The sequence below is a fragment of the Bos indicus genome, chromosome 13 (genome assembly GCF_029378745.1).
Source record: "Bos indicus isolate NIAB-ARS_2022 breed Sahiwal x Tharparkar chromosome 13, NIAB-ARS_B.indTharparkar_mat_pri_1.0, whole genome shotgun sequence".
Lineage (NCBI taxonomy): Eukaryota > Metazoa > Chordata > Mammalia > Artiodactyla > Bovidae > Bos > Bos indicus.
The window spans coordinates 49,036,939-49,109,027 of NC_091772.1; positions in this window are offsets into that span (position 1 = coordinate 49,036,939).

Here is a 72,089-nt window from a genome sequence, read left to right on the forward strand (position 1 = left end):
TTTCCATGACCCAGAGGATGTTGGCAATTTGATCTCTGTTTCCTCTGTTTTTTCTAAAACCAGCTTGAACATCTGGAAGTTCATGGTTCAAGTACTGCTGAAGCCTGGCTTGGAGAATTTTGAGCATTACTTTCTAGCATGTGAGACTAGTGCAATTGTGCAGTAGTTTGAGCATTCTTTGGCATTTCCTTTCTTTGGGATTGGAATGAAAACTGACCATTTCCAGTCTTGTGGCCACTGCTGAGTTTTCCAAATTTGCTGACATATTGAGTGCAGCACTTTCACAGCATCATCTTTCAGGATTTGAAATAGCTCAACTGGAATTCCATCACCACCATGAGCTTTGTTCATAGTTATGTTTCCTAAGGTCCACTTGATCTCACATTCCAGGATGTCTGGCTGTACATGAGGGATCACACCATCGTGATTATCTGGGTCGTGAAACTCTTTTTTGTACAGTTCTTCTGTGTATTCTTGCCCCCTCTTCTTAATATCTTCTGTTTCTGTTAGATCCCTACCATTTCTGTCCTTAATTGAGCCCATCTTTGCATGAAATGTTCCCTTGGTATCTCTAATTTTCTTGAAGAGATTCTAGTCTTTCCCATTCTGCTGTTTTCCACTATTTCTTTGCATTGATCACTGAGGAAGGCTTTCTTATCTCACCTTGCCATTCTTTGGAACTCTGAGTTCAAATGGGTATATCTTTCCTTTTCTCCTTTGCTTTTCACTTTTCTTCTTTCACAACTCTTTGTAAGGCCTCCTCAGAGAGGCATTTTGCTTTTTTGCATTTCTTTTTCTTGGGGATGTTCCTGATTCCTGTCTCCTGTACAATGTCACAAACTTCCATTCATAGTTCATCAGGCACTGTGTCTATCAGATCTAGTCCCTTAAATCTATTTCTCACTTCCACTGTATATCATAGATCAGATCAGATCAGATCAGTCGCTCAGTCGTGTCCGACTCTTCACAACCCTGTGAATCGCAGCACATCAGGCCTCCCTGTCCAATACCAACTCCCGGAGTTCACTGAGACTCACGTCCATTGAGTCAGTGATGCCATCCAGCCATCTCATCCTCTGTCGTCCCCTTCTCCTCCTGCCCCCAATCCCTCCTAGCATCAGAGTCTTTTCCAATGAGTCAACTCTTCGCATGAGGTGGCCAAAGTACTGGAGTTTCAGCTTTAGCATCATTCCTTCCAAAGAAATCCCAGGGCTGATCTCCTTCAGAATGGACTGGTTGGATCTCCTTGCAGTCCAAGGGACTCTCAAGAGTCTTCTCCAACACCACAGTTCAAAAGCATCAATTCTTCGGCGCTCAGCCTTCTTCACAGTCCAACTCTCACATCCATACATGACCACAGGAAAAACCATAGCCTTGACTAGACGGACCTTTGTTGGCAAAGTAATGTCTCTGCTTTTGAATATGCTATCTAGATTGGTCATAACTTTCCTTCCAAGGAGTAAGCGTCTTTTAATTTCATGGCTGCAGTCACCATCTGCAGTGATTTTGGAGCCCCCAAAAATAAAGTCTGACACTGTTTCCACTGTTTCCCCATCTATTTCCCATGAAGTGGTGGGACCGGATGCCATGATCTTCGTTTTCTGAATGTTGAGCTTTAAGCCAACTTCTTCACTCTCCTCTTTCACTTTCATCAAGAGGCTTTTGAGTTCCTCTTCACTTTCTGCCATAAGGGTAGTGTCATCTGCATATCTGAGGTTATTGATATTTCTCCCGGCAATCTTGATTCCAGCTTGTGTTTCTTCCAGTCCAGCATTTCTCATGATGTACTCTGCATATAAGTTAAATAAACAGGGTGACGATATACAGCCTTGACGAACTCCTTTTCCTATTTGGAACCAGTCTGTTGTTCCATGTCCAGTTCTAACTGTTGCTTCCTGACCTGCATACAAATTTCTCAAGTATCATCATAAGGGATTTGATTTAGGTCATACCTGAATGATCTAGTGATTTTATCCACTTTCTTCAATTTCAGTCTGAATTTGGCAATAAGGAGCTCATGATCTGAGCCACAGTCAGCTCCCAGTCTTGTTTTTTGCTGACTGTATAGAGCTTCTCCATCTTTTGCTGCAAAGAATATAATCAATCTGATTTTGGTGTATTTACATGATATAAGTATATGTGACCTAAAAGACTATATTTTCAAAATTAGCTTTATTCCTGTGATGCATGTGCACATTGTAAATTAGATATAAGTAGTTTCTGGTAGGCAATCATTTAAAACCATAGTTGGCCTATATAGCAGAAGATGCATTTTAACCTAAAATGTTCCATACTTATACTGCCACTAAAAATGCACTCAGGAACTCAGAAATTTGAGGTACATAGTTGGGATTACTTTTTTTTTTTCCCTTGTGTCTCTTTTGGTTCAAGAAAACTGCCAGTTCTAGAAACATTTCTCTTACTTGAAACTTTCCTTTTAATAATTTTTTTTGAGCTCCTGGAGTTATAAGCTAAGCTGTATGCCACATAGTGCTTATAAAGCTAACAAAGCTAATTTTAAAAATACAACCTTTTAAATCAGATACACTTATCAATATACTCCCAAATATTCAATACTTTGTTCAGGAGGGAAAAAAGAAAACACATGAAGATAGGTTGAAAAGATTATTTTTCAAAAGAAAAGGGATATTATTGACATCAAATTTAAAATCCCTGCTTTTATAAGATCTTCAGCTTTAAAATCAGACCTAAATTGCAGGATACAAAATCAATAAACAAAGATAAAAATATACAATATACAAAATTAATATACAATATTAAGTGGTGTTTCTATACACAAATAGCAAACTATCTGAAAAGGTAATTAGGAAAACAATTCCATTTGCAATTGTCACAACAGAAAATATGCTTTAAAACACACTTAACCAAAGAGGTGAAAGACTTGTACACAAAATTATAAAACATTGATGAAGAAAATGAAGGAAGGCACAGATATATAGAAAAGCTTTCCCTGTTCATGCACTGGAAGAATTAACATTGTTAAAATGTCCATACAATCCAAACTGAACTATAGATTCAATTCAACCCTATCAAATTCCCAATGCCATTCTTTCGGAGAAGGCAATGGCACCCCACTCCAGTACTCTTGCCTGGAGAATCCCATGGACGGAGGAGCCTGGTGGGCTGCAGTCCATGGGGTCGCTAAGAGTCGGACACGACTGAGCGACTTCACTTTCACTTTTCACTTTCATGCATTGGAGAAGGAAATGGCAACCCACTCCAGTGTTCTTGCCTGAAGAATCCCAGGAATGGGGGACCCCAGTGGGATGCCCTCTATGGGGTCTCACAGAGTCGGACACGACTGAAGTGACTTATAGTATTGTAATCAAAAAAGATGATATTGGCAGAAAAATAGACATATCGACTCATGGAACAGAATAGAGGTTCAGAAATAAATCCACCAGTTTATGTTCAACTGATTTTCAGCAACGGGCCAAGAACACAATATGGTAAATGATAGTCTTTTCAACAAATGATTCTGGGAAAATTAATATCCACACACAGACGAATAAAATGGCATTCATCTCATACTACATACAAATATAAAGTCAAAATGGATTAAAGACCTAAATATAAAACCTGAAACAGTAAAACAATGAAGAAAATATGGGGAAAGTGTCTTGTTATTGGTCTGGGAAATGCTTCAAGTACAGGTCACAAGAGTCATAAAAAAGACAAAAGAATTGTATCAAGCTAAAAAGTTTCTATGCATCAAAGGAAACAATCAAAAAAGTGAAATAGAATAGGAGAAAATATAGAATATTTTCTCTATTCTCCTATAGAATAGGAGAAAATATTTGCAAAGCATATGTCAAATAAAGGATTAATGTCCAAAATATATAAAGAACTCAACTCAATCGTAAAAAGACAAATAACCTGATTTGAAAATAGGAAAGAATTGAATAGATACTTTTCAAAGAAAGATATACAACAGGCCAACGGAGGTATGGAAAGTTGTCAACATCACTAAACACTGAAGAAATACAAATCAAAACCACAATGAGATAGCATCTCCCACCTGTTAGGATGGCTATTATCAAAGAGACAAGTGATAACAAGTGTTGATGAACTTATGGAGAAAATGAAACATTTGTATACTGTTGGTGGGAATGCAGCCACTATGGAAAACAGTACAGAGATTCCTCAGAAAATTAAAATAGAACTGCCATGTGATCTAGCAATTCTTCTTATATATAGTCAAAGGAAATAAAATCATTGTCTCAAAGAAAAACTGCCATTTCATGTTCATTGCAGCATTAAAATAAGTTTTAGAGATCTAATGTACAGCATGTTGACTACAATTAACAATGCTGTAATATATATTTCAAATTTGCTAAGAGGGTCGATCTTAAATGTTCTTCAGTTCAGTCGCTCAGTCGTGTCTGACTCTTTGCAACCCCATGAACCACAGCACATCAGGCCTCCTTGTCCATCACCAACTCCCGGAGTTCACTCAAACTCACATCCATTGAGTCAGTAATGCCATCCAGCCATCTCATTCTCTGTTGTCCCCTTCTCTTCCTGCCCCCAATCCCTCCCAGCATCAGAGTCTTTTCCAATGAGTCAACTCTTCGCATGAGGTGGCCAAAGTACTAGAGTTTCAGCTTTAGCATCATTCCTTCCAAAGCAATCCCAGGGCTGATCTCCTTCAGAATGGACTGGTTGGATCTCCTTGCAGTCCAAGGGACTCTCAAGAGTCTTCTCCAACACCACAGTTCAAAAGCATCAATTCTTCGGCACTCAGCTGTCTTCACAGTCCAAATTTCACATCCATACATGACTACTAGAAAAACCATAGCCTTGACTGGACGGACCTTTGTTGGCAAAGTAATGTCTCTGCTTTTGAATATGCTATCTAGGTTGGTCATAACTTTCCTTCCAAGCAGTAAGCTTCTTTTAATTTCATGGCTGCAGTCACCATCTGCAGTGATTTTGGAGCCCAGAAAAATAAATTCTGACACTGTTTCCACTGTTTCCCTATCCATTTGCCATGAAGTAATGGGACCAGATGCCATGATCTTCGTTTTCTGAATGTTGAGCTTTCAGCCAACTTTTTCACTCTCCTCCTTCACTTTCATCAAGAGGCTTTTTCGTTCCTCTTCACTTTCTGCCATAAGGGTGGTGTCATCTGCATATCTGAGGTTATTGATATTTCTCACTACAATCTTGATTCCAGCTTGTGCTTCTTCCAGCCCAGCGTTTCCCATGATGTACTCTGCATAGAAGTTAAATAAGCAGGGTGACAATATACAGCCTTGACGAACTCCTTTTCCTATTTGGAACCAGTCTGTTGTTCCATGTCCAGTTCTAACTGTGGCTTCCTGACCTGCATATAGGTTTCTCAAGAGGCAGGTCAAGTGGTCTGGTATTCCCATCTCTTTCCCACCAATACATACACAAAGGTAAATATTTGAAGGGATTATTTAACAATGTATAAATTCAGTCGCTCCGTCATGTCTCTTTGCGACCCCATGCTTCCCTGTCCATCACCAACTCCCAAAGCTTACTCAAACTCATGTCCATTGAGCTGGTGATGCCATCCAATCATCTCATCCTCTGTAGTCCCCTTCTCCTCCTGCCTTCAATCTTCCCCAGCATCAAGGTCTTTTCCAATGAGTCAGTTCTTCTCATCAGGTGCCCAAAGTATTGGAGTTTCAGCATCAGTCCTTCCAATGAATATTCAGGACTGATTTCCTTTAAGATTGACTGGTTTGATCTCCTTCTAGTCCAAGGGATGCTCAAGAGTTTTCTCCAACACCACAGCTCAAAAGCATCAATTCTTCAGTGCTCAGTTTTCTTTATAGTCCAACTCTCATATTTGTACATGACTACTGGAAAAAAGGTAGCTTTGACTAGATGGACCTTCATCAGCAATGTAATGTCTATGCTTTTTAATATGCTGTCTAGGTTGGGATACTTTGATATATCCCAACTACTAGTTGGGATACTTTAAATATCCCAGTTTAATATACTAAGATAGTAGATGGTTCCTATTAATGGATTATTTGGCCCCCCTTAACAATGTATAGATATATCAAAACATTAAGTTGTACCTCTTAAACACATCTTTTTTTTTTGTCAGTTATACAACAGACCTAACAACAAACAGGAAAATGGCAATAAAAACCTAGCTCCAAGGATACATTGATGAGCTAGCTCTTACGTTGATTCCCAGAATATAAAAAACTACCTAAAAATTATTCTTAAAATTACTGTTTTGTCTTACCTGTGTATGTGTGTGCTCAGTTGCTCAGTAGAGTCCAACTCTTTGCAAACCCCCAGACTGTAGCCCTCCAGCCTCCTCTGTCCATGAAATTTTCCAGGCAAGAATGCTGGAGAGAGTTGGCTTTTCCCGACCCAGAGATTGAACCCATATCTCCTGCATTGCAGGCAGGTTGTTTACCACTGAGCCACTTGGGAAGCCCATATCTTACTATATATCTCTGCATCTCTCTAGTAATACATGAATATCTATCTCTTGCCTATTTATCTCTGTATCTATCTATCCATCTATGTAAATGGTGAAATATTTGAAACCAAGAGCAATGCCATATTTGGAAATCTAAAACAAAAAGTAATCTTAATTCTTCATTCCAGGAGGATCTCTTATGCAGTAGAAAAATTATGAACATTAAGAGTGCTACTGAGGCAGAGGTGTCAGAATGGTGCACAGAAGTTCATTTTGGATGAGGTATTTTGTAGGAGCTTCCCCAGAAGGCAGAAAGGGAAAACATTGAAAATTGAGCAAAGTTAATGAAACCAGGAGAGAGCATAAAATTTTCCAAGAACACTGAGGACTTTGTAACCTGAATGAAAGATAATTTAAATGGGGAAGATGAGAGAAGATTCTGCCAAAATAAGTTCACAACATATTTTGAAGGATCTGGACTATGCTAAGGAATTCAGATTTTATTTTTTGGATCCTTCCATTTATAGGCTTCATACATGGTTGTCTTTTCACTGCTAAGTATACAGTGACTGTCATGGAGCATTGCATGTCATATTTTGCAACAAACAAAATGTTTGTTGACAGTATAAGCAGATAGGTGTTTTTAGAAAGAGAAGCAACAGGATCAGATATGTGTTTTATTTAGTTAGACGAGAAGGAAAAATTTCAAAGAGCATTTTCAAAGCAAGTGGGAGCAGCTCTCAAGCAATCCTGAGGGCAGCTGGGAGGTGACACTCTGTCTTCCTCATACTCAGCAACAGTAATAAGCTCCAATTACTGAAATGCTAACATAGTTACTCCAACACCATGTATTAGTTTTCTTCCTTTTCTGTTTCACTTCCTTCCCTCCTCTTGAGGGATTACCTTGCAAATAGATAACCCAGTTTTTTATATCAAGTTCTGCTTTTGAGAGACTCCAGTTCAAGACAGAGTCAGATGGTCATTGTCTAACACAGAGATTGTTAGAGCATTGACCAAAACAGTGGCCATGGAAAATATGGAAGGCAGAATTCCTCCTTAATCCCTTCAAATCCACATGCCTTGGTATATAGTCACCTTCTCTAAGTCACTCAATTAAGCATTTATCTCAGTGCTTCTGTGAAGGAATTTTGCAGAAATAATTAAGGCCCCAAATGAGTTGAAATTATCTCCAGTGAACCTGACCTAACCAGATGAGTAATAAAAAGGGACTGGGACCTTCCTAGTGAAAGAGATTCAAAGTGTAAGAGGAATTTGACCTTAGGGAGATTCTCCACTGCTAGCTCTGAAGATGACACATGAAATGTAGGCCTCAAAGAGCTGAATGCAAGCCCCCAGATCAGCACCAGCAGAGAGATGATATTTCACTTCTACAGCCACAAAAAATTGAGTTCTGTCAACAACATGAAAGAATCTGGAAGTAGATACCCTTTGAAGTCTTAAGACGAGAACACAGCTTGTAAAACTCTGCTCAGGGGGCTCAGTTAACCTATTCCCAGACTTCTTACCAAAGACATTATGAGATAATAAACTGGAGTGTTTTAAACTGCTAATTTTTTGCTAATTGCTTATGTGACTATAGACAACTAGTACCAAATGAAAAGGTGTTAGGTTTAATATACAGATAGAAATCAAGTGTTAAATTGCTAGGACTTGGTGGCTGATTGTGTGAAGTGGTTGAAAGAAAAAGACGAATGACTTTAAGATTCTAGTCAGGGGGCATAATGATGACATTTAACTGGTTAGAAAATGTGCAAAAAGGGATCTTGTTATGGTATGAATTTTTTTTTCCCTTGAGTTTGCCATGTTTGAGATGAAGGTGTTTAATAAGCAATTGAAAATATAATTCAAAGCTCAGGAAAGATTCTGGCTCTGAAGAATAAGCATTAGTAAATCATCAATATATGCTGAATGCCAAAGTCATGGGAATGCCAGGTGAGAGAGCTCAGGTGTTAGGTGTGAAGATGGTCTTCACTGGTCAGCCTCTCTGATCTTTGGTGATAGAGGTTTCTCAAGTGAGCAAGGGCACAGAGTTCTTATGGCAATGGGAATATGTTAAATCATGTGTTGTCTTAATGTTGAGTTTAATCTTATTTACAGTACAATAAACTTTAATACCACAGCCTTGTCTAGCTCAATGAAACCATGAGTTATGCTGTGTAGGGCCACCCCAAGATGGACAGATCATGGTGGAGAGTTCTGACAAAGTGTGGTCTCCTGGAGAAGGGAATGGTAAACCACTTAGTATTCATGCCTTGAGAACTCCATGAGCAGTATGAAAGGGCAAAAATATAGGACACTGAAAGATGAACTCCCCAGATAGGTAGGGAGTGGTCCAATATGCTACTGGAGAAGAGTGGAGGAATAACTCCAGAAAGAAGGAAGAGACAGAGTCAAAGAGAAAACATCGCCCAGTTGTGGATGTGACTGGTGATAGAAGTAAAGTCTGATGCTGTAAAGAACCATATTGCATAAAAAACTGGAATGTTAGGTCCATGAATCAAGGTAGATTGGATGTGGTCAAACAGAGATGGCAAGAGTGAACACTGACATTTTAGGAATCAGTGAACTATTTTATTTTATTTTTTTAACTTTACAATATTGTATTGGTTTTGCCATATATCAACATGAATCCGCCACAGGTATACACGTGTTCCCCATCCTGAACCCTCCTTCTTCCTCCCTCCCCATACCATCCCTCTGGGTCGTCCCAGTGCACCAGCCCCAAGCATCCAGTATCGTGCATCAAACCTGGACTGGCGACTCATTTCATATATGATATTATACATGTTTCAATGCCATTCTCCCAAATCATCCCACCCTCTCCCTCTCCCACAGAGTCCAAAAGACTGTTCTATACAGCAGTGTCTCTTTTGCTGTCTCGTACACAGGGTTATTGTTACCATCTTTCTAAATTCCATATATATGCGTTAGTATACTGTATTGGTGTTTTTCTTTCTGGCTTACTTCACGCTGTATAATAGGCTCCAGTTTCATCCACCTCATTAGAACTGATTCAAATGTATTCTTTTTAATGGCTGAGTAATACTCCATTGTGTATATGTACCACAGCTTTCTTATCCATTCATCTGCTGATGGACATCTAGGTTGCTTCCATGTCCTGGCTATTATAAACAGTGCTGTGATGAACATTGGGGTACACGTGTCTCTTTCAATTCTGGTTTCCTCAGTGTATATGCCCAGCAGTGGGATTGGTGGATCATAATGCAGTTCTATTTCCAGTTTTTTAAGGCATCTCCACACTGTTCTCCATAGTGGCTGTACTAGTTTGCATTTCCACCAACAGTGTAAGAGGGTTCCCTTTTCTCCACACCCTCTCCAGCATTTATTGCTTGTAGACTTTTGGATCGCAGCCATTCTGACTGGCGTGAAATGGTACCTCATAGTGGTTTTGATTTGCATTTCTCTGATAATGAGTGATGTTGAGCGTCTTTTCATGTGTTTGTTAGCCATCTGTATGTCTTCTTTGGAGAAATGTCTATTTAGTTCTTTGGCCCATTTTTTGATTGAGTCATTTATTTTTCTGGAATCAGTGAATTAAAATGGACTGGAATGGGCAAATTTAATTCAGATGACCAATATATATACTACTGTGGGCAAGAATCCCTTAGAAGAAATGGAGTAGCCCTCATAGTCAATGAAAGAGTCCAAAATGCAGTACTTGGGTGCAGTCTCAAAAATGACAGAATGATTTCTGTTCATTTCCAAGGCAAACCATTCAATATCAGAGTAATCCAAGACTATGCCCCAACCACTAATGCTGAAGAAGCTGAAATTGAATGGTTCTATGAAGACCTACAATACCTTCTAGAACTAACACCAAAAAAAAAAAAAGATGTCCTTTTCATTATAGGGGACGGGAATGCAAAAGTAGGAAGTCAAGAAATACCTGGAGTAACAGGCAAATTTAGCCTTGGAGCACAAAATGAAACAGGGCAAAAGATAACAAAATTTTGCCAAGAGAACACATTGGTCATAGCAAACTGCTTCTTCCAACAACACAAGAGAAGATTCTACGAATGGACATCACCAAATGATCAACAAAATCAGATTGATTATATTCTTTGTAGCCAAAGATGGCGAAGCTATATACCATAAGCAAAAACAAGACCAGGAGCTGACTGTGGCTCAGATCATGAACTCCTTAAGGCCAAATTCTGATTAAATTGAAGAAAGGAAAGTATGGAAAACCACTAGACCATTCAGATATAACCTAAAGCAAATCCCTTACGGTTATACAGTGGAAGTGACAATGAGATTCAAGGGATTAGATCTGATAGAGTGCCTGAAGAACTATGGATGCAGGTCTGTGACATTGTATAAGAGGAAGTGATCAAGATCATATCCAAGAAAAAGAAACACAGAAAGGCAAAATGGTGTAAGAGGAGCCCTTACAAATAGCTGAGAAAAGAGAAGCTAAAGGTGAAGGAGAAAGGGAAAGATATACCCATCTGAATTCAGAGTTCCAAAGAAAGCAAGGAGAGATAAGAAAGCCTTCCTCAGTGATCAATGTGAAGAAATAGAGGAAAACAATTGAATGGGAAAGACTAGAGTTCTCTTCAAGAAATTTAAAGATACCAAAGGAACTTTGCATGCAAAGATGGGCTCGATAAAGGACAGAAACAATGTGGACCTAACAGAAGCAGAAGATATTAAGACATGGCAAGAATACATGAAAGAACTATACAAAAAAGATCTTAATGACCCAGATAATCAGGATGGTGTGATCACTCACCTAGAGCCAGACATTTTGGAGTGTGAAGTGAGTGAGCCTTAGGAAGCATCACTAAGAACATGCTAGTGGAGTTGATGAAATTCCAGCTGAGCTATTTCAAGTCCTAAAAGATGCTGTGAAAGTGCTGCACTCACTATGCCAGCAAATCTGGAAAACTCAGCAGTGGCCACAGGACTGGAAAAGGTCAGTTTTCATTCCAATCCCAAAGAAAGGCAATGCAAAGAATGTTCAAACTATGGTGCAGTTGCATTCATCTCACTAACAAAGTAATGCTCAAAATTCTTCAAGCAAGGCTTCAACAGTACATGAACAGAGAATTTCCAGATGTTCAAGCTGGATTTAGAAAAGGCAGAGAAACCAGAGACCAAATTGCCAACATACGTTGGATCATTGAAAAAGCAAGAGAGCTCCAGAACAACATCTACTTATGCTTTACTGACTATGCCAAAGACTTTGACTGTGTGGATCACAATAAACTGTGGAAAATTCTGAAAGAGATGGAAATACCAGACCACCTGACCTGCCTCCTGAGAAACCTGTATGTCTCAAGAAGCAACAGTTAGAACCCTGTATGGAACAACTGACTCTTTGAGGAAAACAAAAGCAGAACACTCTTAAGCATAAATTACAGCAAGATCATTTTGGATCCACCTCCTAGAGAAATGAAAATGAAAACAAAAATAATCAAATAGAACTTAATTAAAATTGTTTGCACATTAAAAATAACTATAAACAAAATGAAAAGATAAGCTACGGGATGGGAGAAAATATCTTCAAATGAAGCAATGAGCCTTACACCAGCCAGAATGGCCATTATAAAAAGGCTACAAATAATAAATACTGGAGAGGATGTGGAGAGAAGGAAACCCTCCAATATTGTTGATGGGAATGTGAATTGGTTCAGTCACTATGAGGAACAGTATGAACTAAAAATTGAGCTACCATATGATCCAGCAATCCCACTAGTGGGCATATATCTAGAGAAAACCATAATTCAATGTTCACTGCAGTACTGTATACAATAGCCAAGACAGGGAAGCAACCTAAGTGTCCATCAACAGAGGAATGGATAAAGAAGATGTGGTGCATATATACAATGGAATATTACTCAGCCATAAAAATAATAAAATAATGCCATTTGCAGCAACATGAATGAACCTAGAGATTATCGCACTGAGTGACATAAGTCAGACAGAGAAAGACAAATATCATATGATATTAGTTATATGTACTATCTAAAAAACAGCACAAATGAACTTATTTACAAAACAGAAACAAACTTATTGGCTTAGAAAATAAATTTGTGGTTACCAAAGGGGAATAACTTAGGAGTTTGGGATTAACATATATGTCCTGCTATATATAGAACAGATAATCAACAAGGACCTACTGTATAGCACAGGGAACTTGAATCAATAATCTGTAATAACCAAAATGAAAAAAGAATATGAAAATGAACAATTATGTGTACATGTATAACTGAATCACTTAGCTGTACACCTGAAACTAACAAAATATTGTAAGCCAACTACACTCTAATATAAAATAAAATTTAAAAAATAACAATGACTCACTAGAAGTTAAATGAATAAAGAAGTAAATGTACAAGAATTAATATCTTTCCAACAAAAAATAGAGTTCAGAATTGCACAAAAATCAGGCATATTAATCATCCATTTGTTGGCCCATTCTGCCAAATCATCTTTGAAGACACTGGAAACTCTACAACACTGCTTGAGACACAGTTTATATGACCCAGCTTGAAAAAAGCTTGGGCAACTCCATTTCTGGATCACAGGGTGTTAACATATTAGTCAACTCATAAAAGCTTCCACTGATTTATATGAAGTTGTATTGTTGCATCACAGGCTGAGGGGCCTAAATTGTTTTTGGAGAATATAGGACTCTGTCTTCAGGCTCCTGACCCATGCATGAGTCATACCCAGGATTCCCAAAGCCGAGGCCAGTGGGGACATGGAAGAACTTGGCTCAGAAACAGGGATATGACTCATTAGAAAAGATGAACTGGTTTTGAAAAATAACAAGAACCACCTTCTATTCTTTGCATACCTACCTTCTTTCTATAACTCCCCCCCCCCTCCCCTCACATACAGAAAAGCAACATAGTATATTTGGAAGTGTTTATGATATATATGGATATATAAATTCACTCATCATTATTTACTTTTAGAGATCTTGGTCCATTTTGCTATGGGAAGTGATGGTCAGAGTTAATCTTTGAATAACAGTGGACAAAATGACACTTGTTCTACTTTTTTAAAAAAAGTCACTTGCCAAACTTATACACTAAGTTAAATAAATCTGTGACATATTCATATGGTATTATACCCAAGCCCAACTTTCTAATCTTTTAAAGGACTCCAATTAGCAAATTTTGAAACTCATTAACAAAAAGTTCAAAGTCATTGCTGATGTACTGCTATAAATGCAGTGATGGGTGATCCCCAGGCAGTGTGACACCTCAAGTAAGGACAGTGGTGACTGTCACATCATGTTTCCACCTGCATGTGAGAGAAAGCTTGCACTTTCTGAAATGTAAGGCAGCTCTGTTTGGGCCACTAGGAACAGCAGCAGTATGATTTCAGGATACCAGAACTTTTACTTTGTGATTTTCAAGAAATAATTTGAAAATCATTTTCATGCTTAACATTATTTTTGAAATTTAATATTGTAATGATAATCAAGGTTTGTGACTGCTGAATTTCATTCCAATTGGATCTGAGAAATTGTAACTCCAAATATCAAAGAATTTCCACTTCTTTTTTCCATTTTTGGATTTAAAGACTAAAAATGTCACAGCATAGAAATAATGGACTACCTGCAAGAAAGATAAATATGTGCACAGATGTATCTGACATTCTGGAAGCTAGTTCAATTCAAACCTTCTCTCTCCATAGCTAAGTGGGGTGGATAGCTGATGTCAAGTACAGTCCACCCATAACTACCCTATCTGCTGGCAGGAGCCTGCCCTTTGCCCTGCCCCCATGCCAACCCCTGAAACACCCACCCCATTTGCAGCAACTACCTAGGGGAGAGAGGGAGGCATTTTCTTCTTTTCCCATTCTTTTGCTTCCCAGAAAGAGGTTCTAATTTCCTTCTCTTCTGCAATAGTTTTTAAGCTCACATCTCATTTTTTTCCCTTTCCTATCTGAAAGGTCTAGTTATGACCAAACTAGATAGCATATTGAAAAGCAGAGACATTACTTTGCCAACTAAGGTCTGTCTAGTCAAGGCTATGGTTTTTCCAGTAGTCATGTATGGATGTGAGAGTTGGACTGTGAAGAAAGCTGAGCGCGGAAGAATTGATGCTTTTTTTTTTTTTTACCCCCGCCCCCGAATTGATGCTTTTGAACTGTGGTGTTGGAGAAGACTCTTGAGAGTCCCTTTGTCTACAAGGAGATCCAACCATTCCATTCTAAAGGAGATCAGCCTTGGGATTTCGTTGGAAGGAATTATGCTGAAGCTGAAACTCCAGTACTTTGGCCACTTCATGCGAGGAGTTGACTCATTGGAAAAGACTCTGATGCTGGGAGGGATTGGGGGCAGGAGGAGAAGGGGACGACAGAGGATGAGATGGCTGGATGGCATCACTGACTCGATGGACGTGAGTCTGAGTGAATTCCGGGAGTTGGTGATGGACAGGGAGGCCTGGCGTGCTGCGATTCACGGGGTCGCAAAGTTGGACACGACTGAGTGACTGAACTGAACTGAACTGAACCTGAAAGGTCATAATTCCTATGCCACTACCATCTTGCCTGAATGACTGTCCTAGTGGACTCCCTGATTCTAACATTTGCCATCACAGGCTATTCTACTCCCAGAAGCCAGAAGCACAGTTTAAAAAGCAAACATTTTAAACTGTAAGCAACTATCCATTTCATTCAGCATAGCCTGTAAGTCCTTAGATGACCAGCCTCTCCATCCTTACTGGTCTGCAGATATCTCCTCAGAAGAATGGATGCTCAATAATCTTGCTGAGTGCTTCCTAAAAAGTATCAACTGTCTCCTGACTCTTATATTTCCTTATTTGAATACTTCTAGCAATGGAGTTACTGAATATATTCACTAAGCATTTCACTTGGTTCATAAATTCTCTCTTTCCTACTTCTCAGCCATTGCATACTCTGTCTCCTCACCAGAACCTATGTTGCTCTGCTCTCCAGGCTAAGCAGTGAGGATTTTTCAGAAATTTTAAGTTTCTCTCCAGGGCTTCTTTAGAACTTTGCATGTGCATAGGCAAGTGCTCTGTGAACTCTCAATAAGTTATTCTTTGCATGCATGGGAGGATAGATGGATGGATGGTTGGGTGGGTGGATGGATGGATGGGTGGGTGGGTGGATGGATGGGTGAATGGATGGGTGGATGGGTGGATGGATGGATGGGTGGATGGGTGGATGGATGGATGGGTGGGAGGAGGACCGAGAGATACACTGGTGGATAGTGCTATGCAGTGGTGGAAATTTTTCTTAGCCTATGCTATGCTATGCTAAGTTGCTTCAGTCGTGTCCGACTCTGTGAGACCCCATAGACAGCAGCCCACCAGGCTCCGCCGTCCCTGGGATTCTCCAGGCAAGAATACTGGAGTGGGTTGCCATTTCCTTCTCCAATGCATGAAAGAGAAAAGTGAAAGTGAAAGTGAAGTCGCTCAGTCGTGTCCGACTCTTAGCGATCCCATGGACTGCAGCCTACCAGGCTCCTCCGTCCATGGGACTTTCCAGGCAAGAGTACTGGAGTGGGGTGCCATTGCCTTCTCCAATTTCTTAGCCTATTTATCTGTAAGTTGTTTCCCCTGTTTGTGAATGAATAGCTAAATTCCTTATTCTCCAGGGAATCTGACATCTAGTAGAGCCTGAAAAATAACTAAAACAAGAAGAACTATCAGCAAATGCCTCTATCTATCTTAGAGGCAGTTTTGAGGAGGATGATTTTGTGTGTTTCTAAGTACTTGCTGAGTCCTTAAGGAAGCACTGAATGAATAAAATCCAGTGACAAGCTCACCACACCAGACTCCTGGGTACTGCTGTGTACAATTCTCTAACTATAACTTCCCTTTAAATTGGTGTATTTTGAGCAAGATTAGAAACAGATCTCTCTCCCTCTCTAATTATAATGCATTTTCCCCACCAGACACCCCCATCAGCAGAGAACCTCTGAGGGTCTCCTTGGGCTTCCCCTCAGCGATCAGAGGAAGTTTGACTTGCAAGGGAGTCCCAGACCTCCTCCCTTCCCCTACTCTGGTTTACAAGGCAGCAGACCCTCAGCTCCCTTCAGCTCAGGCTCCCCCAGCTCACTTGGCAATTAATTTCTTGGTTTTTAAGTGAGGTTACGAATACACATGGAGCCCAGAACTCATTGCTTTTTTGGAAAGGGCAAAATAAGAGAGGGGATTTTCCATATTCGCATTTTTCCACAGAAATGTGTTCATAAGGTTTAAACTCGCCCAAGCTATGTTAATGTATGTGGTTGACTTCTGTGCCAATTTTCATTGTGAATAATATGCTAAATAAAGGGGTTCTTGTCTTTCCCCTCCATCCTCCCCTCTCATAATTTTAAGTTCATAAGCCCATTTTATAAGTGAATCAGGTCTTAGGGGAGAATCAGAAACGGTGTTGTTCTTCAGCTGCTCACAGTATTTGCTTTAAGCCCTTGATAGGAACATGGGGCTGTGACAGCAGCGGCTGAGGTAAACAGATGACTTTATATATAATGCTTTTTACAAGGTGGTTCAGTTCATTTCTAACCTTGGTCTTGGCGTCATGGAAGGAGCCAGGGAAATTCCACCCCTTAACCCTACCCTGCAACTGCTCCCTTCAAAGGCAAAAAATGTCTGTATGCCTGTATGTTCCTTTCAATGAAATTTGACTGTGCTGTCCCCTCAAATGCTGGAGAACCCCAATAGTGTCAGCAGGTGGTATTATTAGTAGTAGTATTTTAACCAAGTGACTGAATGTTCACAACAAAAGTTGCAACCTTTATGAGCCATGAGCTGGCATGTCCCGGCATGTCCTGGTTGTCAAGTTTCAGTGCCTTTTGGTTCAAATGTTCCCTGCCTGTGTTTATTCCTGGTCACACCACACCTCCTGGAACTGTCTTTGTGGCTTTGCTCAGTTGCTGACTCAAGTTTCAGAAGACATGGGGGAGAGTGGGAGACGTCTGCAAGATGCTAAAGAAATGGCTCCAATGGCCTCTCATTCCTGGGACATTGAAACTGCCCACCCTTCTCTGACTTGGAAGGTTTCAGGATTCCAACTAGCCAAGAATATAGGTTTAGAGGGGTGCTAACATAAGCACACAGTAAAGACCAGAGGGCCTTGATAGAAAGGAAAGAACATGGACTTTCTGTCAAAGAAACCTGGATTCAAATTTCAGTCCTCCAAGTACAGAGTTAGCTCCTTACTGTGGTAAAGCAGAGACATTACTTTGCCAACAAAGTGTCTATCTAGTCAAAGCTATGGTTTTTCCAGGAGTCATGTATGGATGTGAGAGTAGGACTATAAAGAAAGCTAAGTGCTGAAGAATTGATGCTTTTGAACTGTGGTGTTGAAGAAGACTCTTGAGAGTTCCTTGGACTGCAAGGAGATTAAACCAGTCCATCCTAAAGGAAATCAGTCCTGAATATTCATTGGAAGGACTGATGCTGAAGCTGAAGCTCCAATACTTTGGCCACCTGATGGAAAGAACTGACTCTTTGGTGGGAAATATTGAAGGCAGGAGGAGACGGGGACGACAGAGGATGAGATGGTTGGATGGCATCACTGACTCAATGAACGTGAGTTTGAGTAAACTCCGGGAGTTGGTGATAGACAAGGAAGCCTGGTGTGCTGGAGTCCGTGGAGTTGCAAAGAGTCAGACATAACTAAGCAACTGAAATGCACTGAACTGTAGGACCTTCAGTACGTTCTTCACCCCCTGGTCACTTTATCCACCAAACAGCAACAATAACAGTATTGATCTTAGAGGACTGTATAAAGATTACATGAGAAGATGAAAGTACAATGCATAATTCATGGTTAAGTACATAGAAGGATACAATATTTTTATTATTAGTTACAATGAACATCATTTCCAATGAATTATAATTAATTCATTGAAACAATATTAAGTAGTATTGATGTTAAAATTATAATTCATAGTAAGTATAATCTATAATTATTAAGCAATATTAATACTTTTAATAATATAATATTACTTTAATAATATTTATGTTTATTTGTGTTATGTATTTTAAAATATATTTATATTTAATAATAGTCATAGGTATTTGTATTATACAGCAATTGATCTTTTCCTTCATCTAGAAAGTAAAGATACTGATACTAAATTGGGAGAGACCCTTACTTTGTAGGATTTTGTGAAGATGAATAAATGGCTTTGCACTGTGCTGGCCCATCAGCTTATAACAGAGGATCACTGGTTTTAATATGAGGTCTGTGCACCCTTCTCAGGCCCTGTATGAAGAAATTACATTCTTCACTTGTCTTAGGTGTGACTATCTTATCCCAGCCTGTGCAGATGTGTGCTTCCAATACTGTCAAAAACGATGACTAAATAAGTGACCTCAGGGGCTGGTTGCAGGCTTGGGGACATGCAGGAGTCAGCCCAGTCTTTAGGAGAAGATAGACCTTTAGCTTCAAATGTCCCAATCCAGGCCTGGCAAGGTGGATTCTTCCTATCAGACCAGGAGACATAGGTACGAGATGTGAAAGTGAAAAAGGAAGGGAAGGAGGAACATGGGGGAGAGGGAGGGAAGATGGAAGGAAAGAAAGAAAAGAAGGAAGAGAAAAGATGTCTTAAGGGCCATTAAACTTATGGGAAAAGAAAATTTTATCAGCAGAATCCAGAGATAAATAAAAAATCAGCAAGGAGGATGGACTGATTTTGAAATTCAACAAATATTTATTATGTGCTTCCATTCTGTATTGCAGGGCAGGGGTTGCAAAACAAAAGCACATACAGTAACCAGGCAAGAAGGTGCTGATATGAAAGATTCAGGGCCCTTGCTGGCTTACTTACCCAATTTGAAGTCCACAGTTCAGCTATGTAAGAAAAACAACAGGATGAGTATAACAAGTCATGCCATCCAGACTCAGTTCACAGTGTCAGGGACGGTGACTGCAAACTGCAGATACATGTCCACTGAGCACATGTTTCCCATCTACTAGCAGCTAAGCCTGCTACCTACTTCCTTGCTTTGGCCACACCCTGTGTCCATCCTCCTTTTCCTTCAATTTTTCAAGAAACTCTGAATTGCTATGGGAAGTCTCTTTATGAATATATGTTAGAAACTGTTCCAGTTACTATTTCTGCATTACAAATTAACTTAAAATTTATCCACTTACAAACAACCATTTTATTATTCTCATGGATGCTTTGGCTTGGAATTCACAGACAAAGTGGGCATGTCTTGTTTCGGCTCCACCATGTCTGAAGCCTCATCTGGGAAGACTCAAAGGCTGGAAGCTGGAATCATCTAAAGGCACATTTACTTACACATCTAGTTCCTGGGCTGGGAAGACTCATTGAGCAGAACTGTCACTTGGATCAACTACCTACCATTCACTATGAGGCCTGACTTCCTCACATCTGTAGCCTCTAAGTAGTAAGACTTCTCCCCTGGTAGAACTTCAAGAGCCAGTATTCCTACAAACATGGAGAAAGCTGCATGGCATTTTATGACCCAGCCTTAGAAGTCATGTGGTATCACTCTAGCCAGCTATATTGGTCAAAGCAGTCAAAAGTCCACCAGATTCAAGGTTCTGCCTTTTGATGGGAGTACTGATAAAGTTATAGTCTAGAAAAGCATGTGGCCAATAAGTAGTATTGCAGTCATCTTTGAAAAATATAATCTGCTGCTGCAGTAGCTAATTCAAATCCTACTTTAAAAATGAGCTAAGCTTTACATATACAGCACTGTAGTATAAAGCATGTCTTTAGGCTGGACATAGCAATGTTCTAGGTCTCTGCTTTAGGGTGGAAAAATTCAGAGGTGTTTAAGATTTGGCTCCTTTGTTTTGGGAACAGAATCTAATATTTTGGATTTTTAGAATTTCTATGAATTATTATCAAAACCTTTTTGAATCCTTGTTGGAATTAGGAGTTGATGGGGGTGTGCTGAGACTACATGGCACTATATGTCAGACCCCTCATCCCCATATTCTGAGGAGGGATATTTGCATTTTAAAAAATGCTTTTGAGGTTCAAGACCATTGAGAAATGCTGTTCAAAACAGACCTTCAAGTTGCAATAGGTACTTGTGAATTCAAAGATCATTCCTACCAAATGTCACCAAAATTCTTCATTTGTTTGTAAACATGTAGCTTTATACCCAGAATAACCCATTTCTCACCTCCCTCTATCCTTCATCCTATATGTTTGGAAACTGACATGAGGATTCAATTTAAAAAAGGAACTTAAAAGGTATCTAGTAGCCCAGATAAGGACAAAGGCTGTACAGTTTTATTATTATTTTCTAGTGTCATTCATAGAAATAATAACTTTGGAAAAATTCTAAAATTCTTCCTTCTCATGTCTTTCTCCCAACCTCCATGTATATGGAAGGATGAAGCTAAAAACCTCTGTCCCTCTTCTTACTTAATAAGGTAACTTTTGCTCTGATAAATACTGCTTCCTGTTGTTATTTTATTTATAACCTATTTATTAACTCATGTAATGTGCCTTTGAGAAGTCTGGTCATTCCGAATGGTGATTTAGGAAGTTATATCTGAAATACACCAGGAATTCTGTGCCTTTCACCATGATCCTGTGTTCCAGGGATGTATGTTGGGGAGGTTCAGGTTTATCGTCCAATAGTTAATTGTGTAAGCAAGGTAGCAGCCCTGGCAGCCCAGGCCCAGGCCCCTCAGCACTGGCGAGTGTTCAGAGAGGTGTGTGATCACAGCCTCTGTCTGAGCTCACCTTTGCAGGTAATGGGGCAGGTATGTGGCATTAAAGAGCAGAAAGGCCAGCAAAGGTTGGTAATTGTTTAATTCTTCCAATGGCACACCTCTGAGTACATGGACCACACCTGCAGACCTGGCAGGACGTGCCGTGCATGACTGGACAGAGGTGCTGGTTACACTCGGAGCCAAGGAATGGGTTTAGGCGGGAGCCCAGGGCTCACAGGGCTGGCCTGCTTGAAATCTCAGAACTCAAGATGCTTGTGCTTGAGGGAGACAGCTGCTCATTAGCAAGTGAAATTAACCAGTTGTGTCACTTTTTGGCACTTCTGTTTCCTCATCTGTATAGTCAGTGAATTGAGCATATGATTGATCTGTAAGCTCTGACACACTCTTTTGCAGTGATTCTCAAACTAGAGGACACATCAGAATCTCTTGGTAAGCTTAATAAAATACAAATTGCTGAGACACACCCCCAGATTTCAGAAGTTTGGGGGTAGTGCCCAAGAGCTTGCATTTCTAAGTCTCCAGGTGTGGCTAAGCTGCTGGTTTGGGGGACCACATTTGTAGAACCACTGTTCTTGTCTATATCTTGTCTATGTGTTTTGGAGGTCTTTCTGGGCCATCTTATATAGCTACAGTGTGATGTGATGAGGATTCCTTTGCTCAAGGAATGAATAAGGTTTTCTTTCCAGAATTTCCCTAGCCATTTGCTGTTGCTTCTCCCACTAGATTGACCGTCTTTAGAATACCTGAGTTTAAGTGAGAAAATAAAATGAGACAGTTCATTTGGTTGGGCCAAGGAGCTACATTTTACCTAGCTATATGTATTATGGCTTGCCTAGTACTGTTTCTAAAACACAAGAAGCACTTGAGAAGTATTTGCTGAACAACAAATAGGCTTAGTGAAGGGAAGATATTTAAAAAATAGTGTTCAAAAGGGGTTTATCTGCAAATTACAGTCATCAGTGTCAAAGGGCCCTTGATACAAATCATACAGGGACCAGAGTGGGAATGGAACCTATTGTATGTAAGGCAACAGGGAATGATGAAGCCTGTGGTGAAGAGAAGAAGGCAAGTGTCTTAAAGAACTTTGAAAGATTTCAACATTTTATTGGCTAAATTGGCGCTCTTGAGGTACCAGGTTGCAATCTCTAACTGTGTCTTTTCACTGCTCCCACACCATAGAGACAAGAAGGAGGAGGAAGAGTTATTGAACATTTACTGGGCTTTTTATTAAATGTGCATCACCTTAGTTTATATTGCTTATAATCTAAATTGAAATACTTTCAGCATGAACAATGTGACATATTCTTAGGAGTTAATTTTTGACTGTTCTCTAGGAGTTTGTTGTATATTGTTCTTTAAATGTTCCCAGTGATTCTCACTTCCTGATATTCACATCTTTGTGTAAAACCCTATCTTTCAAGGTGGGCTGAACTGAGTGACTTGCTTCCAACAAATGAAATATGGAAAAGTGATGGAAGTAACTTTTGAAATTAGATTATAATACACTGTGATCTCCAGCTTGCTTTCACTCTTTCTCTTGTTATTGTTGGCACTGTCTCTCTCATTGGCTTTTTGTCCATGCTGGCTGTGTTGAGGAAGCAGGAGAGATCTGTTTGGCCAGAAACTATGGGCAGCCTATCTCTAACTGCTGGCAGTAATTGAGACCACACCCTCTATACTGAGCTTAGAAATGGCTCCTTCCCCAGTCAACTCTTCCAATGAGACCATGAATAAGCCCAATACCTAGATCACATCTTTTATTTTATTTATTTATTTTTTACTTAGTTTATTTATTTTAATAGATTACATCTTTTTAAGAGATCTTGAAGCAAAGGAATACCAGCTGAGTGTTACCAAGATTCCTGAGCCACAAAACTGAGTTAATAGATGTATTTGGCGTTAAGCTGCTAAGTTTTGGAGTAATTTTTTATACAACATGAGATGACTAACACAAAACTATTTGTTAACATTGGGTGTTTTTTTAAGGGTAGTCAGCATCTGATAAACTCAAATTATAAGACCACACTCTGTGGTGTCCAGGAGCTGGCTTGAATCAGCTAATGAGAGTTGGTTGTATACATCTCTTTCTCACTTAGTATTCATGGGTATCATCTTAATAACTTGAATCAGTGTGGTGGCAGTATTTAATCAGTGCAGATCAGCAGATGTTCCATTTTGAGTTCCAGTTTACTAGCACCTCACTATACTTCAGAAGCCCTCCTATAAGCTCTGAAGCTCTCTGTTTTGGGTGAACTTCAGAAGCCAGGTAAATTAGCATAAGAGGTAACAGAAGTAGTTCCCCATTAGTGGGCTTGGGGTAGTTCAAGTTATGTGGATTATGGAAAAATACACTGCAGGAGTACCCTCTTGTGCGAAGAAGGTGGATAAGTGTCCAAATCTGCAAACATTTGAATAACATCCTCAACTTAGGAAAATGAAATGGTCCTCACTCTAGCTTTCTATAGGTTTTTGTTTATCTGACTTGGCCTGAATTCTGCCACTGGAATACTTTTTCATCTGTTTCAAGTGAACCTTCTGCCCAAGGCTCTGTAGAAATATCTAGCAGAACAAAGAACTAAGTCAAGAATTCCTAGCATTTGGAATCTCCTTGCAAATAGATATTTGTGCAGGGGACATATTTATCCTGGAGAATTGCTCTTATTGTTATATAGTAACTGGCAGGGAACTTAGGGGGAGATGGCCTCACTTATTTCTAATTAGTGAAAGCTACTTATGTTAATAAAGAAGGAATTGGTAATTGTGAAAGATCAAATTGGCTTAGCTCAGTTGGAAGTATCAATCATCAATAGCATCTATAACACACAGATATTGCTGCAAATCCTCATTTTAGAGTTGAGGAATTTAGAGTGCATGCAGTGGTTATCTAACTGAGTTTATGAAACTCACAGATGACAACATTAAAAGGCTTCAAATCTGCTCTGACCCCAAAGTCATGCTTCTATCACAGCCATGCCTTTTTGATAGAGTTCCTCTTTGCCCTCTTTCTTTCTAAGAGTTTTAGGTCATAGTCTAAAAACTGTAGAGGGGAAATTCTGGGGAAGGAAACTCCACAGGCTCAAATTTTATAGCCTTCCCTGATAGGAAATTCTCACTAACCTCGAACTTCAGAGTCATCTGCTGGTTTAATATCACTTTTGTGTTTCCAATTAAAAGAGTACTCCCCTCACTGTCCCTTGTTTGTAATGGAGTTAAAACATCTCAGCTCCCCATTGTTGCTACTCGAAAAGCTGAGTCTCCAAATAACAATTCTTCCAAATTCAGATCACTTCAGTCTTCCTTAACTAATTGCTGCATTATCATTTATAGTATTATAAGGTTTTATTTTTAAAATTTTTATTTTTAAGAGAATTTGGGCCATTGCCCTCATCAGTCTTCCCCTCTTAGAGCACCCCAGATGTGTAATTATGGCTGCTAATAACCAAAATCACTTAAGTATAGATGGTTTAGCTCAGGAATCTGCACACTGTTCCTGGGGAGGACATTATTTTAGGACTTTTCACTGTGTACCTGTGCATCTCTTCTGTCAGCCAGTTTCTGAGGGGAACATCCACTGCGTTACATGTATGAGGCGTTATAGCAGAGATGTAGAAAATCGATGTTCAGATCATAATTTCATCTTTTACAGCCTGTATAATCCTGAGCAAATTAATTAACCTCTCCTTGTTTGTGTTTTCTTCATTTGTGCAATGGAGATATTAGTACTGCCCACCTTATCAGTCATGGTAAGCGTTAGATGAGTTAAGACACATGAAGCATTTAGAATAGTGCCAATACACTGAAATGCTCAGTTAATGTTATGTATTATCAAAACTGATGGGTCTGGCTTGCATTGCTGCTTTCTGAAAGACCCCATGCCTGATGGAAAGCAAGGTGTTTGCAGTCCAACTTGCAGTCAACTTGGTTTTTAGTTTGTTCAGCTTGTCTTTCATATTCTAAGAGTATTGTATTAGCGAGCTCTGCCTGTGTAACAAATTTATCCAAATTTAGCAACTTAAAACAACACATTTTTGTAGGTCAGAAATCCAAGAGTAGGCTAACTGGGTGCTTATGGTTCGGGATTGCTTGTGAGGTCATAATCAAGCTGTCCTCTTGTTTGCATTCACCTCAGGCTTGACTGGAGGATGATCTGTTTCCAAGCTCACTCACATGGATATTGGCAAGCCTGTCCCCCACGATGCAGGATGGCATGGCAGCTGACTTTCCTCAGAGCAAGTAATGAGAAAAAGAAAGAGAATATAACAAACAAGCCACAGTGTCTTTACAATCTAATATCAGAAGTGACCTCCTCTAACTTCTGCCGTAATCTATTCACCAGGAGCATATCACTACATCCAGCACATATTGAAAGGGTAGAGAGTTAGGCTTCCTCTCTTATGGGGACAAGTATTTTTTTTTAATTTGAATTTATTTATTGTAATTAGAGGCTAATTACTTTACAATATTGTATTGGTTTTGCCATACATCAACATGAATCCGCCACGGGTGTACACGTGTTCCCAATCCTGAATCCCCCTCCCACCTCCCTCCCCATACCATCCCTAATGGCATTGAAACATGTATAATATCATATAAGAAATGAATCGCCAGTCCAGGTTTGATGCAGGATATGGGGACAAGTATTAAAAACCACATGTACATGTCTTTAGAACCACCACCAGTGTCTTTCACAATCCCAGAGAACTTGAGAATCTGAGAGTCAAAGAGTACTTGGGAGATCAATTGGCAGATGAGGAAAGAGGGTGACTTGTTGAAAGTCACACAACTTGCTGGCCACAGAGACAGGATCCAACTCTCCTACTGTTACTATGTGCAACTGTACTTATCTTCCAAATCATATTGATGAAATCACTTTTTTAATAGACTATGGTATGTCCTAATGTCCTAGGGCAGTAAGAAATTAGAACTTGTATGTGGTTCATTTTGATTTGAACTGAACAATGTACCAATAAACACATGTACTGTGAATGATATGTGGTGTAATATATACATCAGGTTTCCAAGACAGTATGAGTAAAATAATGTATTTTATTAAATATTTCAATATTGATTATGTGTTGAAATGATAATATTTTGGATATATTTGGTTAAAGAAAATATGAAATGAAAATTTATTTTCCCTGTTTCTTTTTACTTTTTTTAATATGGCTACTAGCAAATTTAAAGTTATGTTTATGGCTTGCATTATATTTCTTTTGCATAGTGCTGCTCTACACTAGCCAAGCTGCTTTCCTCACTTTCCATGTCTTTGATCTATCCAAGTGTGCTTCCAGCTTTGTTTCTGGTCAAGGTGCTTGGGTCACAGCAACATAGACTACTCAAAGGTCTCTGCTCCCCCAGCTGAAATAATGACTGACTCTGCAGAGTGAGTGCTTGTGATTTTATGAGTCTGCTCTTTTAGGTCCTTTTTAAACATGCTAATAACTGAGGGTATTCTAAGCAACTTGTGGCAAGGTCTTCTAGTTATACATATGGTCTGCTGAGTTTGAAACCTTCCCAGATAATTGAACTTCCACTTAGAGGCTGGCTTTCAAACTTCCACTTCCTCTTTTGAAAGACTATAGAGGATAAAAAACCTCAACTGGACTTATTACATACTGTTCCTTGACTCCTTCTTTTCTTTCTCTTTCTCTCTCTTTTTAAAAATTATGAGTCAGCATAGAAACATTCAAGCCCAGATTTGGTCTTGAAAACTATTGTAAATAAAATGGTTGAACTGAACATCTCCCTAGTTGAACTGAGTATTTGGAAGATTAGTTAGTGAGGGATGTTGAAAGACAGACAACGCAGGGTGTCAACATTTATTGAACAGATTTTCAGCTGCATTCCCTATAGAGGATTGTATTCAGGATATCTGCTTGCTCAGGATTCTTGGTTGTAGTTTGTGCATGTCTGGGGCAGATAAATCTCTCTTACATGTTGACTCAAAGTGGTTAGTTTGCACACCCTTTCCAAAGAGCTTCCAGCTTTGACTTCTTTCCGTGCATTGATCAGTGAGTGGGCTGTGGGACCTCTTGCAGCCCTCTGCCCTCAGTCACCCTTCTTGTTGACATTCCAAACTGTTAAGCTCACAAATGTACTGGGAGGACAGTAGCTTGAGGACACTTATTCCCTAAGAGAGAATCCTTGACTTTCACGGTATGTGACTTGGTTATTTTCCCATCCTTGTAAGGGCTTGACATTGTTTCAGAAAACAGTGTTGAATTGGGGAATGTCATTTCCAGTTGCTCTCCCACTGACCCATGCCATCCTCTGTCTTCATTCTCCTCAAAACCTTTTTTGGAATGAGGCAGGGTATAAACAATAAATAAAATTGCCTCCAAAGTAAAAGGAAGTTGAGAAGTTTGAGAATTTCTTCCCCATTCAACACTTGAAGGAGGATAAAGACTGGAAAGAGTAGAGCTGTATATTCTAGATATAAATAAGATCACTGAATAAACAAGGGTCATTGGATAAAATATGGTACATTAGAAGGATCAGTATTTAATGACTTATGACTGGGTCAAGGCATAAACAAATATTTTTCCTCCCCTCTGTTGATCGAATTGTATGCAGCATAGAAATTCTAGAGCACAAAGTCTTTATTCCAACTGCCATTTGAAATTCTGAAACGGTTGGATGTGTCATCAATGACCCAACCCATATGGCCACAAGGTATGCTGAGATCTTCTAAATGGAGCAAATTATGCAGGTGTGAGTACAGAGGAGTGAAGAAGCAAAGATGGTTTGAGTCGGAAAAGACATCTATTCCCTACAAAATGTTCTGGAAGATGGCACTTCCTAACAAGTTGGGATGCAGGTTGTAAAACCCTTTGGTTACAAAGAACAGAATCACAACTGTGTCGAAAGATGGAAGTTAGTATCAAGCTACTATAGCAACAAGTTCAGCATAAACTGGTGTCTCCTTTCAACTAGGACAGTAGTTTTCAATTAGGAAAGATCTTGCCTAGTGGGAGACCCTTGCCAATTTTGTCTGGAGAGATTTTTGATTGTTACAACTAGGGAGGATAGTGGTGGTATTCAGTGTGTAGGGGCTAGAGATGATGCTAGACATCCTACAATGCACAGGACAGCTCCTAACAACAAGGAATTGTCTGTCTACAAAGGCCAATAGTGCTGAAGTTGAGAAATACTGATCTCAGGAAAGATGTACCCTCTCCTTGCTTCCCCTCCCCAAACTTGTGCTCTGGAGGACCCTGAATATCAAAGGGTAAAAAAACAAAGACAATAAATCTTGTTTTGGGTTTTCCGCCCCCCCCCGCCACATTCATAAAGAAGTTCTTTACCTGAATGAAAAAAAAAAAAAAAAAAAGGAGTTAATAGACAAGGAAGCTATCAAGATGGCCAATGGTTCTCTAGCCTCTAACACCACTGTGTAAATTCAGAGAACAGATTTTGGGTTTTAATGGAATTTCACCTGGAAATATTTATACAAGGGCAGTATTATTAAGCTCTGTAGTTGATAGATAAGGACAAAGCTGCCTCATCCCTACAGATCTGAAGTTGTATGGAGACCCACCTGCTTGGGACAGTTAAGAGACGTCCACCAGGTAAACAGGTAGGAAAGGAGGTCCTGGAGAGATGTCCTCCAGTATGCTGGTGAAGTCAGCTCCTTAGCCTATTTCACAAGGTTTAGAAATGACTCAGTAACACACTCTACAGAAAAATAGTGATGCACTATTTTAAAACTCCTCAAAAAACACTGTTCATGACATTATTGCTTACTATTCCATCATGACCATAATTTTGTAATGCTTGTGTGTACTCCATCCCCCTTGAAGAGCCCCACTTTTTCTGCCCCACTCTGTATTCCTGGGGTAGGAGCAGTGGGGGGCGGGGGAGGCTGGCAAAATCATGGGAATTCTCTTTTTCTCTATGTTCTTCCTGGCCCAGCTAATGGAGGTGCTGTCAGGAGAACAGGGGTAAGAAGACAAAGAAACCTGGACATGTATTCCCTTGGCCCCACCCAGCCTTGGCATCTCTTTCCTGGCAGCAACCCCAGGCCTCCATGATTATGGGTCCTTCATGGTTCCCGTTGCCCCTGGGCTCTGCCAATCCTGCTTTCCTTCTTTTGCCCTTCAGGTCTAGGAGTGGTAATGGCTTCTGGGTATTGCTGTGCTGAGTTGCTGGACATCTTTTCCTCCTTCCATTAAAACTACTCACAACTCATAGAGAAATGGGAACTTGCATTCATTGTTGGTGGAAATACAAAACAATACTTTTGAAGATAGGCAGTTCTCATAAAGGTCAACCTAATCTCACTATATAATTCAGTAATTGTGTTCCTAGATACTTCCTCAAATGACTTGAAAATTAATGTTCATACAAAAACATGCACAGGAATATTTATAGCAGTTTTATTCATACTCACTAAAAATCTGAAGCAATCAAGTTGTCCTTTATAAGTGAGTGCATAAACGAACTGTGGTACAACTGCTGCTGCTGCTGCTAAGTCGCTTCTGTAGTGTCCGACTCTGCGACCCCATAGACGGCAGCCCACCAGGCTTCCCCATCCCTGGGATTCAAACTAGACAGAGAAATATTATTCTGTGATAAAAATGAGCTATGAAAATATAAAAAAAATAATAAAATAAAAATGAGTTTTTAAAGTCATAGAAAAAGATGGAGGAAATGTAAATGCATATTAGCCAAGTGAAAGAAGCCAACCCAAAAATGTTACATACTCTCTGATTCTGATTATGTGACATTCTGGAAAAGGCAAAACTATTCAGACTGGAAAATGATCATGATTGCTAGAGGTGGCCGTTGAAAATAGAGGGAAACTTCCATTCAAGGTGGAATATAGGAGTTTTTAGAGCAGTGAACTGTTCTGTAGGCTGCTGTAATGGTAGATATATGTCATTATCAGAGAAGGCAATGGCACCTCACTCCAGTAGTCTTGCCTGGAAAATCCCATGGATGGAGGAGTCTGGTAGGCTGCAGTCCATGGGGTCACTAAGAGTCAGACATGATTGAGCGACTTCACTTTCACTTTTCACTTTCCTGCATTGGAGAAGGAAATGGCAGCCCACTCCAGTGTGAAAATCCATAGAATTTACAATACAAAGGGTGAATACTAATATTAACATTTTACCTTAGCTAATAATGGTGTATCGATATTGGTTCATCAGTTGTAACAAGTGGACCACACTAATGCAAGATGTTAATAAAAGGGAAAACTGTTGGAGAAGGAAATGGCAACCCACTCCAGTATTCTTGCCTGGAGAATCCAAGGACGGGGGAGCCTGGTGAGCTGCCATCTGTGGGGTCACACAGAGTCGGACATGACTGAAGTGACTTAGCAGCAGCAGCAGCAATGCCAGACAGAGGAGGTATATAGGAATTCTCTACACATTCAGTTCAATTTTTCTATAAATCTAAGACTGCTCTAAAAATGAAATCTATTAATTAAAGGTTTATTAATCAGTTCAGTCAGTCAGTTCAGTCACTCATCGTGTCCGACTCTTTGCGACCCCAAGAATCACAGCACACCAAGCCTCCCTGTCCATCACCAACTCCCGGAGTTCACTCACACTCATGTCCATCGAGTTGATGATGCCATGCAGCCATCTCATCCTCTGTTGACCCTTCTCCTCCTGCCTCCAATCCCTCCAAGCATCAGATTCTTTTCCAATGAGTAAACTCTTCGCATGAGGTGGCCAAAGTACTGGAGTTTCAGCTTTAGCATCATTCCTTCCAAAGCAATCCCAGGACTGATCTCCTTCAGAATGGACTGGTTGGATCTCCTTGCAGTCCAAGGGACTCTCAAGAGTCTTCTCCAACACCACAGTTCAAAAGCATCAGTTCTTCAGCACTCAGCTTTCTTCACAGTCCAACTCTCACATCCATACATGACCACTGGAAAAACCATAGCCTTGACTAGACAGACCTTTGTTGGCAAAGTAATGTTTCTGCTTTTGAATATGCTATCTAGATTGGTCATAACTTTCCTTCCAAGGAGTAAGCGTCTTTTAATTTCATGGCTGCAGTCACCATCTGCAGTGATTTTGGAGCCCCCCAAAATAAAGTCTGACACTGTTTCCACTGTTTCCCCATCTGTTCCCAATCACGTGATGGGACCAGTTGCCATGATCTTCGTTTTCTGAATGTTGAGCTTTAAGCCAAACTTTTCGGTCTCCTCTTTCACTTTCATCAAGAGGCTTTTTAGTTCCTCTTCACTTTCTGCCATAAGGGTGGTATCATCTGCATATCTGAGGTTATTGATATTTCCTTGGACAAAGCTTAATGCCACTTGAGAATATGGTGTCCTCTCTGGTCTCTGAAATTCCACTCTTCCAAGAGAAAACCTCCTTCCTTTCTTGGCTATTTCAATCTTCATATACTTGTGGCAGGAACATTTCCCTTGGACTCTTCCAGGGAGTTTTCAGTCTCCCTAAATGTTTCCTATGACAATCTTAGGGAGGTAAGACGCTCATAAAGCCAAAAGGACTTGATTTCTTTAATCAGTGTCTACAGGCCCAATGCCATTTCCTCTGGCTCTTGTTGAAATTTTAGTGGGATCATCTACTTCCCTACTGTAGCAAGGCACCACATTTAAAGATGAGGCCTCACCAGGATCCAAAGACTGAAAACGTTGTTATTGTAGGTGGGGAGTGGAGATTTTCCTTCCACTGCTGAAAACAAATTGAGCACCTTTCCTTTCAGATATCACATTGCGAACTCCTCTGAAATTTGCCTTGTCGTGTCCCTCTAGATCTTTTCTTGGCCTCACTGACTTCCAGGTTCTGAATTCCTATGGAATATCTGTGTTTCTCATTAATTTCAACAGATGTATTTCCCTTTTCTGTAAATGGAATCTTGGCATCCTGAGGTTGGTCTAGATTTCTAACCTACAATCCTTATGTGTTTCTGTGGTCTTGGAAGAACATTCTCCTTTGCCTCCTCTCATCATGCTCAGGTAATGAACTTGATTAAATGAGGCAGAGGGAAGTTGAGTTCAGTCAGCAGTGTATGTAGGTTCCTTAAGCACTGAGATGGCTTCCTACTGTTGATCACACCCTGAGTCATTTATGGATGAACCAGCCTGTCTCCTGAAAGATTCCATCAGTGGCTACCCTTGAAGCACTCATGCTAATGGATTCAGGTTTTAAATTTTGGCATCCCAGAAATAACATGTGTATTGAACACACTCAGCTCAGCTGTTTCATTTGGGTGCCATAGGATACAACATTTTGCTAAACAGAGTTGAGAAGCAGACATTACGTTTCTTTCACAGCTTCAGCTTGGAAAAGAAGAATTTTTCTATCCCCTCCTAAACCCGTGAAAAGTCCCACTCTGTGGGTCTACCATAAACTCTCTTAGGACAAATTGCCTAAATGGAATTTCCTAAATGATCCCATGAGCTACTCAAGGATTGCATGTAGAAAGAATTCCATGGGCAGAAAAACAAAAAAAGTGGAGAAAAAGTCCTAAGATGTCTCCCTCTTAGAGAATGTCACTGCACGTGGTAAAGTTTCTAAGAAGATAGGAAACATAGAAAATGATTTTGCTTTCTCTAAACCAAAGTTTTCCAAACTTATTTGACAACTATTCATTTTAATTAAACATCTACTGCAGATACACAGGAGAAAGGTTACTAATAAATTAATCTTTAGGCTTTTCTGTCTGCCTGGCCACCCATGAGGCTTTTGGCTATTCCTACTGAAATTTTTTCATTTCTCCACTCCCTGAAGTTGCCCACTGTGCTCTTTTCAGCTTCTGAAATGAAGAAGCAAGAGGAAAGGTGGAAGAATAGAACAATAAAAACCTCATAGAACTTTATGGATGACTCTGTTTTCCAATGAAGGCCACCCCAATGTATTCCTTTCTCATGTTCTTCTTACACTTTGACTTCAAACAGGAGATGGGCTCTATGTTCCCTTCTCTTGAGTCTGGATGTGCTCTCTTACTTCTGTGACTGGTAGAAAACTGCTAAAGTGGTGTGACATGTTTTCTGAGGCTAGTGCATCAAAAGCAATATAGCTTTTACCTGGTACTCACTCTGCCTCATTACCTGAACTTGATTAAAGTTCATTATGCCTCATTCACTATGCTGCATAGTGGCTGGAACAAGCTGGGAGGTCTTGGAGTGGAGGAGATGAGGCAATATGATTTAGCTTAGGTTTTGCAATTCAAAGCTGAGATGATGACAGCTACCAATCAGTGACAAACTACTGCTAACAAGGCAGCAGCTCTTTTTTAGAGCTTGGGATACCCACAAATACTACTTAGAATGCTGAGCTCATTTTCCCTTCTCAAAAACAAATAATTCAAACAATTATATTTCCTCTTGGAACATTGTTTATTCATTAGTTTCACTAATTCAAGTGGGGCTGTCATCTGAATCTCCAAGTTTTCACATGACCGTCTCCCTGTCTTTTTCTGAATTAGCTGAACCATCATCTCTTGAGATAAGCTCTCCCTTTCTCCTGTCTAGGAATTTTTCTGTCTATACCTTTCATAGCATTTGACATTATATGAATATTTCACTAACTTGATGATTTGTTTATTGGTTGTCTCTTCCCATTAGAATAGAGTTTTGTCTTGCTTTATTCACCATTGCATTTCCTGTATATTGTCTAGTTAGAGCATTTGTTAAATGAGTGGATAAAAATAAAGTGTAGCTTGACAGTCTCTGTCCTGAAAGTCAGAAAACTCGCTTCTGGGGCCACTTTGCAGCTGCATAGGTACCGAAGCCAGGTCTCTGTGCCCTGTGCCTCATGCATATATAGTGAAGGCAGCACACAGCTGGCTTTCACAGCTGGCAGCACACAGAGGCTTTCCTGCTTCTGTGATCCAGATTTTTGAGGTTCTCACATGGCCTGAGTTTTAGCCTTAGCAAACCCTTATTCTATTTAAGCTGATTCTTTTTTTAAACCACAAAAATCACATTCAATCATTTGAATATCTGGGTTGTAGTTTCATCTGATAAAGCCATTTGTTTGGGGAACACTGAGTCCTTGCAAAAGACACACCTTTGTTCTCAGTCTAGTCTATTTACCCCAGATATTTGGGTGTTTGGATATTGTCCAAACACACAAATTGGGGGTAAACATGACTTGACTCCATTCATGGTACTTTGCAGCTTCTCTTCTCTCCCAAGAAAAGGCTCAGAAGAATAACAATAATATAACGTTTGTCCTAATCAGGACACTTCTGAGAGGAAAATAGAGTTCTGTTAATCATTACATCCCGGAGAAGGCAATGGCACCCCACTCCAGTACTCTTGCCTGGAAAATCCCATGGATGGATGAGCCTGGTAGGCTGCAGTCCATGGGGTGGCTGAGGGTCAGACAAGACTGAGCAACTTCACTTTCACTGTTCACTTTCATACACTGGAGAAGGAAATGGCAAGCCACTCCAGTGTTCTTGCCTGGAGAATCCCAGGGATGGGGGAGCCTGGTGGGCTGCTGTCTATGGGATCGCACAGAGTCAGACACGACTGAAGCGACTTAGCAGCAGCAGCAGCAGCAATCATTACATCCATTATCTAAAGTGCAGATATTGTCAAGGAAAGAAAGAGATATATACTTGTTAAAGTTTCCACATTGGTAAAGTAAAGAACCATCAATATTTTGGCTTGTTTTGAAAAAAAAATTCTTATAGTGTCATCATTTTATTTGTTTTCTTTATTTTCACAATGCCTTTTCGATGCAAGGGACAATAGTCAGGGACTGGGTAGAAAACAGAATTTTTTGGAAAACATTTAACTGAAGAGAATTTCATATAAGGTTATCAATGATATGTGGGTAGGCTTTTTTTTATATACTTTATTTACATGTATATGCATATGCATATGTCTTTCCAATATTACTTTATATATATTCATTCTATTATATATACACTGGCTTCCCTTGTAGCTCAGTTTGTAAAGAATCTGCCTGCAAGGCAGAAGACTCGGATTTGAGTTCTGGGTTGGGAAGATGCCCCTGGAGAAGGAAATGTCAACCCATTCCAGTATGCTTGCCTGGAGAATCCCATGAACAGAGGAGCCTAGTAGGCTACCTACAGTCCATTGGGTTGCAAAGAGTTGGACATGACTTAGTGACTAAACCACTATACATACACATATGCTTGTGTGTGTGTGTGTGTATGTATATATATACACATATGTATTTATTAATAAACCGACATCCAAGGAGCAACTACTGCATGGGCACAGGAGGGCCAAGAAGAGTTACTTCACATTCAAGGTCAGGAGGGGCGGCTGTGAGGAGATACCCCTTGTTCAAGGTAAGGAACAGTGGCTGCGCTTTGCTGCAGCAGCCGTGAAGACATACCCCATGTCCAAGGTAAGAGAAAACCAAGCAAGATGGTAGGTGTTGCAAGAGGGCATCAGAGGGCAGACATACTGAAACCATAATCACAGAAAACTAGTCAATCTGATCGCACGGACCACCATTCAGTTCAGTTCAGTTCAGTCGCTAGGTCGTGTCCGAATCTTTGTGACCCCATGAATTGCAGCACGCCAGGCCTCCCTGTCCATCACCAACTCCTGGAGTTCACTCAAACTCATGTCCATAGAGTGGGTGATGCCATCCAGCCATCTCATCCTCTGTTGTCCCCTTCTCCTCCTGCTCCCAATCCCTCCCAGCATCAGAGTCTTTTCCAATGAGTCAACTCTTCACATGAGGTGGCCAAAGTACTGGAGTTTCAGCTTTAGCATCATTCCTTCCAAAGAACACCCAGGACTGACCTCCTTTAGAATGGACTGGTTGGATCTCCTTGCAGTCCAAGGGACTCTGAACAGTCTTCTCCAACACCACTAACTTTCCTTCCAAGGAGTAGGCGTCTTTTAATCCTTGTCTAACTCAATGACTAAGCCATGCTGTCTGGGGCCACCCAAGACAGGCGGGTCATGGTGGAGAGGTCTGACACAATGTGGTCCACTGGAGAAGGGAATGGAAAACCACTTCAGTATTCTTGCCTTGAGAACCCCATGAACAGTATGAAAAGGCAAAATGATTGGATACTGAAAGAGGAATTCCCCAGGTCGGTAGGTACCCAATATGCTACTGAAGATCAGTGGAGAAATAACTCCAGAAAGAATGAAGGGATGGAGCCAAAGCAAAAACAGTACCCAGTTGTGGATGTGACTGCTGATAGAAGCAAGGTCCGATCCTGTAAGGAGCAATATTGCATAGGAACCTGGAATGTCAGGTCCATGAATCAAGGCAAATTGGAAGTGGTCAAACAGGAGACGGCAAGAGTGAACGTCGACATTCTAGGAATCACCAAACTAAGATGGACTGGAATGGGTGAATCTAACTCAGATGACCATTATATCTACTACTGTGGGCAGGAATCCCTTAGAAGAAATGCAGTAGTCATCATGGTCAACAAAAGAGTCCAAAATGCAGTACTTGGATGCAATCTCAAAAATGACAGAATGATGTCTGTTCGTTTCCAAGGCAAACCATTCAATATCACAGTAATCCAAGTCTATGCCCCAACCAGTAATACTGAAGAAGCTGAAGTTGAACAGTTCTATGAAGACCTACAAGACCTTTTAGAACTAAAATCCCCAAAAAGATGTCCTTTTCATCCTAGGGGACTGGAATGCAAAAGTAGGAAGTCAAGAAACACCTGGAGTAACAGGCAAATTTGGCCTTGGAATACAGAATGAAGCAGGGCAAAGGCTAATAGAGTTTTTCCAAGAGAATGCACTGGTCATAGCAAACACCCTCTCCCAACAACATAAGAGAAGACTCTACACATGGATATCACCAGATGGTCAACACCGAAATCAGATTGATTATATTCTTTGCAGCCAAAGATGGAGAAGCTCTATACAGTTAGCAAAAACAAGACCAGGAGCTGACTGTGGCTCAGATCATGAGCTCTTTATTGCCAAATTCTGACTTAAATTGAAGAAAGTAGGGAAAACCACTAGACCATTCAGGTATGACCTAAATCAAATCCCTTATGATTATACAGTGGAAGTGAGAAATAGATTTAAGGGACTAGATCTGATAGACAGAGTGCCTGAAGAACTATGGACGGAGGTTTGTGACATTGTATAGGAGACAGGGATCAAGACCATTCCCATGGAAAAGAAATGCAAAAAAGCAAAATGGCTGTCTGAGGAGGCCTTACAAATAGCTGTGAAAAGAAGAGAAGCAAAAAGCTAGGAGAAAAGGAAATATATACTGATCTGAATGCAGAGCTCTAAAGAATAACAAGGAGAGATAAGAAAGCCTTCTTCAGTGATCAGTGCAAAGAAATCGAGGAAAACAACAGAATGGGAAAGACTAGAGATCTCTTCAAGAAAATTAGAGATACCAAGGGAACATTTCATGCAAAGATGGGCTCGATAAAGGACAGAAATGGTATGGACCTAACAGAAGCAGAAGCTATTAAGAAGAGGTGGCAAGAATACACAGAAGCACTGTACAAAAAAGATCTTCACGACCAAGATAATCACGATGGTGTGATCACTCACCTAGATCCAGACATTCTGGAATGTGAAGTCAAGTGGGCCTTAGAAAGCATCACTACCAACAAAGCTAGTGGAGGTGATGGAATTCCAGTGGAGCTATTTCAAATCCTGAAAGATGATGCTGAGAAAGTGCTGCACTCAATATGCCAGCAAATATGGAAAACTCAGCAGTGGCCACAGGACTGGAAAAGATCAGTTTTCATTCCAAGCCCAAAGAAAGGCAATGCCAAAGAATGCTCAAACTACTGCACAATTGCACTCATCTCACATGCTAGTAAAGTAATGCTCAAAATTCTCCAAACCAGGCTTCAGCAATATGTGAACTGTGAACTTCCAGATGTTCAAGCTGGTTTTAGAAAAGGCAGAGGAACCAGAGATCGAATTGCCAACATCTGCTGGATCATTGAAAAAGCAAGAGAGTTCCAGAAGAAACATCTATTTCTGCTTTATTGAGTATGCCAAAGCCTTTGACTGTGTGGATCACAATAAACTGTAGAAAATTCTGAAAGAGATGGGAATACCAGACCACCTACCTGACCTGCCTCTTGAGAAACCTATATGCAGGTCAGGAAGCAACAGTTAGAACTAGACATGGAACAACAGACTGGTTGCAAATAGGAAAAGGAGTACATCAAGGCTGTATATTGTCACCCTGCTTATTTAACTTATATGAAGAGTACATCATGAGAAACGCTGGGCTGGAAGAAGCACAAGCTGGAATCAAGATTGCCAGGAGAAATATCAATAACCTCAGATATGCAGATGACATCACCCTTATGGCAGAAAGTGAAGAGGAACTAAAAAGCCTCTTGATGAAAGTGAAAGAGGAGAGTAAAAAGTTGGCTTAAAGCTCAACATTCAGAAAATGAAGATCATGGCATCTGGTCCAATCACTTCATGGCAAATAGATATGAAACAGTTTTAACAGTGTCAGACTCTGTTTTGGGGGGCTCCAAAATCACTTCAGATGGTGATTGCAGCCATGAAATTAAAAGACGCTTACTCCTTGGAAGGAAAGTTATGACCAACCTAGATAGCATATTCAAAAGCAGAGACATTACTTTGCCAACAAAGGTCCGTCTAGTCAAGGCTATGTTTTTTCCAGTGGTCATGTATGGATGTGAGAGGTGGACTGTGAAGAAAGCTGAGCACCGAAGAATTGATGCTTTTGAACTGTGGTGTTGGAGAAGACTCTTGAGAGTCCCTTGGACTGCAAGGAGATCCAACCAGTCCATTCTCAAGGAGATCAGCCCTGGGATTTCTTTGGAAGGAGTGATGCTAAAGCTGAAACTCCAGCACTTTGGCCACCTGATGAGAAGAGTTGACTCATTGGAAAAGACTCTGATGCTGGGAGGGATTGGGGGCCAGAGGTGAAGGGAACGATGGAGGATGGGATGGCTGGATGGCATCACCAACTCGATGGATGTGAGTTTGAGTGAACTCCGGGAGTTGGTGATGGACAGGGAGGCCTGGGATGCTGCGATTCATAGGGTCGCAAAGAGTCGGACATGACTGAGTGACTGAACTGAACTGAACTGAAGAATTATTTAGCATATAAATGGATACATAAAAAATGTAATTAAATAAATTGCATATACAATTTAAAATGTCCTTATATGGTATCTTTATGTGGTATATATATACATATGGTATATCAAATTTATCAAAAATTTTATTGTGGGACATCAAATGACTCAATAATCCACCTCAATTCAAAAAGATGTTTTTAAAATAACTGACAGTTTTGTTTTATTGATCATGTCAAGCATATAATTTTAGAGAAAAAAATTAAGTGTTTTTTATTCCTTATCTAGAAATTAACAAACCAACAAAACCCTAAAGGTTGTTCCAGTCTTGTATCCCTATATATTGTCATTTGAGAGCCAATAGTGGAAGCTTCAGTAAAAGAAATCTCTGGGTTTTTTCTTTCAGGTGGTGTTTTTTTTTTTTTTTTTTTGGCAGGGCAGGAGTAGAGAGGGAAATGAGAGGTGAAGACTATGGAGAGGAGAAACTTCAACTAATTATTTAGTAAAAACAATAATAACGGTTATTATAAAACAACTACTGAGGGCTGCAGAGACAGTAAGTTTCTGAGCCTTTTTTTGTTAATTTTTAACAACTTCTCTGTAGATTCTGGGTGAAGCACATTTCTGCCCTTTTATTAGTTTAATTTCAATTACATTTAGCCTAATGATCTGAGTGTTAGTCACTCAATCATGCCGACTCTTTGTGACCCCATGGAGCCTGCAGGCTCTTCCATCCTCGGGGTTTTCCAGACAAGAATACTGGAGTGTGTTGCTATTTCCTTCTCCAGGGGATCTTCCCGACCCAGGGATCTAACCCAGGTCTTCCACGTTGCAGGCAGACTCTTTTACTGTCTGAGCCACCAGAGAAGCCCATAATGATCTGAATACAAGACTAAATTTTTTAAAATATTGGAGTAAAAATGTAGAATTGCTAAGAAATAAGGAGGCATGGCCAAAGAATTGATGCTTTTGAATTGTGGTGTTAAAGAAGACTCTTGAGAGTCCCTTGGACTGCAAGGAGATCCAACCAGTTCATTCTGAAGGAGATCAGCCCTGGGATTTCTTTGGAAGGAATGATGCTAAAGCTGAAACTCCAGTACTTTGGCCACCTCATGCGAAGTGTTGACTCATTGGAAAAGACTCTGATGCTGGGAGGGATTGGGGGCAGGAGGAGAAGGGGATGACAGAGGATGAGATGGCTGGATGGCATCACTGACTCGATGGACGTGAGTCTGAGTGAACTCCGGGAGTTGGTGATGGACAGGGAGGCCTGGCGTGCTGCGATTCATGGGGTCGCAAAGAGTCAGACACGACTGAGCGACTGAACTGAACTGAACTGAACTGAAGGAGGCATAAATGAAAGGTCATTGGAAGGGAGAGAAGCAAACAGAGGTTTTACTCCAACATGTGACTCCAGCTTGATGTTACTTATAAATGACTTGGATAATGATATTTTTACCATAAAATCAAATCCATAATGACAACAATCATAACTGATATATCTAAATCAAGTTAAGAAACCTACTTTGGAGCAGTGGAGTATGGAATTTATTCCTCTAGACACTAACTTAAATTATTACAGATAAGAATGTCATTGCTGTTCTATTGTTAAATATTTCATAGCTCCAAACACATCACTTCCTTGGAACAAAAAGGTGATAAAATGTTTGAAGCAGGAAAGACTCTATGAATGCTTAGAAGTAGTAGTTTGGTTTTGTCAGGTATGGAAAAAGAACCCCCTTTCTTACAGAGAAAAAGGCATAATTTTAACTGCATCAACATTTATATTGAAAGGGGTTTGTATTTATTTTTTAGAAAATTTAATAGATGTGTCTGTGGCTTTGGGTTTTGGCAATAAATGAAAACACTATTAAGCTGTGTCACTGGGGAGGTGAGCAGTGAAGATGTTCTACAAATCTAGTCATCTTTGTTTCTGAAATTTGTGATTTTTTTTCAGTAAAATTGTCTTTTATGTAATCTAATACTTGAATTTGCTTTCAAGCCTTAGTAATTGGTGAATGGTGAGTTTCCAGAATTATGTTGAGGGACAAAGGACAGGCAGAAAGATATTGCTAAACAGTGTGTTCACAGGTTATAACTAATTAAATATGCTGATTTCAACTACTGAGTATTGGAGACATCCATTGCAGGAAGACATGTAGGTCTTTAAGACCAAAATTCTACTCTATCTCATTTTATTGTCAGTGATATCACCATTCTAAGAGATGCTCAAGCTAGGAGTTATTTACTTTCTTTGTATGACCAAAGATCCATAATAAAAAAATCCAAGGAATTAAGATTACATCACTATTTTGCAGTGGTGCCCATCCCCTGGCAATCCTGGATGGATGGAGATTCTGCTAATACAAATCATTTGAACCACCTGTGCAGTAACTGCTAGCAACAGCCAGGATGAAATACATCCATTTCCCAAACTAACCCTTGTTGCCAAATTGAGCCTCTCATGCTCGTTTCCTGGGGTCCATAATGTGGTGAGTTCATGTGAATATCTCTTCGAGAAATAGGGGCACAGAAAGGGGATAGCACATTCTGACACTCCTCTAACTTGATGAAAACGAGCCAGAGCCTGGTTGCAGTAGACTGCAAAGAACCACAGGAAGGGCACTTGCTTTACTTGAGCAAAGCACCATTTCCTAGTATCTGAAGGGGGAATTTCATCTAAAACTCCCTTACCAACCCTACAGCAAAAGGCAATAAAAGTCACTAGTGATGGCTGGCTCAATATCTTTGTTTATTTTTGATTAACATTTTACTTCTTTCATTTATTTTGGATTGACTAAACAGAAAATAGTCATCAGCTCCAACTCTGGAGCCTGACAGGGAAGTAGCAATGCATATTTTTGACTGGTTGCGGCTTTGTTCAGGGGCTGGCCAATCAACACATACCTAGGTTATCAGAAAGTTCTGGTGTCTTCCAAGATAAAAATTTATCTCTCTCTTTCAGGACTAAGTGTATTGGAGCCTACATAGGCTAGACTTTCTGATGTATAATCAGGACCCTGCAGTTTACTTTGCAGGGGTCTTCAAGCCAGTGGATGGATGTCTCTTTTCCTCTGCCGCTCCTCTCCAATGGTATACACCCTGCAGTACCTATTTTGGCTATGCTTTTTTTTTGCTTAAACTTCCCACATCCATTTCAATGGCTCCCTACTGCAAGTTAGAATAAAATCGCACCTGATGTTGCCTTCTCAGGTTCCATGTGAGCTGGTTCTCACCTCTGCCTCCAAATTTACATTCAGTCCCTCAAACTCAATCCCATCTAGAGACACAGGCTTGCGTAGCTTCTTCTTCTTGAAATATATTTTCCCCAATCTTTTAAAACCACAACTCCAATGTCATCTCTTTGGAAACAACTTCTCATCTCCATTCCTCCAATCTAAACAATTCACTGCATCACACAACCTGCCCTATTTCCTTTTCAGCATCTATTAGCATCTGTCATTTTCATATTTATGTACTCATTTACTTATTTGTTTCCCTCAGCAAAGCAGACTGTGAAATGCAAGATAGCAGGAACCTCTTCTATAAATGGCTATATCCTCAGTACTTGAAATATTTTGTGACACAAAGTCATCACTCGGTAGAGATTTATTGAATGAAGTAGCAGATGAATCATTACTATCATAATATTAGCACATCATAGACAGAATGAGTGGTTTCAAATAGCTTCTTTTTACCTCTACCTGTGTTCAATTCGGTCCTCCTCTGCTGTCATGTCCCCCAGCCCCTACTACATTCAGTTTGCCTTTCAAAACTCCAGTTGCTGAGCATTTCTATCATCCCTCTTGGCTACCTCAGAAAGGATTCAGGGCTTCCTCATCTACAAGTTAGAGTCATAGTGGGTCATCCCATATTCTAGAGGCCAAAACAATTCTATTTTATTTCATATGCAGAGTGTTCAGTATGAGGCTTTAATGCCTTAATAGGCATTAAGGTTCTATTTATTGAATACATGAATGTGCAATTAGAATGTTTTCAAAAATATCAACTTTATTTATTACCTTTCTGTGTCATACAGAAAGCAGCCTTGATACCTATTTGTTGAACAGATGACTGCAAACTTAGAATCAGAGAATGTTTTCAAACATGTCAACTTTATTACCTTTCCCTGTTGTACATAAGGCACCCATGATGTTCCACAAGAAAGGCTTAAGTCATCAGCTTGGTTCTTTTTTCAATCTCCTTGTTTAACTTGGTAATTAATACCCTTCGAGCACTTATGGTAGGCTCAGCTGAGGCCTTTGCATGGCTAATCTGCTTCACAACTGCCACAGAAGGCAGAAAGTGTAAAGAAACCATTACTGCACATTTGACAAAGCTGAAGCTGAATTGCCCCCATCATATAGTGAGTAAATCCTGGGGCCAGGATTTGAACCCAGTCACAGATGGCAGAGCCTTCAGTGTTGATACTACAGCAAGTTTGATATAAATGCCACCAGCTTTTTTTTTTTTTTTTTTTTTGCTGCCCTTGCAGAATCAATATAGTCACCAATATTTTATTTGAAAAATCTTATTAGGTTACTTCTCTTTTCAAAAAGCTCTCTGACTTCATGAAGACCTAATGAACAAATATCAGCTTCCTGTCATAACCATCAAGTCCTTTTCCAAAGCATACTTCCATTGTGCCAAATGGGCGCCATGCTCAAGCTACTCACAGGCTTTTGCTTGTTGCTAAATACACCTTCATTCTTCCTCTCTTTGCTTATTCATCTTTGCTAGGTTCTACTCATCCCTCTAGCACCAGCTCACATATTCTTTATCACCTGCTCTAAGGAGCTGATTGGGTCTTCCTTGATGCATCTATTGCATTTGACTTTTATTAAGTCTCTCACACTTATGAATTCTATGAGTTGTTTTCTTTGTCACTCTTATCAGACAAATTTCTAAGATTAGAGTCTGGTTCTTTGTGCCAGCTCCAGGACTTAGGACATGCTTTTGGAGCATGCCCTGGTGGCTCAGACAGTAAAGAATCTGCCTGCAATGCGGGAGGCCTGGGTTCAATCCCTGGATTGGGAAGATCTCCTGGAGAAGGGCATGGCAGTATTCTTGCCTGGAGAACTCCATGGACAGAGGAGCCTGGCAAGCTACAGTCCATGGGGTCACAGAGTCAGACATGACTGGGCGATTTCACTCACTATAGTCTTAATAACAAACAAAAAGCAAACAAAAAACCTTACTGAAAATAAAAGAATGCATACACCAGAATAGCTAACATGTTAAAAAAAAAAAAAAAAAAAAGCACAGAGAGTGCAAGTCCTTTGGAAGATTGTTTGGCCTCATCTCCTGAAGCTGAATATACAGCGTGACTTTGCAGTTCTACTTCTGAGTATATACCCTAAAGAAATGGGTGTTTATGATTATCAAAAAGGGTTTCTCAAGAAAGCTTATCACAGCCCACTATTTGTAATAGTCAATGATTGGAAATTACTCTAATACCTATTAATGGTAGAATATGTCAACAGTGGTACATACACACAAAGGAATACTATATAGCAACGAGTATGAACAAACTGGAACTTGTATAACAAACATAGCATTGAACTACAATGACGATATGCCAGACACTAAAGAGTGCATTAGTAGCTCTCCACTTATACAGTTTAAAAACCAGCAAAATGAATTTGTGGAGTTGGCATCCTTGGAATAGTTACCATGAGAGGAAGAAGTAGTGACTGGAAGGGGTTGCCAGGGTTTTTTTGGGGTATCTGTTGTCTTTTGTTCTTAACCTGGGAACTGGTTGCCATGTGTCATTTTCTTATTTTCTTATTTACATATTCATTTACTTATTTGTTGTCTCTCAACAAAGCAGACTGTGAACTCCAAGATGGCAGGAACCTTTGCTATAAATGGCTATATCCTCAGTGCTTGAAATACTTTCTGACACAAAGTCATCACTTGGTAAAGATTTATTGAATGAAGTAGCAGATGAATCATTACTATCATAATATTAGCACATCATAGACAGAATGAGTGGCTTCAAATAGCCTCTTTTTACCTCTACCAGTGTTAAATTCTGACCTTTTTGCCTGTCATGTTGTCCCCAACTCCCTGCTATTCACTTTTTGAAATGAATCAAACTGTCATACATTTCTGTGTCCATTTCGTCATTCAAGAAACAGTAGAAATAGAGGCTGTAAGAGCAAAGGAAGAGAGAAGAATGAGGGAAGGAGAGAGTGAGAGGGAGAAATTTCATGAATAAGTGAAGTTAATTTTTAACTTTAAAAGTTAACTTTTAACTGATAATTTACTTCAACACTTTATTCAGAACCACAATAACTGCATCTGAGTTGGCCCCAAAAAAGTTGACTAAGGGATTTTAATGAGTCTTGTTTTATATCTAAAAGTATATTCAAGTGAATTCCCCATGTTTATAAAGTCCAAGGTGGCACCTCTGAGTGCATATGTGTCGTTATAAGCATCCACGCAGCTACCAGGGAGTAAAGGAGCACCTCTAACACCTGAAATCTCTATGTTTCAGCTTGAAACGTAGTTTTATTTAGCTTGCCAGGGGGATTCCTGATTGTCAATTGTGCTTGGCAGAAATGGGTGTGACCAGAGATAGACATTTCTGCCTTTGCAGATGGTGGCAGTTGGTGGCGGCACGCACACCTCCTGCTAATTGGCAGTGACTGGATTCCATTCACGAGCCTGTGGCTCCCTCTGACAGCGTTCACATTGCAGTGGCTGAACTCAGACCATCTCATTGTTAGTAAGTCACGAGGTCATATTTCCTCCCCATGTCACACGAGCTGGATTTGATCTGTGTTTGTTGGTGAGGGGGGTCACATGGTGATCAGACGCAGCTTTGTCAAACAGACAGTTGTCCTCTGCTGAGAAAAATTATTTTTTTTCCCTTTTCCTAAGGCAAGTAAGTGAGGATTTTAGAAGTATGCTAGTGTTGAATTTCAAATCAGGTAAACTGACAAAGAACCCTGCTGAAAGTCAGAGTGTTTCATTTTGGCAGCTCCTTGAGAGCAGAAAGCAAGCCTCAGGCGGTCCTTGATGTTGATACTGGATATGAAAAAAATATTGTGAATTTGGTTTGAAAGCAGGGTGTGTGTATGTGTGTGTGTGTTTGTGTGTGCGTGCATGTGAAACCTATGTGTAGTCAGCACACTAGAAACAGCTTGAGGACATAGAAACACTAAAGGAATCATAGGTCATAAGTCAGCAAGTAAAAATATTTGAATGACATCCCCCAGCTGCTAACCTTTTCTAGAAAGGCACACACCTTTACTTTTATAGACAGATAAAAGCAATTGTGTCTGACCTATATGCTTATAAGATTGTCTTTGGCGTGCATATGAGACTATGTGCTCTTATTTAAATTCAATCATTAGAGCTTCATCTAGGTGATGAAAATGTATTAAGTGATGTTTTATTAGCAGAATGCTCAGCCATTGACCAGACTCTTGCTGCTTTGATAAAATTTCCCCTAAGAAATTCAGAATTATTTGAATTCCTTCAAATAATTCTGAAATAACTCTTTGAAGTAAAATCTATCTTTTCTGTGCTTCCATGATGCATCAAGTCAAAACGTCCCTGGGAAATACTTGCCCACAGTTAAACACTGGGCTTCCCAGGTGGTACAGTGGTAAAACATCAGCCTGTCAACGGAGGAGATGCAAGAGACTGGGGACTGACCCCTGGGTCAGGAAGATTCCCTGGAGAAGGAAATGGCAACCCACTCCAGTATTCTTGCCTGGAAAATTTCATGGACAGAGGAGCCTTGTGGGCTATAGGCTATAGGATCTCAAAGGATCAGACATGACTGAGTGAATGAGCACACACAGTTAAATATTAATGTGCATACATTTCAGATTCTTTCCAGTAGATTGGTTGAACAGCCAGGGAGAAATACTGAGAGGCTTTTGAGAAGAGTAAATTGCAAGGAGGAAGGGAGAAGGAGATTGTCAAGGAGAGGAAAGATATTAGCAGAGCTGTGCATGATATGAGAAGAGTCACAGATTCCCTTTAGCACCTGAGAAAGACTACAGACTCTTTCTTCAGAAAATGTGTACATGCACATTTATAATTATCAAATGTTGATGACCATCACAGTTTGGTTCCCCCAGAACCATAGTCAAGGCAAGGATTTGAGAGCAAGTTAGTTATTTGGAAAGAACAAGAAACTGCACTGAGGTTGACATGGAGGAGAACCGGCAGCCAATAAATGGTATATTATTAAGATACTCTCCACAAAGGCAACTGATGCTTAAGCCCACAGAAAACTCTGAAAAGTGGTGCAAAACACACACCTCAATATTATTCCAGCCAATAGGCCCCAATACTCATCAGTCATCGGTCAGGGCTGCCCTTGGTAGAATGTGAATCACAGGCAGCGTTAGGGGCAAAGCAGTTCTGGCAGCCCAGAGCCAACCCTTGACAGTCATGCAGGAGTTGGCTATGAGAAATTAGGAGCATGGTCAAACAGTCAGGAGTATGGTAGGTTGAGTTTGCTACAGGTATATCTCAGGACTCCCATACTTTTACTCTTCTGAAGACCATCGTGAACCAGTCTCTTAAAGGATTCTGATTGTGGGGAAAGGGATACCTGCAGGTAAGATGGCCAGTTTGAAATGACTTCCTCTATTAATATCTTTGAGAAGGGCAAGTCGTATGCCCAACAGTATTTTTGACTTGTACAACTATTCCAGAAGGAAGGGATTCAGAGAGTTAGTGGGCAGCTTCAGAAAGATTGTGAGGAGTCCTGAGGACTCTCTAAACTCCTTTGACTCACTATGTCTCATAGGGCGCCTCATGTGACCTCTGTTTATGAGAGAGTCTCCGTGTAGGAGATGGTATAACAATGGGTTTTATCATCCCAGGGAACAAGAGTACCCAGGCCTAGGAAGCCATGAGTTGAGAAACTTCAAAGCCCCTGTATGACACTCTTCCTGTTTGTAATCTCCTTTACCCCAAGCAATAAATTGAGTCAACAGGGCAATTCTATCACAGACCTTAGGAAACTAAGTCTAAACATCAAGTTGATGTACCAGAATCACCCTGTGAGTCACTGTCACAGTGGGAATTAGGTGCTTGAACATCTAAATTCCAGAGCTTTCTTCAGCTCCCTGGGCCTCACCAGCTGCTCCTGAAAATGGGTGTTAATAATAGGCCTGGTCCTCTCATGAGCCAGAATGACTTATTCACATCCTGGGGACGGAGTAATCCAGGGAGGTGTGTTAACTCTTTGAGGCTACATTCTATGACAAAGGCCAACCCAACAGCTCTGAAAAGTGGTAACCATGCTTGCATGTTCCTGTGTTCCCTGTACTGCGATCCTGAGTAGTCTGATTCATTTTCTACTCATGTTATTGGCATGTTTCTTCCAATAATGTTTTGGCATTAACGGACAAAGTCAGGAGCCCAGCTGAGCTCTTGAAATATTTCAATGAGTGAAGAAATGGCAGATTTCAGTGTCTTATAACTTTTTATACATTTGTACACTCAGTGTACAACCCAGAAATTCCACTTCTGGATATTTATCCAAGAGAAATGAAAACCGAGGATCATACACACACACACACACAAACAATATACAACTGTTTATAGTGGCTTTACTCATAATTGCTAAAATCTAAAAATAATCAACTGGTGAATGAATTACTGGTATACCATGATATACTGTGGTGCATCCACTCTAAAAGACACTACTCAGAATAAAAAAAATAAATAAAAAACCCTGAACTACTATCATGTTCAATAGCATGGGTGAATCTCCAATACATATGTTATGTGAAAGAAACCAGACACAGTAGACTATATACTGCATAATTCCATTGATATGATACTCTAGAAACATCAAAATATAAAGTCAGAAAATTTAGATAGGTAGTTTCCAGGACCTGAGAATTAGTGGAAAAGTTTACTACAAAGGAGCAATGTAAGAGAATTTTGGGGTGAGGAAACTGTTCTATATCTTGATTTTAGAGATGGTCACATGACTATATGCATTTGTCAAAATTCTTAGAATTATATACTAAAAATGGTAACTAAATCATTCCTCAGCTAACTCAACATTCCCCTCTCCCACATTAAAAAAAAAAAAAAAAAAAGTGACATATCCATGCAAAGTCACAAAGCTGGTAGTGACTCAGGAGGGAACTGGAAAAAGACAAGTGTCATAAGAGCCACGTAGAGCACAGACAATAATGTAATAATATATCAGAGACAAAACAGTGAACAGCAGGAGTGAGCCCAGGAGCCCAGAAACCTTGGGCTTGACCCATTCTGGCAACTATTAAACATTATTATATTTTCTCAAAAGTGGAGTCTCTCTCTCACACATCACACACACACACAGAGTAACAAGCTTTGCAAAGTGCAAACATTTTCACTGCTGCCCAAGGTCAGGCTGAGGATGAAGCTTGAAGCCTCGAATTTGTCCAGCTGTCATCTCCCAGGCTCAGTCAATACTGTGAATGTCTAGCTCTATCCCGAACATACCTACAAATACATCTACTTGGAAAATACTGGCACATAAATTTAGAGAGGTTTAAAGTGGGAATGAATGCCTCAACCTACGGGGTGGAAAAAACCTGGGCCCTGCTCCTTGTGGGCAACCCAACCTGTTTGAACTGCTAAAAACACTCAGGGCAAAACAAGGAGAGCTGAAAAAAATAAGCTTTTAAGAAAACAGTTCTCTCAATATTCCTAAGTTTAATGGCTCAATATTTAGCATGCGTTTCATAATTCAGCTTTTTTTGGGTGGAGGTAGGTAGGGGAAATGGGAATATAGTAAAGCGTTTTCAAAACACTTGCTATTTCTAAGGCTTCTTTTTTTATGTACCATAATGCACGCAGCCTTCCCAGGCATGGGGTCAGGATGTTTCCTTACCATGGAATTGAACACTAATGAGGAAAAGTGGGAAACTGGGTTAGGCTACTATGGAAAATGTGAAGAGCCCTGGCAAACATCAGCCCAGGGACTGACGACGGTTCCAGGGTTATTGGAAGAACTCCATTTCCTTTCCCCTCTTTCCTTCAAGTAACTCTCAGGATCCCTGAGCTGTGATGCTCCAGTGAATTATCAATGGGCCCCGCACTTAAGAAGCTTATGGTTGTATAGGACTGACAGGCAGATCAATAAATGAGTAAACCAATGATCACAACAAAATGAGATGAGAGCTACCACTAAGGGACAGAGAGGCCAAGTAGCTGGCTATAGTGGGGTTGCGTGCGTGTGTGCTAAGTCACCTGTCCTGTTATCTTTGGCTCTTTTACTTTCTAGCTGTGTGTCTTTGGACAAGAAAGTTAACCTCTCTGAACTTCAAATTTTTCATCTATCAAGTGGAGATAGCACCACCCAAAAATGTGTTTGAGGATTAAATGAAGTATTCATGCAAAGAACTTTGAACAGTACAGGCACGTAGTAAGTGGTCATAAGTGTTAGCCATGACTGTGATTTCATGGAAAGGGAGGAGGCTGGGTGGAGGCTTCAAAGCAGCAGGGATGTTTAAGCTGAGTCTTCAAGAAAATATAAGTACAAGCCACGTAGACAGTGCCAGCTTGTATGGCTAGGAGGATATTTTAAACAGGAAAAGGATAGGAAAAGATTGTGGGTGGAGAAGAGCCTGATATGTTCAGGTTAAGGCCAGAGTAAGACCTTTGGGGGACCTACAGGGTGATGGGACCAAGGTCTGAAGTCCCTCCCAAGCCCATTGTGATATCCATAAGTGTTAAACCATAAAGTATGAGCTAAATTTTTGATTGACCTTTAACAGCTTTATTTTGAAATGTTAAACCTCAACTTTCTTCAAAAGATTGTTGCTTTTGTTGTTGCTGATAAGATTGCTGAACTTCTCTGTAGGGTCATTCAGGGACCTAGGGACAGGGTGGTGGCATTTTAGAAGATGAAGATTGAAATGTGGGCGGAGGCAAAATTGCGAAGGGCTAGTCCTTAGTTAGGGTAAACTCTGGGAGTTGGTGATGGACAGGGAGGCCTGGCTTGCTACGGTTCATGGGGTCACAAAGAGTCGAACACAACTGAGCGACTGAACTGAACTGAGTCCTTGGAAATGTGGAAGGAGTTGGGGAGGAAAACTTCAGTGAAAAATTTCATATTGGTTGAGTGACAAGTAAAGGTAACTCTAGTGGTCCTGGGGAATTAATTTCAGTGGTCGTGCCCATGGGGAATGGGGTGTATATGTAGGAGATCAAATTGCCTGAGAAGCCTTTTATAAATACTTAGGAGGATGGGGCTGGGAATGGGTTGGATAATCCAATGAGGAGATAAAGTGAGAACCTGAGACAGAAATTGTTGGAAAGCTATTAAAATATTACCTTGTTAACTTTATTTCCCTCTACTCAAATTTCTGTCCGCTTTTATTTCGCCCTGTACCAACAATCAAATCAATCGCAGAACATGAACAAATACTCTAAATGGCCCTTTTACACTTCTGTCAATCCATAGATAACTTCCCCAGTCTGCAACCAGAGGCTAACCTCCTCTTTATTCCTTTTGCATCCACAACTGAGTCCTCATAGAGACTGAACAACCAGGTGGGCAGGAACCTTCCCATCCTTCAGTGCACACGGAGGTAAGAGACTTTCTGGCTGGCCTCCTTAGCATTTGCTAACAATGTTGCAATCTCATCTTAATTTTGAGCCAAACCTCTGCTGGATTTTGATATCTAGAATTTCCACTTTAGTTTTCACCCTGGGTTAGTCTACTAAGTCAGACAGGCAGACAGACACAAACACATACACTTACAAAACAAGGGTGAAGTCAGACTCACGGGACTGTGGTCACCTAAAGCTCTAAAAACTAGATAGAAGCTACTAGCAAACTGCTTTCTGTGTGATTTGGTGTGACTACTGTTACTATTCATTTTTGCATGAAACTAATCTGGTATTATACTATCATGTTTAATAATTCTTTATTGAACAAACTTGGATTTTTTAATGAAATTATGATTTAATCAGTGTGTATTTTTTAACAGCCAGGAGCATTGTTTTGGTCCCCCAAGAACTTTATCCAAAGCCCACTCCAGACACAGATATATTTTCCTATCCTACAACAACTCTCTTAGAAATTTATGGAGTTTTTATCATCTGAACTTGGGCTTGCTTTGTGTTAATTATTGTGAGTGTTAATAACTTGTCTTCTCATTTTCATCATCATGGGTAAATATTCATTTAGTAATTCATTATGTAGTAGATGCATTTATGCATTGTACTCAATTTCAAAATTTTTTAATTCAGAAAAACACAGAGAATAACATAATAAGCATCCATATAGCAAGATTCTAGAATTAATCAATGTTAACACTTTATCATATTTTCTCAATATAAATAATGAATGGATCAAAAGAACGCAATGAATAAATATTTATGGCAGTGCTAAATTATTTCACTTCCTTTGTTTTTATAGGGGGTAAGTGATTTTTAAGTTTTCAAGGGAAGGATTCCACACTTACATGTATTCCAGAAATATGTAAAAGTTCATGTGTTTCTCTGGAACATTCTAGGCAGGTTAATCTTTTAGGCCTCAGTTCTTCATGTGTAAAATGGGAATGAAAATTACAGCCCCCTCATAGGGTTGTTATGGGGCTTAACTGGGCTAACATGTGTGCTTGATGTCTAGCAAATCCTAAGAAAATGTCAGTTACTGTTACTCTTCTTTATTTTGCTTTGTTTTTAACAAACATGCTTCCTCATGGGTTCACAGTCCAGAGCAGAAACAAACAAATCTTTACAACATAATGATAAGTGCTGCAATAGAAGTTAGTGCAAAGAAATGGAGATAAGAGAGTAAACAGGGAGCCAAAGAAGGCTTCACAGAACAGAGCTGAACTTTGATCCATTTCCTGGAGTAGGAATTTGGTTCATCAAGGGAAGAAAGGAGAAGTTGTCACAGGCAGAGATCCGTGCAAAAGATGACTGCACAGAGACATGCTGGTGGTGAAGGCCCATGGGGTCTGCTGCATGGTGGGTAGAGGGGAAGAGTCGTGGGTGAGGAAGGCTGGGGGCATGTATGTTTTCGTGCAACACTGGAGGACCAAAGAGTATACATCTCCATGTGTCTGTGGATATCTGAGTCTGCTTCTTCCTGGGAAATTCCATTCCATTCCAAAGTTGAACAGTATGACATTGTTTATGAAAAGACTTGTAAATAACATCCCTCCCTCATTGCGTGCTCATTCCTATAATGTAGGTAATGCACTGATATGCCTCCAGGGGAGAGATCTTCAACTTGGTCAGGCTACTATAGTTGTGATGCTGTCATCACTGACAACCAGGCCTACTGGTTGTCAGCCATGGGGCATCAGCCATGAAATTAGGGCTCCTCAAGTTCCAGTGGTCATGTTATACATTCTAGAACATGCAGTGCTGCTTTTTACACATTTGATTCCTAGAGCCTTCCTCTCATTGGGAGAAGGCAATGGCAACCCATTCCAATACTCTTGCCTGGAAAATCCTATGGATGGAGGAGCCTGGTAGGCTACAGTCCATGGGGTTGTAAAGAGTCAGACATGACTGAGCAACTTCACTTCATGCACTTCAGTCACTTCATACTTTATCACTGGAGAAGGAAATGGCAACCCACTCCAGTATTCTTGCCTGGAGAATCCCATGGTCAGAGGAGCCAGGCAGGCCATGATCCATGGGGTCACAGAGAGTCGGACATGACTGAAGTGACTAAGCACACACGCCTCTCTTTTTTCCTGCCCTGCTCTTGCATCACAGGGCTAACCTGTACTAGTTTTATATGACTTTGACCAAGGACCTCAACTTTTTGGAGTCACAGGGTCTCCACATGCAAAATCAGGACAATAATGTTCTCTAATTCTTAAGGCTGTTTGGAGGAAATGGTGAGCTCATCTGTTTTGATATAATATATTTAAAGCTTCCAGCATGGTGCCCAATACACAGAGGCCCTTAATAAATATTAGCTACTGTTGTCATTACAGCCACGACTGAAAGTGCAATCATTATTAATATTCAATAGAGTTGTGGGATGTCAGATGTGGAAAGTACCTGGGACAGAGCCAAGGACAACCCTATCATTTTATATTTGAGGAAACTGAGGCCCAGAATGCTTGCCCAAATTCACACAGCTAATTAGTGAGAGAGCTAAGGATAGTTGAAAGAAGGCCAACTGTGTTTCCATAGATTCTATTTAACTTCTTTAATGAAGGTGTTGATGCCTTCGGTGACGTCGCCCACTTGTTTTAGAAATGAGTTACATAAGCCTGACTCCCTCCACTAACATTTTATTTGCTCCCTCTGAGAAGAGCATCATGCTGTCCCAAAATAAGCAAGAATTCAAGAGAAAACCCCTGTTTCACAGCTCCCACCCCTGCTGCTGACTCATTTACTCCTGGGTCTCTGAGCTCTTGCACATCCATCACTATTCTCCAGTCCCTCACAGGCTCAGGAGCAGCTGCAGCTCAGCAGTTCCACCCCCTCTCCCCAAGCCCCCTGCACCACGAGGAGACCACTTTTAGGATCTCCTCTCTGCAGAGAGTGTGGTACCCAGCTAATGGTCAGTTCATTAGTTCCCGCCTGTCTGTTCTTTAGAACCCACGTCAGGCAATCCTGGTAGAGATAGACCCCAAGCAGATACGCCTTTTACCCACACACTTTTGAAACAACTAAATAAAAAGTGGACATGAGGGCCGGCATCGTCTTACTGGCACTCAGATTTTTCCAGGTTTTAAACAGATAAGCAAATAATCATGCATTTTAGTTTCTGATATCCACTCCCCAGGCAAGCAGAGAATTCCTTTCCCAAAGTCAAAACATAAATACTTTATTATCTTTTTCTTTTCCCAAACAATAATAAACTTCAAATTGCCTTTTTTCCTTCTCTCAAAATGTGCTCTGTGCCCAGTCTGCTGGTGCTGAGCTGACATGACCTGATCTTAACTGCACAGAAAGCCTGTGTTTGCAAGATGCCCAAGTAAGTGGTTGATTCACGGAAAAAAATATTAGTCAAACCATTTGTTTCACTGAACTAACGAATCAGTTCTGTCGGGTAAAGTAGGGCAGCAGGTAGCCCAGAGAGACAGAGTTGCATGTCCTGGGACAATACCTCTGCTCTGTTTCAAGAGGGTTGGGCTCTCAGGGTGATCCTGCAGGAACTGCATTCTCTCTCAACAACTTGCTCTGCACCACTTCCAGCCATCTGACCCACTTCTCAGGCTACCTTCAGCCCAGCCACAAGCAGCTTTTTGCTTATCACACTTGACTATCAGAAAGAAAAAGCTAAAGACTGAACTTTCTCTTGTTTCTTTTCTTATTTGTTATATGTGATCTTTTAAAATAAAATAACTCCCCACCACCACTTCACCGAAAGGTAGGGGAACACTTGCTATAGTGTGTAAAGGGCAGGGGTGAGGGAAATATTAAAAAGTAGTAAAAGAATATCAAGAAAACTAGTGCTTCAAAGGAAAATTTCAAAAGTAGAGGAAGGCAACTACCACAGGTAACACCTACTACGCATCACGCAGTTCCACATACTTTATCTTTTCAGGAATCCTGTGAAGTCTGCAGGACCAGAGACCATGTGCTGTTGTGCAGGTTTTTCACTGCACAAGGACACTGCTGGAACCAGCCTGTGTTTTGTTCATAACACTGGAGGAGGGGGCATCCTTCTTTAATGTGCACAAAAGCATTATATTAGTTTGGTTTCCACAAAAGCAGGCCTTAAGTAAGAATTTGGATGCAGGCAGTTTATTGTGAGTTAGTTTCAGGAAGCATATGGGGAAGTGAGGTGAGAAGGGGAAGGAAGGAAGGTCAAGGAAGAGTAAGAGTGTGAGAGGTTACCCTTATGAACAAATGAGGTTAATCGTGGGCCCACTGTGAATCATGCTTCAGAACTGTCCTGATTGGGGGCAAAGAACCTGAGCTATTTCTTCAGCACCTTTCCTCCCTTATAAGGTAAAGATTGCACCTGGAGCAGTAATACCTTGAACACCAGAGGAGCACAGTCGGGAGCCAGAGACCAGCCTCAGGCAGAAAGGCACACAGGAGGCATCTGTATGTTTAGGAATTATCTACAGGTGATCTCAGGTGGACCACAGAGTGACAGCCTGGATGGTCAGAGTCCTTAGAGAAGCAGGTTCTCTGTATCAGATGTGTTTTGGTTCACTGGGCACCTGTCTTTCAACTAGTCCTCTTAGAGTAAATAAAAGGATCTTAAAAGTGTCAACTATGCTGCCTTTGAAAGAAGAATAAATAGCAAGAGATTAATCCCAGAGATTGGGCGTCTGACCATATTCCAGACACAGGGTCATCATTTTATATCACCTACATAAATTCTCAGTAGTGAATAATTCCTTTTAAAATATGAATACACTAAACATTGCTACATCTAAAAGTCTTGTCAGCATTTTTTCATCCCCGTGAATTTGTCCAATGTGAAATGGGTTGGTTGCCTAGAGGTTAAACAAAGACAAGAATGTCCAGAGCTCCTGGCAACCCTAAGGTGTATCGGTGCTCTGTTTTTCCTATCATAAGAATGAATCACAAGTCCACACAGGGATCATCCTAAAGTCCTAAACAGCCAGAAATGGGGCACAGATTTTGGGTCTGGTGATGGCTGCGTATGTGTGCATCTGGATCCTTCCGCCATTCAACCCACCAGCGCCGTGTGAACTGCCAGCCCTACGGACCACATGAAACCCCATGCCCTGTAGTAAACCTTAAAGCTCTGGCTGGGTGCCCCTGGCAGGATCTCCCAGCCATGCTGTAGCTGCAGCTACCACTCTGAGAAATCAGGGATTCTCTGTCTCACCAGTTGTGTTTCTTGGACTGCCAAATGGTGACTTAGAAACTCCACACTGTGGTGCTGTTTAGTGTTTCTGTGCCCTAAGCATTTTATATTCAGAGGGAAAAGAAGATAGAAGATAAATCAACTCCAACTTCAGCAAGGCATTGGTACGCCCTGGGGAATACTCTGCATCGTCTGGGAAAAGGCTAAAGATTTGAAGTATTTGAATGGCAGTGTCTTATGGTTAAGTCAAGTGTCCAGTTTTAGTTTTAAAACCAAGCCCAATGTCTTGGTTTTGTCCAGTTTGACAAAACCAAGGCCCAGGTAACTGAGCTGCATCTTCAAGTCCATGCACACTCTAATCTCTCTGTTCCCTGGGGCCTTTTTTCTATTCACTATACTGTGTTCTTTTTCTGCCCTGCCAGCAGAACTCTCTCTGCAAGCTCAGGAAAGTTATGGATGAGCCAGTTACTCTCTGTGTCCCCTCAGATGCATCCTCTGCTCTTCCTTGCCTGGCTCTGTGTCCAGGAAGTTGAGACCTCTTCATTTGCCCCGTTGCATCCAGCAGATGCCAGAAAAAGGTTGGGGGATTTATCTCCACTGTCTTTAGGTCAGGTCATGGTTTTCCTGGTGGCTGTGCTCTCAGGAATGGCTGTGACCCTGGTCAAGTGGCCTCGCTCCCATGGTACTGGGTTCCCACCAAATTGCTCCTTCCCATCTGCTCTGAATCTGGGGCTAGCAAAGCCTCCCATGTTCCTGCGCCTGAAGGTTCATGCTCTTCTCCTTTCTCCTGTCCACACTCTGTACAAACTCTTTTCAGTTAACCCATTGGAAGGGCCAGGGAATTCATGCCAGGCCAGGGAATATAACTAGGGAAGGTTTTGCTCTTTGAAATATGGAGATAAAACTGTCTACTTGGTTTCGTTGAGGGTCAGATAAGGTCACATATGTAAACATTCTATGTCTGGTCCAGATGAACACTTTTGAAAGCAGCCGTCATGCTGGGGTTTTGGCTCACCCACTGCTTACACCTTAACTATTTTTCACATTGACAGATAACAGAAACACCTTCAACCAGCCTCCTCTGTCTCTCGGGTCAGCTGAACTGATATCTCATGGTAGGGTCTTCTAGTCTGCATTTTGAAGGCAGTGAAGTTGCAATCTGATACCTTCATCTAGATGCCCCACAGTGAGACCACACTCTGGATTTATGCCTCTGGTAGCTGCTCACCTTGATCTACAAAGGATGTCTCTCTTGCCTTTTACTTGAAAGCCAGACCAGAGTGACTCACCGAGAGCCTCATGCAACAAAGAAGGGAAACTCGTTCTCAACCAGTAGGGTGTCCCCAGCCATGCTCCACTTAGAGTTCTGAGCACAGGAGCCAGGACCAAGTGTTGGAGAAAAGACAGGTTGAAAAAGTCCACTCCCGGGCCTGCCCACAGCCCCCACCTGGCCACTCTGCCCTCTAGCCTTTTCCTCCCACCTGCCCCCTCCCCGGAAGACTGAGAGCAGCACCTCTGGGTTCATCCCATGCTGTTTTAATGCCAGTCAGTAGAATTCCACTTGCATATGTGGACGCCTACAGCAGGCTGGTGTTATCTTAGATACAGGAAAGTCAATCAAGACATTGTTTTTCACCTTTGCCAACAAATGCTATTGTGAGTATCCATCAATGACCTGATTAAGATAAAACTTCCAAACCACCTACTTCTCAGAGAGGGCCCTTCTACTTGGTTCTGACTATTAGTGGTTGAAAGTGTGGATTTTGAAGCCCATCTGCCCTGTGTTCAAAATTCAGCTCTTCCACATACTTGCTGTGTAATTCCACATACTTGATTTACTTCTCCTTTAGGAGTAATTTAACCTCTCTGTCTTACGTGTACTAGAGGCCACTGGAGAAACTGTGCATAACTCTTTCCAACTCCGCATTCCCCTATGTCAAGTTGGTACTTTAAGTGAAGATTTAGCCCACAGAAAGTGGCAAACGTTACACCTGGGGCTTTTGTTGCCTCGAGAGTCAGTTAACATTTACCAGTAGGCCACTGCTACTTTCCCTCTATTTTGCCTGTAGAAAAGCACTGAACAGCACCTATGGCATTGGGTTGCCATTAGGATTAAATGCTGCTGATGATGTATGTATCACGTGCTGTTTACTAAAAATATCTGATCTGCTGTTGTGATTATTGCAATAGTCAGTGGAGTTTCTCCTTGGCATTCTTTTGGCTAATGATGTAGCCACCAGGTATTCTAGAAATGGCAGGCTGTGCTGGCCAGTAGGGAAGATGTCCCTTCCAAATCCCTATCTAGACTCCTCTAAAACTCAGTTTCCTAAAGCAAAGCAAAACTCAAAAGTAACTCTTTGTTCAGGGATGACTCAGCTTCCTTTCAGGGAGGCACAGATCTGCTTCCCAGGAATCAACAGTGATTAGTAATAGAAGGAATGACCTTCTTGATCTGGAGTGATTTCAAGCTGCCAGAGAAGGAAGGCAGTTGGAGATTAAGTGCTGACCCGCAAAAACCATCAGCACAGGTGTCCAACAATTTCACTCTTGAGAAGCTGGAGTTGAGTTTCTAGGGTTGCTTGGAGGGATCAGAACATACTGCAGGGTAATAGGAAGGACATGGGGTGACAAAAAGGTTCCTGCCGAGTTACTGAGAGACACATGATAGCTCAACTGGGAATGGAGAGTCAGGTTTAATATTGTTCCTGTTCCACACTTAATAATTGAGGTCAATGGTTTATCAAGTCGTCACTAAGGGCCACAGGGAGGCCAGGCTGCTCAGTGCAGAGAAGGAGCAGTGAAGGCCGAGACTACAGGAAATACAGAGTTTAGAGCACTCACCCTCACCTGCTGATGGTGTCGGGAGGCATTCAAAAGACCCTTGGCTCTTGACTTTTCACTGTGCCAAAGTGACCATTGTAACTTTAAGTCTTGAAGACCCTTTGGAAATGTGTGCTTCCCATTGAGGTATGGCAAAGGTGGCTAAAAGACAAATATCCTAACAATACAGATGCTCTCAACTGATCAGTTAGCATCTGTGGCCCCATATCTGGAAGCAGGATCTAGAAACAGCACACTAGATGGTCATATTCTCTTAGATGAAATGAGCTCATGATGAAAAATGGAAAAAGGCTCGATTGAAAGGATGCTTTTGGTCCAATGTGCAGCCCTAGGAGGAACCTTAGGGAACCAGCAGGCATGTGTTCTCTTGGGAACAGGGTGCTTGGTGCAGGGAGGACAAAGGAGGCAGGAGGCTGGCTCACAGACAAGAGATGGGCTTAAGATCGGGGGGTGGGGGAAGCCCACAGGAAGCACAAGGGACACAGCTGCATGCTGGCCCTTTTTCCCGTGATCACTGATGGGTTAGAAATCTCAACAGGAAAGAAACTTCTGATAGCCAAAGGGGTCAAAATGGGAAGGGCACTCAGAGGGCAGCAACCATAACAACTCTACAGCCTGATCAGCAGCAGAGTGTATTTTTGGCCCATGGATCTCCTGAGCAGAAAGAAATCAGGAAAGGGAAGCCAAGCATTTAGTCCTACATAGATCATGGACGAATCACACCTTATTTAGTGCTTGGAAGTGAGAACTTGTCAAAGCTTTTTGTCAGCCTTGAAACTGCAGGCGTTAGTAGATAGATGGCCTGAGCCCAGAGGGAGCACATCCATCACCTGGCACTGCCTTGAATGCTTGCAGCTCTTAAGACTCCAGAGCAGGAGCTAGTTAAGCAGAGAGGCTGGTAACAGTGCTCTAACTTGAGCCAAATCTTCTCAATCTCTCCCTCTCCTCTCAGTCTCTCTCTTCTCTCCCTTGTCTTGAGGGGCATTTGTCTGCCATTAAAAAGTGGAGGTTTTGAATCTTTGAGAAATCACACTAGCATGCAGGAGAGAGTGAATCCTTCCTCCATCCGGTAAATGTATATTGAACACACAGAACGCCAGGCACATGCCTTGTGCTGGGAGTGTAGTGGTGAAGGGCCAGGCCTGGAAGAGTGCCTCCCCTTGGGATGACTTTCTGTCTGGCTTTCTCAGTAGACTTCAGAACTGGTCATCAACTCCCTGAGCTCATCTCCTTCTGTCTTTCTCTTTTGAGCACTGGGAAGCAAAGTAAATTAAAATCCTAGGTACTGGGCCTAGAGGTTTCTTTTCTAAGCATTTGAACTTTATTTTTGACCTCTAAATTTGGCCTGCCACCCACTCCATTGTGAATCAACACCCAAGAAATATAATTTTCTCATCTGTATAATGATGAAAGCTTATGGTTTATGCCCAGTGAGATCATGTGAAGAGTCAATGAAACAAGGCGTGCAAAGTAATTAAACAGTGCTTGGCACCACTTAGTAAGCACTCATTAAATGTTAACTATTACTACTGTGGTTGATATTATTTAAAACTGATCAAAATTGTATCGGGAACTAGTCCATGGACTGTGTATTAACGGTCAGAGGCTAAGTTGATATGCATCTTGCTGAATTTCTGAAGAAAGGTGAATCTTTCTAGATGAAGTAACTAATTCCTCATAGTTCCATTCACACTTCAGACTAGGTTTCTGACAAACTTAAGTGAAGATTTGGTTTTTAGTTTTATCGCAGATCTACCACACTTGCCTAGTTCACAAAGGGGAAGATGGTGCAGTTATTTTCTTTGAGAGAAAGAAGCAAGAAGTGAGAATGTATACATAAATGAATGAATTTATTTTGGTAAGCAACATTTTCTCTGGGTCTTATAATGATGTTCTTTTGCTCTTAAAGTGTGGCAAGATTTGTATTATTTTGTTTTAGAATTTTCAGTTGTTTTTCCTTTTTAAAGTGCACCTTCCAAGGAAACAAATCTTCCTATTGACATTGAAAATGAGTCATAAAAGAAATGTTGCTGCTTTCCTTTTGAGGGATTTTTTTTTTACCTTTTTTTTTTCCATTAAATTTTAGCAACAGGAAAATATGGACTTACGGTATCCACAGGGATATGATAAAATGGAAATTTATGTCCCTTGTTTGTCCATTACTATAAACCGTAAGGAAACTCACAAATCACTCAGACTTTCCAGAAAGGTTGACTGTCAAATAGCCTCCTGCTCCCTTTATTTTTCTAAAACAAAATGGGTATTAAAGTTTCAAAAAAGCAAGGTTGATAAAAAGCTGCTGATGAAAGGTCCAAATTGCACAAGTTCCATTATTTTTTATTGCAGAAACCCTAGAGAGTGGATTGAGGGTTGGTGATCTAGGTGCACAAATTCTGCCTGCACCTGCCAGAGAGGCCAGTATGCTGGCCATTGATGGAAAATTCCTCCTCTCCTTTTCTTCAAGCATGGCTACATCTGTGCAAAAGCTAATTAATAATTGGGCCTAGGCAATAATATCTGAGTTAAAGAAATTTTTCAAGCCGTTAGAAAATTAAGGGTCTTGCTGAGAACACTACATAGGTATCAATTTGAAGTGAAAATGTTAGTTGCTCAGTCGTATTTGACTCTTTCTGAGCTCAGAGACTATAGCCCACAGGCTTCTCTGTCCTTGGAACTCTCTAAGCAAGAATATTGGAGTGGGTAGCCCTTACCTTCTTCAGGGGATCTTCCCAATCCAGGGGCTGAACCTGGATCTCAGACAGATTCTTGACCATCTGAGCCACTAGGGAAGCCCTTATATTAATATCTGAGTTAAAGATATTTCTTAAACTTTTAGGAAATTAGGGATCTTGCCCAACATTGCTGAGAACACTACATAGGGATCAGTTTTTAGAATTAATCAGCTTTTTCTTCAGTCTTTAGCATAGAAAGGGCATATCTAAACCTTTGGATGTATTTGACAAAATCAAAACTTAGGGACACAGCAGACACCTGTGAGCTAGAAGGACTCCATCACCGACGCAGGTGTCCAATTATTTTTTAACGAACCTAATTAGGATGCTCAGACATCATGATCAAGATGCCCACCTTCAGTTAAAGTCCTGTACTTTGAGGAAGTGAAATAATTTGACTTCCCTGCCCATCTACTTCCTCCTCTGAAAACAAAGAGACAGAACTTTATCTGGTTATTTTCAGTTCAGGGAAGGAGAGAGGTCAAATTCACTGTACATTGTCAAGGGATTCCTTTTCTTCTGTGTGAGATACTTAGGTTTTAGTTTTTAATTTATTTTTAATTTTACTTTTCTCTCCACTTCTTCCTGATTTCTGCTTCCTCCTCCTACTTTCCCATTGTTTTCTCCTTTGCAGCCGAACATATGCAAAGACAAGGGAAAATACATCTCATGCCCTAATTCTGTTTGCAAGTGTTATCCCCAAAATGACCTCATTCTAGAAAGGTTATTAGGATGCTGTGTTCCCTCTGGGTTTCTATTTTTATTTTCTTCTCTCTGAAATATATTTTTATATTTGTTGCAACTTTGGCTGTAATTTCTTTTACTATCCCAGATGAGGTGAGAAATAATACTAACACGTGTTATATAGCTGGACATTAACAAAAAAAACACCTGATTTTCCCTAGACATATTGCTCCAGCTATGTTGCAGTGTGGCTATTACGATTACTTCATGTGACTATTAATCATGTGCCTAAAGGAAATTGATAAACCTTGAGAGAAAATTCAGCTTAGCAAATATCTATGCATAATCTTCCATGTGCCTTGTTCTGGAGCTCTGTGTATAGAGGGTCTAAAGTTGAGTGTGTCAGAGCCTACGATGGAGGAGGCAGGAGGAGCTGAGTGAGAACTTGCTCATGGGCAAGTTTGCTTTTATATCTTAAGAAAGCTCCAAAGTGCTTGGAAGGTTAAAGCAAGGAAGAGATTACGTTTGTGTGTGGAGGTGATGTGTTTGGCGAAGTCTCTGGGGTTTGCCAGGGTGAAGTCTTTCCATACTCTTGAGTGCCCAGGTATGGCATTCAAGCCTTCCTCTCTTGGTCATGGGTGTTGCGGAAGACTTTTATGCCAGGAAACCTTGATCCCACTTGTGCTTTGGGAAGACAAATCTGGCAGAAGTGTTCAGGGTAGTTTGTGTGTGGGGGACAACAGGGGGCTGCCTGGAAGGAGGCTTCTCTGTGTCCTGCTGCTGGTTGTAAGGCTTCTTTGCCAATCCCCACTCCATGTGGTTGGAGCAGCTCACAGCTATAAAAATGTGTTGACCCAAGAGGTTTAATATTAACCAAAGTTATAGTCAAAGTCAATTTGGAGGATTCAAGAAAAAATCTGATGCTAATAGAGAAATAGAAGTCAATATTTGTAATATGAGTCACAGGCTCAAAATAGAAAAGTAAAACACATTGCCGCTACAGCTCCCAGAGGGCTGTGGGTTACACAGTGCAGCAGATCTGTGAACCAGGCTTGACCACCCTTTAGGGCTATTTTAAAATTTTCTCTGGCCCCTTCCTCTAATTCCTAAATTCCAGAGCATGATACCCTAATGGTTAAATATCCAGCCCTGGTGAAGTCCTGGCTTGTTTTAAGTGAGTCAAAGGAAATAAAAAGATTTTTTCCCCTGTCGTGTATAACCTTTCTCTCTAGTGACACAACATGGAACTAAGTTATCATGATTTTACGTTGTAGTCTACATTTCATTCCACGGCGGCTATCATTGTTTACATCCTAATCTCTTGCCTGTTGCCTATTTTGGAGAAAGCTAAGAAGAAATGCAGGAAATGGAAATATCCAGAATAATATATACTTTTTGTTTATCAATATTAATAGCAGAAAGTATGTGTGAGGTGGTGTCCACTGAGGGGCTCTGATAGGTTGAGGAGCTTCTGGAATTTTCCTTGATAAAATAGTCTCTGTGAACATTGACCTGGCTTTGTTCTGGCTCTGACATTAATCTTGGGCTGAGGCTTGAGTGCGTTGTGCTGAGAAAGTTTGGAAAATTAAAGGAGTAATGAGGATGGAGAAAAGGGGGAGATGATAATGAGCATTACTATGAACAGAAACTACTTTCTTATCCTGACCCAATTTGTGGTGTGTAATGTGCAACTGGAAAGGTTAAAATTAGCTGTGTTTCACCCAATGTATTGGGACATTATGGGGCCAGATAGCATCTTATCATTAGTGCCTGTAGGAAGAGCAACTCATTCAATTTAATCTTCAAGGGCTACAGTGGGTTTGATTTTGGTCTGAGATTTACAACTCCAATAGTCCTTAAATTAAATCCTCTGGAAGACCTAATAAATGTGGTTTACTCAGTTCTCCCGTTTCCTTTGTGTTTGGTTTGCAGGAAGCTCAGCTTATACAGTTCAGCTGGGATGATATTTACTTCTGTGAGGTGCTTATATTACCTGGTGATGAGACTAAGGATGACCAGACAAGGAAGAAATGGGGGATGGTTATGACAGATGGGGCCAGGACAGTGTTGACTGGCAGCTAATGAGCAAAGATAGGCAAGTAGCTTAAACACTCCGTCTTGGAGCTGGCCACTTTTCCTCCTTCCTCCATCCGGACTTGGTCAAGATCGGCTGGTTTATCGTAAGTCACTGATTCCTGACCCAGCAGCTGCCTCCTCATCAGCACGATATGGTCATAACCACATCTCTCTCCCAGCATGTTTGGAGAAGTAATTAATGCTTATAGATGTTTTGAGATCACTGGTAAAATAAACTTTTCCTGCCCAGGTATGTATTATTTACCATCCCAGGTATGTATGTAATATGTAAAATATTGCATTATTTTATTTTCCTCTTCACGGTCAGGACCAAACCAGTGATAATTTAGAAATGATGTCAATTAGTAAAATGTGTAGTGTGAAGGCCACCTTAACAATTGGATCTCTATTGGACTGTACATTTCACTCGAACTATGTACATAAGAAGGAGAAAGGAAAGGAAATGGCAAATCGATGGAGAAACATTGGAAACAGTGACAGATTATTTTCTTGGGCTCCAAAATCACTGCAGATGTTGACTGCAGCCATGAAATTAAAAGACGCTTGCTCCTTGGAAAAAAAGCTATGACCAACCTAGAAGCATATTAAAAAGAAGAGACATTACTTTGTTGACAAAGTTCTGTCTAGTCAAAGCTATGGTTTTCCCAGTAGTCATGCATGGATTAGAGTTGGACTATAAAGAAAGCTGAGCACTGAAGAATTGATGCTTTTGAACTGTGGTGTGGAGAAGACTCCTGAGAGTCCTTTGGACTGCAAGGAGATCTAACCAGTCCATCCTAAAGGAATTCAGTCCTGAATATTCATTGGAAGGACTGATACTGATGCTGAAACTCCAATACTTTGGCTACCTGATGCGAAGAACTGACTCTTTTGAAAAGACCCTGATGCTGGGTAAGACTGAAGGCAGGAGGAGAAGAGGACAACAGAGGATAAGATGGTTGGATGGCATCACTGACTCAATGGACATGAGTTTGAGCAAGCTCCAGGCTTTGGTGATGGACAGGGAAACCTGGAGTGCTGCACTCCATGGGTAGAAAAGAGTCGGACATGACTGAGTGACTGAAATGAACTGAAATGAACTGACGTGAATAAGAAGAGGTGCTGAACCATGACTGGGTAATCTCAATGCCTTCAGATTCAACTCTCAGGTTACATTTCATGACTTTATATAGACCATCCTAGAAATGGTAAATCATTGAGAACAAAGTACCTGCACACATTACCTATCAAAATAGCTTCTTTCTTTGCTTCAGAAATGCCCATACACATGACCTTTTGCAGATTTGTTTCTGTTCCTGTACAGAGGAACAGAAACAAATAGAAAAATGTGTATCTCTTTGGACAATAGATAGGATGTAGAGTAGCTAGTCCCACCACTTCATGGGAAATAGATGGGGAAACAGTGGGAACAGTGTCAGACTTTATTTTTCTGGGCTCCAAAATCACTACAGATAGTGACTGCAGCCATGAAATTAAAAGATGCTTACTCCTTGGAAGGAAAGTTATGACCAACCTAGATAGGATATTCAAAAGCAGAGACATTACTTTGCCAACAAAGTTCCGTCTAGTCAAGGCTATGGTTTTTCCTGTGGTCATGTATAGATGTGAGAGTTGGACTGTGAAGAAGGCTGAGCGCCAAAGAATTGATGCTTGTGAACTGTGGTGTTGGAGAAGACTCTTGAGAGTCCCTTGGACTGCAAGGAGATCCAACCAGTCCATTCTGAAGGAGATCAGCCCTGGGATTTCTTTGGAGGGAATGATGCTATAGCTGAAACTCCAGTACTTTGGCCACCTCATGCGAAGAGCTAACTCATTGGAAAAGACTCTGATGCTGGGAGGGATTGGGAGGAGGAAAAGGGGACGACAGAGGATGAGATGGCTGGATGGCATCACTGACTCGATGGACGTGAGTCTGAGTGAACTCCAGGAGTTGGTGATGGACAGAGAGGCCTGGCGTGCTGCGATTCATAGGGTGGCAAAGAGTCGGACATGACTGAGTGACTGATCTGATCTGATCTGATCTGATAGTAGCTGGTAATTTTAGTTTATTATGCTCATATGAAAATTGGAGAGTCACAAAAACCCTCCATGAGAGGATCTTCCTTTTACTTAACTCAAAACTATGATATGCATGTGAGACATAGATTAAGAGGGCTTTTTTTCCCTTGGCCTGAAAAAGCTTGCATGGTTATTACAGGATACATCTATCAGATCTTTCAAAAGAAAGGTGGAGATGACAAAAGGGCAGGAGGTCACCTATGTAATAAGATCCATGTGAGACAATTAAAATGGAATGCTGAAGGAGGATACATGTGTCCTGACCACATAAGTCCCAGTAAAATTATTCAGAGTTGATCTTCATCTTCCTTGAGATTTTCCAAAAGGCCATATCCCATTCCATCTTCTTTACGAGAAGTTCATGGGTGATAAAACTTGGGGGATTGGAAATGTCTTTAAATGAATGCAAATACTAGCCACTTGTGCACTTTTTCTGGAAGGATAATTAATCCTCTTTTCACTATGTATATTAACATGGTCTGTGACCCTTAGGAACCACTGTGCCATGTGAACTAGTGTAGAAGAATTGTGTATTTGAGCACAAATCAAGTGAAATTTGTATGCTGTATAGACTTGTCTCTACATGCCGATTAGGCATGTTATTTTCAGATAGTATTTACTTTTGCTTTCCTAGATGCCTCCTGATTTTTTATTATCCTGTAATCCTCATCTAATCACAATTGCTCAACTGAAGTCTTAAGCTGCATACAAAGTATGTGACCTTTTATCCATTCCTATATACAAAAAAACATCCTAAGGGGTGTGTTGATCATAACCCTTCTCAATAGAGAGCAAAGATCATCTCTTGGAATTTGGTCTAAAGTTGAGGGGGGCGGGCAGGAGCAAAGTGTCAGTGTCAATGTGGGGCTGAACCCATGCATTCTAATCAGTTTCCATTTCTCATTTCCATCCCATACACGGATGGTTTAACCAAGAAATAGGCTTTAGAGAAAGATTAGGTAATAGTGGCTAACACTGTATTAGCTGGGCAGAGATACACAGAGCAAGTAAAAAAGGAAACTTAGACTTGCAATTGAGAGTTAGTTTGGGAAAGACCCAAAGGTCCAGATCCAGACAAATGGGTAATCCAGATGGCAGGTCAGGGCTGGAAATAGGGAGGGAGAGTAGGCCTCACTCCCCAGCGCAATTCTCTCAGGAACTGATCTGGATGCCTTTGGAAGGTTAAAAACTCTAGGTTCTCCTTCTACCCCAGGAACAGGAACTGTGCCAGGAGCATGTACATCCACCAAGGTCTGCCTCAGACCACATATCATGAGTGGGTTGAAAGTGAAAGTGAAAGTCGTTCAGTTGTGTCCAACTGTTTGTGACCCCATGGACTATATAGTCCATGGAATTCTCCAGGCCAAAATACTGGAGTGGATAGCCTTCCCCTTCTCCAGGGGATCTTCCCAACCCAGAGATTGAACCCAGGTCTTCCACATTGCAGGCAGATTCTTTACCAGCTGAGCCACAAGGGAAGCCCAAGAATATGGGAGTGAGTAGCCTATTCCTTTTCCAGCAGATCTTCCCCAGGAAGATCTCCTTCATTGCAGAAGGATTTTTTACCAACTGAGTTATGAGGTTAGGGCTGGCAAAAGCATGGTGCCTACCCTGGGGAAGAGAGAAATTTAGATTATATAGGACAAGAATTTAAAGGCCACCTTACATATCAGTAAGTAAATTCTTACCAGTGGTAAAGAATCCACCTGCCAATGCAGGAGATGCAGGAGATGCAAGTTTGATCCTTGGGTCAGGAAGATCCCCTAGAGGAGGAAATGGCAACCCATTCCAGTATTCTTGCCTGGAAAATTTCCATGGACAGAGGAGCCTGGTGGACTACAGTCCATAGGATCACATATAGTTGGACATGGCTGAGCACCTAATTTGGGGCTTTCCAGGTGGTATAGCAGTGAGGAATCCACCTGCCAATACATCAGACACAGTAGACACAGGCTCGATCCCTGCATCAGGAAGATCCCCTGCAGGAGGAAATGGCAACCCACTCTGGTAATCTTGTGTGGAGTATCCCTTGGACAGAGGGGCCTGGTAGGCTATAGTCCATGGGGTCACAAAGAGTTGGTCACGACTGAAGTGACTGAGCACACACACCTATATTACATTTCATCCTGGCGACAGGTAGCAGCCATTGCCAGCAGCCCAAACCATAGGTTCTTTGCTAGGTTGTCTATAGAGGTGACATTTCACTGCTCCCTTCAAGTCTGCACATTCATTTTGCTACTCCCATCAGGAGAGGGAGTCAACTTCCTCATCCCTTGAACATGGGCTGAACTAGGGTATCACTCTGACCACTTGAATGCTATAGAAGTGAACATTCTGGAACTTCCACACTGGGCCTTAAAAAACCTTGTACCTCCTGCTTTAACATTTGAAACTCTGCAACACCACCTTAAATAGCCCAGGCTGTCCTGCTGGAAAGAGAGGCCAGATGGAAAGAGAGGCCCTGGAGGATGAGGGACTATATAGAAATCTCTTGAGGAGAGGCCACAAAGAGAAGTACCAACATATTCTGGCAGCCAGCACAGGAACCATCTTGGATTTTCCAACCCAGCCCAGCCCTGCTGATGGCCAAGTGTAGCTGCAAGAAGGAGTTCAGCCAACCCTGCAAGAAGCAGAGACAAGCTGTACCACTCAGCCCTGCCTGAATTCCTGACATACAGAATCATGAGCAATAAAATTATGGTTGTTTGAAGCCACTATGTACTGAAGTGATACATGACCCACAGGTGTAGATAACAGCCATATCTAAATGGCCCCGGGACACTTAGGCACAGTTCAAGATGATAATGTCTCAAATGTGGTAAGGTTTGGAAGTGGGAGATTTAGGCAGAAAGTACCAGAATTGTAGTCTTTCTGGTTTACAGTGAACTCCAGAGTTCCCAAAGTACAGCTTTTTGAGGAGAAGTCTGGCAAAATGAAGAGTAAAGGCAGAAGCCCTCAATATAGATGGCCTTGTGCTTAAGGAGGTCTATCTGTTCATCTCCCTGTCTGCTGCAGCTGGGGCTCCTAATGGGTCATCTGTCTTGGTCAGAACTGATGTGGGTGGGTCTGTGGGATAGATGCTGGAGTGGTTGGTGGTATCCTCTCAACAAGCTGCTGCTGTTGCTCATACCACCAGCTCAGGTACCCTCTGCCCAGTGAAAGCAGGAAAGGAACCCAACCCTGTCAACAAGACCCTAAGGGAGGTTTTGTGCCAGACACTTGGCGAGCATCTTAAAAGAGACAAAAATTTATACATAGATCCTATTTGCAGAAAGTCCACCATCTTGGATTGTACTTCATTATTTGTCTTCCTTTTAAAGCTGCCCTTGGTATTAATTTTAATCAGATCTCTCTTTGCCAAAGCATCCCAGCGAGATGGAAATCTCCTGGAAGAGCTATTCCAAACTCTGCTGGTCTGTGGAACAGGAACTCAAGCTGAGTGCAGAGTCTTCAGCTCTGTTTCCTAATATAAGATTGTGCAAAGCTGCCTGGTTTTGTATGTAAAACTGATAGCCACATTTTTTCTTAATAGGCAGATTTATTCTCAGTGACTCAGTGAATGTGTGTAAATGCATTCTTAGCCATGTCCAACTCTTTGCAAACCCATGGACTGTAGCCCTCCAGGCTCCTCTGTTCCAAACAGGCAAGAATACTGAAGTGGGTTGCCATTTCCTGCTCCAAGGGATCTTAGCGACCCAGGGATCAAACCCATTTCTCTTGTTTCTCTTACATTGGCAGGCAGATTCTTTATCACTGCACCATCTGGGAAGCCCTGACTCAGTGAATAGGGAAATATTAAATATTTAGCTAGAACTTATTGAGTCTATTTTATATAATCCCTAAGCTGAGCGGATTGTGAAAGAATAGAGAAAACAGTCTTTTTAACTAGTTTGCCCAGGCATAATGTGATAATTCTTCATTTATTGTTGTTGTTTGTGCTATTTCTAATAGGTTTTTTTATCTCCATGCTTTGAGTTGAATTTCTCAGACAAGTGGAGAAGTTAAGGCAAGAATTTAAATTAATACCATCAATCCAACCCCTAAAAGGCAGGATCTTGGTAAGAGAAGAAAAGAGGGGAGGGGAATAGATTATTTACAAGCCAATCTCTTCTGCTACTCTTAACTGAAACCACAAAGAATGAACCCAAGCTTAACAAACTTTCATGTTATGTTATCCTGTGTTTGTGTGGGTGACATTCTGCGATCATAAAGGTGTTGGCATTGTGTGCACCACTGATACCTTTAGAATTCTTTTTTTTTTTTTTTTTTTAATGAAATTCCATTAGGTCCCAATTTAAATCACCAATCAGTGTGATAGACTGGGAACAATTCTTCTTCCTGGTCTAACTGGGATGTACTTTACTCAGATTTAAAAGGGTTAAAGTATGAAGGGAATCACTAATTCTCTTTTGTTGGGAGAAGTCCTCTTAATCTGACATTTCCTCACATTCCAGCCATACCTTTGCTGGAGGAACTAGGAGATTTCCGGGTCCATGGTGAATGATTTAATGATTTGTGGAAGGCAAGAATGTTAACTTAGTTGATTACTCAAAACTGACTGATAAGCTATCAGGCAGATTAATCTGCTACTTTTCTAACCTCTCTCAGAGAACTTGAACTGAAGCCTCCTTCTCCACAGGCCATCTTTATTGCACTCTATATAGAAAGCTATGGATTTATGAAAGAAACATGCATTTTGCTCCTTGTGCGTTCATTTGCTTCAGCATTTCCTTCCAGGGTGATAAGCCTTTATTTGTGATAACTAAGTCTTCCCTCAGCAACAACTGATGATGTCACTATCAGAATATTATATATAGATAGA